Source organism: Sorex fumeus, unplaced genomic scaffold (assembly GCF_029834395.1).
Source record: "Sorex fumeus unplaced genomic scaffold, SorFum_2.1 ptg000036l, whole genome shotgun sequence".
Taxonomy (NCBI): domain Eukaryota; kingdom Metazoa; phylum Chordata; class Mammalia; order Eulipotyphla; family Soricidae; genus Sorex; species Sorex fumeus.
Genome location: NW_026606093.1, coordinates 1,958,090 through 2,030,178, shown reverse-complemented (window position 1 = coordinate 2,030,178; position 72,089 = coordinate 1,958,090). Strand labels below are relative to the sequence as shown.

The following is a 72,089-nucleotide window of genomic DNA, read 5'->3' as shown; positions in this document are numbered from 1 at the left end:
AGATCAGCAGATCCGGCACTTGATTTGCATGCAGCCAACCCACATTCTACCTCTAGTACCCATAAGTTTCCCCGAGCCCAGCCAGGACCGATTTTTGAGCACAGAGCCAGGAGTAAGCCCTGAGCATCACAGATGTGACCAAACAAAAAAACAATAATGAATAAATGAATAAATAAACAAAATAAAAATACAATAAAAGTATTCCCAATATTTTAAGTAGCTGACCAGAGTCAAAGGATTATTATTTTGTTTGTTTTTAAGGACCGCGCTTGCTGATGTTCAGGCTTACTCCTGGCTTGCGCTCAGGAATCATTCCTGGGGTTCCTTGGGGGAACCATATGGGATGCTGGGAATCAAACCTGGGGTAACTGCATGCAAGGCAAATACCTCCCCGCTGTACTATCACTCCAGCTCCTGGGAGTATTTTTAAAAGGTTCTTTTCACACCTGCTTTCAATTCCTTGCTTTCCAGACTATAGACCAGGGGATTCGAAACGGGAGTAACCACACTGTAATGTACAGAGGTGATCATCTCCAGTGAAGAACCTGACATTGGTAGGAAATAATTAATGGAAGCTGAACCATAAAATAGAAGCACTGAGGTGAGGTAGGAAGACAAGGCAGAGAAAGTCTTGCCTCTGCCTGAGGAAGAACTGATATTTAATATGGTGGACATGTTAGGAGTTCATAGTCTGACTGATAAGTAGGACAAATATCAACATGATAAAAAGGTAAGGTAACGGCCCTCCCTTTGATCGTCGATTTGCTCGAGCGGGCCCAGCAACGTCTCCTTTGGAGACTTTGTTGTTACTGTGTCTGGCATATTGAATACTCTCGATATGCCAGACACATTGAATCACGATAATTACCAAGTTGCACACTTATTCATGAATGCGTTTGAGTCAAAAAACTTTCAAAGTTGTTTTTCAGAAATGGTCTAATATTTTGCATTGCTCGAACAAATGCATTTGTAGTTTAGTTCAGCTTCCAGTTTCATTATCTTAAGACAATATTATAATTTTTAAATTTTATTCATTCTAATAATTCTATGATTATTTTTCTAATTTTTTATTTTATTGAATCACTGTGAGATACAGCATTGCCCAACTGTTCATTATTGGGTTTCAATTACACAAATAAACTCTGTATCCTAAATTAAATGTGTCAAACAAATTAAATAAAATTGTTTTTGATGGTCATTATCCTGTAACTTTCAAATTTGTGACATCCTTTTTATAATTTATTTCAAATCACGATCATGATCATGACCATCCTGTTGTTCATCGATTGCCTCGAGCAGGTCTCAGTAACGTCTCCTTTGTCCTAGCCTTGAGATTTTTAAAAAGTGCCATATTCAAGGATCTTTCAGAGGTAGGAGAATGAGACCCATCATTGTTACTGCTATTTGCTTGGATCCTCCACCCAGATCCTCCACATTCCGGGAGGCAGGGGTCACACCCATCAACAGGCCCCCGAGTGCCGTGTAATCCCATCAACGGCCAAGACTCAGAGACTATAAAACCCAACTCCCAGAAGCAGCTCTGCGACATCTTATGATGTCATTCTTGCTTTGGACAAACTGGCAGGCTACTGAATGTAACGTGCCCACACGGCAGAGTCTGGCAAACTCCCCATGGTGTACCCAATTATTTAAAATATTATATCTAAATGATTAGGTGGAAGAAACACAGGATCTATTTGTACCATTTCACAAATATGGGTTCTAAAGTTTTGAATACAATGTAAATAAAAAAGAACTGTTGGTGACTATATAAATTACACTTCATCAATGAGAATAAATACCTCTGTGTTTTCATAGTGTGGAACATAAAATGTTTTGAAGGGAAATATATTCAAACAAAATTAAAAAAATAATCTTATTCAGAGTTGTGTCGCAAAAAGTCATGTATCTAGGAAGCATCTTTAAAATACGGTGAAAAACTAAAAAAATTAGAAATCACAACTAACAGAAATAAGATGCTACGAAAAGTGTTGTTTCTAAGGATCAAAAGTATGAAAATGACAATTTCATCCAAATCACTATATAGATTATATGCAATCCCTATAAAAATTGAGGAAAGTTCCTTCAGTGGCCAAATTGCTGAGAGCTTTCGTCATACACAAGTGCTGGATCTTGTCAAATACTTTCTGTGCATCTACTGATATGATCATATCGTTTTTATATTTTCTTTATTGATATGATGGATTATGTTGATTGACTTGCGAATGTTTAATCATTCATTCATTCCCAGGATGAGTCCTACTTGGTCATGGTGTATAAAGCTTTTGACAAGTCGTTGGATTCTGTTTATTACGATTTAGTTGAGGATCTTTGCCTCTGTGTTCCTCAGGGATATCGGCCTGCAATTCTATTTCTCTGCAGAACCTCTGTCTGCTTTTGGTATCAGGATGATATTTACTTCATAGAAACTGTTAGGAAGTGTTCCTGATTCTTCAATTTACTGGAAAAGCTTGAAAAGGATTGGGAATAAGTCCTCTTTAAAGATTTGGTAGAATTTGTTAGTGAATCTATCTGGATCAGGACGTTTGTGTTTTGGGGAGACTCTTTAATGACTGTTTCAATTTCCTTGATGGTGATAGGTCTGTTCAGGTTTTCCAGGTCTTCTGGGTTCGGCCTCTGGAGACCATAGGAATCCAGGAATTTATCCATTTCCTTGACTTTTTTTGTTTAGTGGCATAAAGATTCTCAACATAATTTCTGAGGATCCTTTGCATTTCTATAGTTTCTGTTGTGATGCTCCCCTTTCCATTTCTGATTCGGTTTATTAGGTTTTTTCCTCTCTCTCCCTTGCTTTGTGAGTCTTACTAGAGGTTTATCGATCTTGTTTATTTTCTCAAAGAACCCAGCTCTTGACTTCATTGGTCTTTTAAATGTTTTGTGGGCCTCCATCTCATTAGTTTCTGCTCTAAGTTTTATTATTTACTTCCTCCTGCCTGTATTCAGCTCCTTCTGTTGGTCATTCTCACAAATCTTAAGCTGTGAGGTTAGGATACTTATGAGGACTTGCTCTTCCTTCCAGAGGAATGCTTGTAGAGCTATAAACTTTCCTTTTAAGATAGCTTTTGCCGGGTCCCATAAGTTCTGGTACCATGTGTGTGCATTTTCATTTTTTTCCAGGAATCTTTTGATTTCCTCTTTGATTTCCGAACTAAACCACTTGTTCAGTAGTGAGCTCTTTAATTTTCAGGTGTTTGATTTGATTTTTTGATTGGATGTGAGATTCACTTCTGTTTTCAGCGCATCAAGGTCTGAGAATATAGTGACACAATCTCTATCTTCTTAATTTTATGGAGGTATGTTTTCTGGCCCAGTATGTGCTCTATCTTGGAGGATATCCCATGCACACTTGAGAAGAATGTGTATTCAGGTTGTTGAGGACGAAGTGTGGTGTCTTTATCTACTCGGCCCTTTTCATCCATTTCTTCCCTCAGATAAAGTACATCACAGCTGAGCTTGAGTCTGGTTGATCTATCGAGAGGTGATGAAGCGGTGTTGAAATTTTGAATTAATTTTGTGCATGATTTGAGAAGGGGTCTGAGTTCAGCTTTCACATGTCACCGGCCAGCATTCCCAATGCATTTGTTAGACTTATCTTTCTAACATTCATGCTTTTTGCTTACTTGTTAAAGATTAGTCGACCCACCATAGAGCGATGGAATCTCATGGGTGTGTTTCTCCTTTCCTTGTCCAACAAACGTAGAAGCATTTATAATATTAACCATTTTGTATGGACACAATAAGAAATACATTAAGCTTATAGAATTGCTCTCCTAGGGCCATCTCGATCTCAGATTACAGTGCTCTGGTCAGATAGTCTTTCCCCTCCCTAGCAGGGTCCTAGTCTCATCGTTCCTTTTGGATCATGACAGCATTTGTCTACAATCCAGCTCTTATAGTTAAGCATCGCGGCACTTTGGCCTGGCCCATTTCGATGCCAAAGTACATTACCGCTTGCCCTGCATCCATTCAGTTCCTCGTCGGGACCCTGCTTTTGGGGTGCTAGGACCTAAGGGCAACTGTGGCTTAAGTCGAATATTCAAAGCCGATTAAATCCTAAGTTACAAAAGCATAATATTAACTGTCTTCCTGTATCTATTCAAAAAGGACATTGCTTTAAAGTAAATTATTCATAAGACATATGGAGAGGAGAAAGGCAATATTAACTTTCCATACAAGTTCAGTGTCCTAGAAGGATCTGGCCTTACAAATTAACAGAGTCTGATTAGGGGGAAAAGCTGATTAACTGGTTGAGGAAGAAAGCATAGAGAAGTGGTTACAGATAAAGGAAGGAATGGGATTGACTTGGGAGCACTGTGATGGGTGTAACCTGATAAAACTAAACTCCTAGTTGCAAGGGAGGAAGGGCAAATCAATTGTTATCTACAGGCCTTGTGAAAGGCAAACGCCCTACCCCCTGTGCTATTGTTATTTATATTATATTGTATCCTATAAAAATTCAAAGCTATTAGAATTTGCCATCTGATTTTTCTATCATTCTCACTGTTCTTCCTTCATTTCAGAGTAGGCCTCCTGATAATGTGTATTTGTTCTCTAAAAGCTGGCCTGAGAAAAGTTTCAAAATATCTAACTAGAGATTTAAATGTGAAAACTCCCATTTTAGCACAGAAAACATAGGAATCCTTTCAGTGAACCAGGAGTATCCCAATTGAGTAATTTTAGAATTTTAGAGCCATCAAATACCAAAACTAGAGCTTCTGTTGGTAATTTAAAAGAAAAATGTCACAGAAGTATATCTTCCATATTTTTATTTACTGAAACATCACTGATAGGCAAAACTTAATTGCAAAATAAAAGCATTGAGATGCTAATTATCTTGGAGTATTTGTAAATCAGGGGAATGGAGGGGAAGGTAGAAAACTGAGTACCTGTGTATTCGATAACTAAAGAGCATTCACTTCACAAACATTCTATTTTGTTGTGGAGGGGTGGGTACGTGATCATTGAATAATTGAAACCCAAGCACAGACATTTGTAAGTTTATAACTGCACCTCATGGTGTTTCACCAATAAAACTTTTTTTAAAAAAAAATTCCATTTTGTAAAATGTTTCTAAGTGCATTTTTATAAATATGTGAAGACAGAATAATAGAACAGAAAGAAAAGTTTACTACCAATGAAATAAATAAAGAACATAACAAAATAGGGAAAAAATGAAACCTTGATATAAACTCTTGTCAACGTTCCCTCTCTGTCATGTTGTTGTACATTTTGGTGGGGATCACTTATCTAGATAAGAGACTCCAAGGATCTAAGTAGATAGGTTCTAATAAATAAATACAAAATATCTCATAAATGCATTACCTGATGAATAATTAGTCAGATAGACTAGGATTGTAAAAAGTTACATACACCTTTAAAAGGCAGATAGGGACTCACTAAATTTCTTAGAGACCAGAGGGACATAAAAATATTTAAAAAATCAGGAAATCATAAGCACCCAAGGAGTGGCCAGATAATTGACTGAAGAAAGATAAGAAACAAAGATTACTCACTTGGGGTACTCCACGCTTGAGGGGAGGTTGGGAAAATTGCAAATAATGGTGGGAAAATGGTGTTGGAATATGGAAGATAACAAATCATCATGAACAACTTCATAGAATGAAAAGATTAAAAATAGATTGCCATTCAGATATCATATTTAAAAAAGTGCCACGTTTCATGCTTTTAATGAAAAAGAAGTCACTTTTGATAAAATCAAGCCTACACTGTTTACCTAGACTATGTAGATTGCTATAAAGAAAAGTTGGAAGCTCCCCCAAGTGTATTGTGAGCAGAGGACAATTAGGATAGAGAAGGGACCAGGATGACAATACTAGTTGGAAATGATCAGGCTGGATAAGAACAGAGTTGAAAGGAGGTAACACCCCAGAACAAGGAGAAAAAAATATGAGCACAGAGCCAGGAATAGCCCCTGAGTGCCACTTCTTGTGGTCAGGTCCCTCACAACAACAGAGGGAAGGGATGAAGGGGATTTTGTTAACAATTTTTTGCTTATTTTAAAGTGGAGACAATTGGGATTGAACTTGAATAGTAGAATATGCAATGGATCCATAGATATCAGAGAGAAGGCAAAATGTGTGTATTACTGAACACAAACTTTTTAATCATTTGTCTCTTTAAAAAATTTTTATTTGTAGACACACAAATTCTGAAGTAATGAGGTTAGCAGGTGGAGGTTTCATTTAATGTTTTAGTGAAATGAAAAAGTATGGTACATCTACACAATGGAATATTACACAGCTATCAAGAAAAATGAGTTCATGATATTTGCTTACAAATGGATGGACATGGAGAATCATTCTGAGTGAAATGAGTCAGAAGGAAAGGGACAGATGTAAAAGAATGACATTAATTAATGAGATATGAAAAAATACTATGAGACTAATATCTAAGGCCAGAGGAAAAAGGGGGCCAGGAGGAATGGCCAATGGTTGGAAGCTACTACAAGTCTATCATGAGCACGGGACGATTAGGATAGAGAAGGGACCAGTATGACAATAATAGTAGGAAATGATCAGGCTGGACAAGAACAGAGTTGAAAGGAGGTAAAGGGATATTCATGATAAATTTTCAGTATCTGTGTAATAAACCATAATGTCCAAAAGGAGAGAGAGAGGCCGAGAGAGAGAGATTGAGAGAGAGAAGAAAAGTCTCTGGCAGGGGGGTGCAGGATGATGTGTGACATGGGGGACATAGGTGGTGGGAAATATACACTGGTGAATCTACCAATGCTGGAACATGATATGACTGAAATCCAAGAGGAACAATTCTATAACTTTGTATCTCACGAGAATTCAATTAAAAAATTTAAAGTTCTGACTCTTTGACTTTTTAAAAGAGAGGGGAACAGAGGAATGGATGAATGAAACAGGGCAAGCCTTTGTGCCACCTTCCATGGACTGTTTGGAAAGGTGAAGAGTAAACATTTATTGCAGTAACATTCAACTAAATAAGATAAAAGTTTGGGGGAAAACAAACAGAAACAAAGCTCTATCTAACAAGAAAAACAAAAAAACGGCACTAATAAAGCCACAAAATTTAGGGTAATATCAAAGGAATTCTTTGTCCTGTTGAGTCACAAAAAAAGTGAGATGAACCTTAATCCCAATGTCAAGGGAGTACAAGACATATGTTTAGAATGGTTGATGGTGGTTTTATTAAAAAAGGAAGAAGCTGAAAATAGGATGGTTTTCAAAGAGGCAAATGCTGAAATAATGCTCCTAGGAGATTTCGTTTGGTTAAGCCTGGAGTGTGAAGACAGATGCCAGGAAAAGCAGGGCAAGATCCTTGGGTGAGGAATGTTTTATTAGGGGTTGCTTGTTGGTGGCACTAAGAAGTAAGAATGAGTAACAACCAGGGACGCAGGCAGGTAGGGCTTTTGCCTTGCTCGCAGTTGACCGGGGTTCGATTCCCAGGATCCCATAGGGTCCCCTGGGCACCGCCAAGAGTGATTCCTGAGTGCAAAGCCTGGAATAACCCCTGAATATCGCTGGGTGTGACCCAAAAAGCAAAAAAGAAAACCAAATAAATAAAAGTCCAGGGCAAGGAGAACGCAAGGCTGGTTTAAAAACGTGCATCGAGGGACGATGGTGGCAGCGTGGGAAGTGCTCCTAGGCCCTGCTCTGCCCCAACCTCTGGTGCTGCAGCCTCAGAGAGGGCGCTGACACAGAAGAGCAGCAGGCAGCCCCTCCCCCCCATACTCTCCAGTGCGAGAGGCAGGGGGCAACTGTATCTCCATGGCAACCCCCAGCACATCACCCTGCTTTCTGCGCTCATTGGCCGGTTGCCTGGCGAGGTTCTGGCCGAGGCCGTGAGACTCCAGACGGTCCAGTGCCATGGAGTGGACCAGACGGCCCGGCGCCCTGGGGTGGACCAGATGGCCCGGCGCCCTGGGGTGGGCCCGGATTGCGGGCCGCTACCCGGGCCCCACCCTGGGGCTCCTCTGCTGCCTCCTCGAGGAGTTGTTTGCGAGCGTCCAGGCCTCGCCCGCGGGGCAGCTGGTCTTCGGCGCCCTCGGGGCCGCTCTCCTCGCGCTCCTGGTCGCGCGGAGCCGGCTGCAGAGGCTCCATCGCGGGCTGGAGAGGAAAGTCCTGGAGCTCCAGCGCCTGGTGTCGGAGCGAGAGCGGCTCTACCTAAGGTGCCGCCAGGCGGCCCGAGCGCGGGAGGCCTGGGGGGCGGAGAGCAGAGGCCCCTGCAGGGGGAAGCAGCTGGTCCCCCGCGAGGACTTCGAGTCCAGGGTCTGCGCGAGCCCTAAGGAGGACGGGAGACTGCCGAGCTGCTGAGCTGGAGGTGGCGTCGGAGGCGAGGACCCCTGGGCGTGGGGATGAGCCGATTCCCTGTCTCTTGGCAGAGCTGGACAGAGCAAGAAGGTCTGGGGGCCCGGGGTCTTGGGTGTCCTGGACCCTCCAGGGACGCTGGACCCCGGGGAGCGCCGCAGAAGTGGCATCTGCCTATGATGATTCTTCCTGAGCCTCCTCAAGTCCTGCCCCAGCCCTCCACAAGGCAAGGTCCGGTTCACTGTAATCCTGGCAGATGACCGCCCCAGCAGAACTCGGACCGCCTAGAGGCTGTCTTGGAAACTGGCCCTAGAGGCGAAGCTCCTGGCAGTGCTGCCTTCGACCAGCCTAGGAATGGACCCTCTGACACAAGAACCTGGACCGAAGTTTTTTCGTCTTTTCAACAACTTCTGGCTCCTCCTCAGTCTTATTTTCAGTTTCTGCTGTTCCTTGCTTTAAATCCCCCTTTCCCCAAGAATCATCCTTTGCTTAGTTGGTTACAAATAAAGTTGATTTACATTTGAAATCATTTGGTACCCGTGGCTTTGTGCTGGGCAGAAGGAGGTGCTGGAAAGTGCTCAAGTACTCACATGTTTCTCAGTTCTTTGGCAGCTGCTGAGTTTACCTGGATGCAGGAAAATGAGGTAGGTCCCCGTGCTCAGTTTGTTCTAGTTTTCTAGTAAAATTCTCGGCAGATAATGAGAGACCACCCAATTTCTGTTATGTGTTTGGCTAACCAAGGTGTTTGATGACTTCACTCAAAGTGTGTTAAAGATTCTTAAGTCCTTAAAGTATAGCATGGGATTCAGATGAGAATTGCATTGTATCTACACAACAATTTAGTTAATGTCATTGTTTGACATTATTGAATATAAAATAGACTGAATATAAAAATATAAAACACTTAGATATTTCCATGAAGAAATTAGTGGGAGCATCTGGGAATCAGGAAAAGCTATTGCCAAGTTATTTAAAATAAATATAATAATTCTGGACAAAACCTCTAAGTAGTGCTTGCCAACTTTCACTGATATATCATAGTTAAGGACACCCCAGAAGAGAGCCCTGTCACAGGACCCTGGTCCCAACCTACCAGGTAGCATTTTTCAGTGCTCATAATTAAATTAGAACTTAATCTACCTCTAAATATCTTCACTTAGTTTTCATCATTCTGCATTGGAGAATACTATAAATAAAGATACTTCATTTTCTTTTTGGAAGCTAACTGCTAAACAGGGAACCATTTTCCCTTTACAGTATCATTAGGTAGGTCTCTCTAGGACTGCTCCTCTCTCTTTTCAATCCCCCAAGCTTGAACCATCCTGCACCTTGGAAGGTTAGTTGTGTTCTCAGAACTTAAGGGTTCCTCATCATTGGCCATTTTTTCGCCTTGTACTTTTGCTTTATATCCTTCATGAGTTAGATCATCGGAAATTTTTTCTTATTGTCTTATTTCACTTACATCTAATTCCCTCTAGGCCTTTCACATTGTAGCAAAAGTTAAGTGTTTTTTTATGTCTTAAAACTTGTAAATATGTCTTTAAAGGCTGATAACAAGACCTTGGTTGCAGTACCCTTTGTAATTCTGCATAGATTTCTGTGAAAACATTGAAGAAAAGACCTCTAGAGAACCCCTCATGAGGTCATCTAGGCTTGGTAGCCATGTTCTTGTCAGGAAATTAAGGGAAGCTGGGCCACTGTCCTCGATTTTGAATTAGATTTGAATAAACTAACCACACAATTTCCACTTTACTATATGTTGCACAGTGTTGAAAATACAAGCAATAATGTTTTTGAAGGTGGAGGTAGTTGAGTTCCATCTGGCCATGCTCATCGGTTGTTTCTGGCTTTACACTCAAGAATCCATCCTGCCACTGCTCAGGAGACCGTATGGGATACTGAGGATCGAACCCAACTTGGCTGCACACAGAGGGTGCTCCACAGAAGTATCTCATGTTTTAGAATTCAACAAAAATGAAAGTGAAAACTAGAAGAAGTCTTAGGTAGAAGAGAATAAAAGGGAATATATTTGTATCTGTAAACAATTTTCAAGAAAACAAAACCCTTTTATTCATGGTTGAAGCCTTTGGGGTAAAAGCCAAAATGTGAGCCAATCCTAAGATCAGGTAAATGTCTTGAAAGTTTAGTTTGAAGTTAAAATACAGTTGATATTTTCCTGTGGCAAGAGTTGATCTCCATCACGTATAGATAATAATTATTTTGTTTTTTGTGATAGGAATCATATCTTTAAAGTTGGTAATCATATCATTTTATTCACTATATGCCTAGTATTCCATATAGTTGCACATATTAATACATTATTATTTTCTTATATAATTAAGTCTCCACATTGCATAAGTTGCTTTTCAATGATACGCAAACTTGCACGCTTATTTCTATCTCTAGGCTATAAACTTAGCTCAGGTTCAAGGATGCAATCCTTCTAGCATCTCAACCTTCTTGCCAGAATTTCCTGGTTAGCCATGGATGTACGACTCAGGCAATCACTAGGGTTTCCCTGGTGTTTTTAAGCAGTGCTGCATCAAACAGCACTGCCTTATAGACCTGACCTTCTGGCAGAGTTGGCCAAGCATAGCAGGGGTAGAGTCCTCTGGAGTAACCCTGTGTGAGGGCAAGCTGGATTTGATCTTCAGTATTCTATATGATCCCCTGAGCATTGCCAGTATTAATTCCTGAGTGCCAAGCCAGGAACAACACATGAGCATTGCCAGGTGGGAATCAAACCTGCCAGGACAAGACATAGGAGACCTTGGGCGACTGCTTGGAAGACCTCTTGAAAAGATATAAAACACCATCCACAGTGTAGTTCCCTGGCATGCAGTCTCCGGAAACTATCTTTCTACTTTATAATTTTTATTTCAAAATACTAGCAATCAAATATATAAAAATCAAAATTAACATTGACACAGAATCTACCTGAGAGTCTTAGAAAGGTGTCATTCAATAACTACTACCATTAGCACAGCGGGTAGGGCGTCTGCCTTGCACACAGCCAACAGGGCCGACCCGAGTTCGATTCCTCCGCCCCTCTCGGAGAGCCCGGCAAGGTACCGAGAGTTTTGGATACGCCAGACACAGTAACAACAAAGTCTCCAAAGGAGATGTTACTGGGCCCGCTCGAGCAAATCGATGATCAACGGGAGGGCCTTTACTCCAATGGTATTCTTCACAGAAACAGAAAAACAATTCTAAAAATTGAACGGAACCACACAATAATATAAATAATTAAAATAATTCTGAAAATAATAGCAAAGCTCACAAATGCAGCGTTATGATTTCCATAGATAAACTATAGTAATAGTATATTCTGCTAAGAATTAGTCAAATATAGATCATGAGATTTAAGTCCCCTTTGAAGACAAGATTTGACAAGCTGATAATTAAGAGAACCAAGAACACTCAATGAGAAAGGGAGAGTTGCTTCAACATGTGGTACTGGGGAAAATGCATGCGCATAGAACAATAAAATCAGTCCAACTTTTGAAAAAATTTTTAAATTTTTTTTATTAGTGAAACCCCATGAGGTACAGTTATAGACTTACAAATTTTTGTGCTTGGGTTTCAATTATACAATGATCAAATACCCATCCCTCCACCAGTGCCCATATCCCACCACCACGGATCCCAGTATCCCTCCCACCCCCATTTCCCCCATCCCACCCTACCTCTGTGGCAGGGCATTCCACTTTGTTCTCTCTCTCTCCTTTTGGGTCCTGTGGTTTGCAAGAGAGGCACTGAGTGGCAATCATGTTTGGTCTATAGTCTACTTTCAGCATGCTTCTCCCACCCTGGGAGGATCCTCGCAACACCCTTTACTTGGTGCTCTCTTCTCTATCTGATCTTCCTTTTCCCCTCGCAGGTGTGGCTGGCCTCCAAGTCATGGAGCAAAATTCCTCGTACTAATCTCGGCCCCTCCTGAGTGTTAGTCTCCCATTTTGTTGCTTTATCTTCCCCAGATAGATGCAATCTTTCTGTGTCTATCCCACTCTTTCTGACTCATTTCGCTTAACATGATACTTTCCATGTAGAACCACTTGTATGTAAATTTCATGACTTGTCTTTTCAAACAGCTACATAGTACACCATTGTGTAAATGCACCAAAATGTCCTAACCAGTCATCTGTTATTCAAGCCCAACTTTTATACCACTCACAAAATTAACTCGAAATAGACACAAGATATAAACATGGCCTGATGAATAACTAAAAGAGATGGATTGCCTGATTGGCATCCAAGAGGCACAGAGTTTGACCCAGGCACTGCATGTCCTTATGAACTCTGCCAGACACAGCCCTGGCAGAAACACCAGATTGTCTTGGTGGCATATAGAAATAGACTAGCATTTTCTGGTCTGAGCACTAAAAGGACAAGACATAGGAGACCTTGGGAGACTGTTTCGGAGGCCTTTTGCAAAGACATAAACCACCATGCATGGTGTAGTTCCCTGGCATGCAGTCTCTTGAAACCGTCGTTCTACTTTATGATCTTTATTTCAATATACTAGCAATATATAAAAAATGAAATTAAATAATATTAACACAAAAACTACCTGAGAGTTCATTTAAGAAGGCAAGTTAAAGACATGCAGATAAAAAATTTTGAAAAATATTTAAAAGCTGAGCAAAAAAAGGCAAGGAAAAAAGTATATACCATGCCCTTGGAAAGGGACGTATATTTGTCCTTATTTTTGTGGGCCACTCCCAAAATTACAAAGGTCTAATACAGGTGTACTGCTCAACAGTGCTCTGAGCATAGGGCATGAAAATGATTAAACGCCACAATCCCACTGCAAAGGACTTGCTACACCCCTTAGACCTATCTATATAGTCTCCAATATTGCTATAATGTAAATATTACCTAAGTCTTAGAAAGGTGTAGTTTAATAACACCATTACTCCAATGGAATTCTTCACAGAAACAGAAAAACAATTCTAAATATTGAATGGAACCCCAAAATAATATAAATAATTAAAATACTTCTGAAAATAATAGCAAAGCTCAAATCCAATGTCATGATTGCCATACCCTAATCTACATTAATAGTATATTCTTCCTAGCAATTAGAAAAATAGATCATGAGAATTAAATCCCCTTTGTAGGCAGTATTTGATGAAATGATAATTAAGAGAACCAAGAACCAAGAATTCAATGAGGAAGGGAGAGTTGCTTCAACAAGTGGTACTGGGAAAAATTTACGAACATAGAACAATAAAATCAGTCCAACTTGTATACCACTCACAAAATTAACTCGAAATAGACACAAGATATAAACATGGCCTAATGAATAACTCAAAGAGATGGATTGCCTGATTGGCATCCAAGAGGCACAGAGTTTGACCCAGGCACTGCATGTCCTTATGAACTCTGCCAGACACAGCCCTGGCAGAAACACCAGATTGTCTTGGTGGCATATAGAAATAGACTAGCATTTTCTGGTCTGAGCACTAATACCATCAGGTCTGTACTACCAAGCTGAGCATTACTGGGTATTTTGTTCTCAGAAAAAGACAAATATATACCTAATGCCACAAATCTCCTAGGATAAAATATAGAGAACAAGCTCGTGAGGTGGTTGGGTCTAAAATGACTGACACTCATTCTATAAATAATCATGTAGCATCACATTGTTCAGACAAAGATTTTTTTTAATGGGCCAGAGAGAGAGTACAGCAGGCAAGATGTGTGCTCTTCTTGCAGCCTACCCAGGTTTGATCTCTGGCACTGCATAGATCCTCACTGGAAGTGATTCCGAAGCACGGAGCCAGGAGTAGCCTTGAGCGTTGTTGGATATGGCCCCCAAATCAAACCCACTCCTTAAGGCAAAGAATGCCTAAAACAAGAACTAAACACAGCATCCTGGCAGGGTCTTAGCAGTAAAACTCTGTAGGAGAACACAGCCACCCATCATTTAAGGGAACTTCTAACAAGTGGAAGGCTATGAATGTTTCCCCTGGGTTGGAGGTGGTGAGAGACATTGAATAAAAGACGAAAAGCAACTTTTCAAACACATTGAAATCTAAGTTATATGGGTTCTGAAGGGAAAGACCTTACAGAATTTGGATGAAAATATAGTAAGCAACAGAGGGGCCTTCTTAGCAAGGGCTCATAATAAGACCAATTTGGAAGAGCTTTTGGTTTCCGGAACCTTGCTAGGAGTGATTTCTCAGCACAGATCTAGAAGCAATGCCTGTGTAGCACCACTGTGGCCCAATAACAAATGAAAATAAGTATTGAACAGACTTTAGTATCATACAGATGGAATATACTTACTCACCATTCTGCCTGAGTTAAAAATAGACACGGGGGGCTAGAGCACTAGCTAGCAGGTAGGGAGTTTGGCTTGCCTGTAACGGACCCTGCTCAGATTCCCAGCATCCCATACTGTTCCCTGAGCACTGCCAGGTGTAATTCCTGAGTGCATGAGCCAGAGGTCACCCCTGTGCATCGCCAGGTGTAACCCAAAGAGAAAAAAAAAAAGACATGGGTCCAGAGAGGCAGTACACGGGGACTTCATGCATGCAGTAGATTCCAGAATTACAGATAATCCATGGCACTGGGTATGGTTCCATGATCACAGAGCCAGAAACAAAACCTGAGCACAGATGGGTGAAACCAAAAATCCAACAACTCAAAACACACACACACTCGAAAGAACATGAATTTCACTCCAATTGAACTGAACTGTGTGAAGTTCTATACTTGGTGAGGTTGGAGGAATCATTTCTGAGGTGAGATCTGCCCAAAAAAGAGTTGCAGTCTTGGCCCTACTCACCAGGTCACAACTATTCACCTCAATACTCTTGATGCCTGAGAAGGTTCGCAGATGTGACCCCATCCTCCCCAATACTCACTGCACTGCTGAGCACAAAGGTTTTATCAGAAATTCAGCTTTATACCTGAATTTACTAAACACCAAAAATGTTTGGTCTTGTGAAGTCCAACAAAGGGGAAGACTCATCTGTCCTTTCCTAGAAGGAGCCAAATCTGAGGAGAGCCCTGCCTAACAAGGCTACAACCTCAATTCTGCTCTGACAGATCACAACACCGCCCCAGACAGGTTAGCGGAGACAGCATAAATGGACAAGTTTATAGCCCCAGATGGATGAAAACTACAGGAAGCTTCCCTAATGTCATTTTCCCTGAGTGAACATCTGACGTAATGTGGAGGACACGTTGTGCTCTGTGACACAGATTCCACAGAGACCCAACCTTGTGCCTGCACCCACAGGATCAGAAAGAACTTGCGAACTGACAGCACCCGAACTGAGCAGCATGTGGTCACCCTTAAGCTACAACTGGGAACATTCATGCTCATGGCCACATATGGGATCATAACCCCAGATGCTTCGGCTGGAAGTAGACACCCAAAAGTTGACTCTTATCCCTCGGTCTTGGTTGGAGCAGCATCCACGAGCTTAGACTAGCAAGTGCTAAAATCCCCTAGTAGACCTACAGATCAGCTTGCTGAACAGGCAATCCCGGGTTCAGGTGAACATAATCACCAGTTACTGATCAAATCAATTAGATGCACTGTCAGCTCCTAGGCTTCAGCAAATGTGAGCACTTCGGAAGAGTCTAGGCAAGGCAGACGTTGGTGCTATATCACTTTCAATACACTAATGATCATAAATCACCTATTGTCATCCAATTTCACACACATGGGAGTCACAAGTAATAATATGATCTTTAGAATGCTTAAATAATTCACTCTCTTAAGACATGTATGACGACAGAAATAATCAGTAAGCAAGCACTGGTGTCAGTTTGATGTTGTAAACAGGAGCATCCTGTTTCTGCTTGAAAAAACTAGAATTCAAACTACACCTTTAGTGAGTAGAGAGCATTTCTTTTAAATGAGTTGAACTACAATAGTGCAGTGCGAGAGAAACCAAGAAAATACTCAGCAATATCAGAAGTGCCTGAAAAAGACTTTTCGAACAATAGTCCTCTTATGTGTTTATTGAACTGAGAAAATAATTGCAGAGTTATCCTATAATAACCTTGTAGAAAGGCTGATTGAAACCAAAACTAGTGAAGGAACCAAACCTGACTGTCCAACGGTTTGGGCCCCCAGTACCAAGACATTTTGGGCCTCACAGGATGCGGGTGGGAGCTGGACCTGTCCTCCCCATCCCAACGAGACCCCAAATCTTCAGCCACAAACGGCCTTTCTGGCTCCTGTTCAAGCTGCTTAACGGCCATGATCCCAGAGACTCAGGAGCAAATCTTGGAATCCAGCAGGTTTTGGCAGAAATCCCTCCGGATTTAAGTGTTAAAATTTCGGAATTTCAAAACCATGCGGCCACTACTGCAGCCACACAACATCATATGTTATTCATAACCAGCAATAGAAAACAAATTGTTACTGTTGCCTTTTCAGCAGATCTGAGTGTTGGGGTAAAATCTCAAATAATAATGGTGGGTCTGGTGTCAAAATATTGAATGTGATCAAATTAGAGAAAGAGTAATGTGGAAATCATCTGCCCCACAGATAGGGGGACGGTGAGGGATGGGAGTATACTGAGGTTGTTGGGGGTGGAGAATGGGCACTGGTGATGGTACAGGTGTTTCATTGTAATAACGAGACTTAGACCCGAAAGGTTTGTAACTGCTCTCACGGTGATCCAATAAATAAAATTATAAAAATTGAAAAAGTAAAAGTAAGATTGAGTTCATGCACAATTCAATCAGCTAATCAGTGGCTGAATGAATAGCAATACTCATACATAAAAAAAATGAAAAAATTGAAAGAAAATAATGAAGGAGTTTCAAAATTCAGAGGCTGATTTCAGTAGCAGAATTTGAAGAAACTAAAATTAAACGAGGGATCTCAAATCCAAAGTGAGTATGTCAAAACCAAAAAGAGGCAATGAAATGTGATTATTTTAAATAAAGGGAACTTAAGACGTGGATTTAACAAAATCAAGAGGAACAATTTCTGGATTAGGAGAACTTAGAGAAAGAAAGAGTAAGGACAGCTGTTGAAAAGAAAAATAATAGATGAAAACTTTCCCACTCTGAGGATGGAAATATATGCAATGATTCAGAGAGGGCAAAAAAAAAATACTCAAAAACATTTCAAAGTCAAAATGGTAAAAATAAAAGGGATACACATGTTCAACTGGTAAGAGAAATGTTCTCAAATATACTCACTAATGGGGCTTATGGTTGTCCTCTATAGATTGAGAGAAGTTCAATACAGAGCAATAATCCATCACAAATTGCCCTTAATTGATAATGATTTTGATAATTTCAGTTTTGTTGGAGTCAGTAATATGAAATAAATTTGCCAAAGGCTTTCCAACAGGGAAGGCTGGGGAGTCAGAGGGGACCTGGGGACACCGGTGGAGGGAAGGGAACTTTGATGGTGTGTTTAGTTTTGGAACATTGTATTTCTGAAACAACTCATTATGAACAACTTTGTAAAACATGTCAAAATAAAAATTTTTAAAAGCAACTCTTTTCATCAAGAGGAGGTCAAGGTAAAGGTAAAGGCCCTCCCGTTGATCGTCGATTTGCTCGAGCGGGCCCAGTAACGTCTCCATTGGAGACTTTGTTGTTACTGTGTCTGGCATATCGAATATTCTCAGTAGCTTGCCGGGCTCTCCGAGAGGGGCGGAGGAATCGAATCGCCCACGCGCACGCGTAAGGCGAACGCCCTACCGCTGAGCTATCACTCCAGCCCCATCAAGAGGAGAATGAATAGAATGCTGCATTTGTTATATTGTATGAAAATACCCCACACATTGCAGGATCTAATATAAAGTATGGTATAAAGTCTGACTTCGAGCTGAAGGAATGATTAAAACATCTTCAAACATCAGCTGAGGTTATTTATGAACATAAGCCAGACATACAGGTAATACTAAGATGTGTCCTATATAAAATAAATGTCAATTGAAAAATTGCACAAATTATTATAGGATGGTGGCAATAAATTTCTTTCTATCAAAAGTTTCCTTAAATGCTGTTACCTAACCCCTCAACCAAAAGGAATAAGTGTCTGGATGAATCAGGAAGTAAAATATTATATGTAATATATTTATTATTTTTATAAATAATATTTATAATTTTATAAATAATATGTGTATATATTTATAAATATATATTATTATAAAAGTAAAATATTATATTAAATAAAATATTATATTATATCAGATGGGCTGGTATATCAGATGGGCTGGTCACGTAATGAGATTTAAAGACAACCGCTGGACTAGAGCTGTTACTGACTGGATTCCACGGGATGTCAAAAGACCGCGTGGCCGCCCACCTACCAGATGGTCAGACTTCTTCGTCAAGATCATGAACGATCGGTTTGAGGCCCTTCATGCTCCCGGAGCGAACAGATGCCATTGGGCTACACTAGCACGCGACAGGGACAAATGGAGACGTTACTGGCGCCCGCTCAAGCAAATCGATGACTAACGGGAAGTTAAGTGATTAAGTGGTCTATGTCTGTCCCTCTTCTTCTGACTCATTTCACTCAGGATGATACTCTCCATGTCCACCATTTATAAGCAAATTTCATGACTTCATTTTTCCTAACCACTGTGTTGTATTCCATCATGTAGATGTACCATTCATCTGTTCTCAGGCACTTGGGTTGTTCCCTGATTGTGGCTATTGTGAATATCACTGCACTGAAGAAAGGAGTGCAGATGGTGTTTGGTTGTCTTTTTAGGCCCACAGGGTATATTCCCAGAAGTGATATTGCTGGGTCAAATGGTAAAAGGGATATCAATTTCTAGTTTTTTGAAAAATGTCCGTATTGTTCCAAAAAGACCGGACCAGTTGGTATTCCCACCAAAAATGAAAAAAGAGACCTTTCCTCCCCATATCTACACCAGCATTGATTGTTCTTGTTCTTTTGGATGTGTGTCAGTCTCTGTAGTGAGAGATGATATCTCATTGTTGTTTTCATTTGTCTCTCCCTGATTATTAGTAATAAGAGCATTTTTATGAGCCTTTCGGCCATTTTAATTTTTTCCTTGAAAAAGTTTCTGTTCATTTCTTCACCCCACTTTTTTATGGGGATGGATGTTTTTTTCTTGTAAAGTTTTACCAGTGCTTTGTATATCTTTGATATTAGCCCCTTATCAGAAGAGCATTGGATGAATACACGTTCCCATTTCATAGGATATTTTTGTGTCTTGGTCACTGTCTCTGTTGAGGGTAGGATCTTTAATTTAATGTAGGTCCATTGGTTTATCTTTGCTTTCACTTGCTTGCTTAGTGGCATCTCATCTCAACTTTAGCTTCGATATCATGGAGAGTTTTGTCTATATTTTTTCCAATGCCTTCTGAATTATGTTCTGATACTGGGACCTTTAATCCATTTTGATTTGACATTTGTGCCTGGCAGTAAATAACGGTCTGAATCCATTTTTTTCTCATGATGCATGTCTAGTTTTCCCAGACTCACTTGTTAAGAGGGTTTCTTTGCTCCACTTTATAGTTCATGCTCCTTTATCCAAGATTGAGTGACCATAGATTGAGGGTTTTGTCAGTATATTCAAACGGTTTCATTGGTCTGCCTCTGCGTCAATGGCATGCAGTTTTAATTCCTGCTGCTTTGTAGTACAGTCTGAATCAGGGGAGGGGATGCCTCCACTCTTCTTTTTCCCAACTGGTGCTTTAGCTGTTCATAGGGATTGATTGTTCCATACGAATTTCACGAGTGTTTTGTCTATTTATTTGAACTATATTGGAGGTATCCATATAGGTACTGCATTAAATCTGTATAATGCTTTTAGGAGTATTGCCATTTTTGACAATGTTAATCCTTCCGATCCATGAGCAAGGGATACACCTCCATTTCCTCATGCCCTCTTTCATTTCATAAAGTAGTGTTTTGTAGTTTTCCTTGTTTTGGTCCTTCACCTCCTAAATTAAGCTGATCCGAGGGACTTGAATTTTTGAAGCAAGATTTTGAACAGGATTGTTTCTTTTAATATCTTTCTTCCCGTTCATTATTTGCATATAGGAAAGCCATGGACTTTATGGTATTGGTTTTGTTACCTGCCACTTTACTATATAGATCTACAGTTTCTAGGAGATTTTGGTAGAGGCCTCAGGCATCCCTAAGTATAGTATCATGTCATCTGAAAATAGTGATAGCTTTATTCCTTTCTTTCCTATCTGAATGTCCTTAACATATTCTTTTCCCTCCTAACTGCTGTGGAAATTATTTCCAATTCTATGTAGAATAGAAGTGGTGAGACTGGGCAACCTTGTCTTGTGCCTGATCTAAGGGGGGAGGCTTTTAGTTTTCCCTCATCGAGAATAATGTCTGCCATGGGCTTGTGTTAGATATCTTTGATTGTATTGTAAAAAGTTCCTAAACTCCCATTTGGTTGAGAGTTTTCATCATGAACAGGTGTAGAATCTGTCAAATGATTTCTCTTCATCTATTAATATGATCCCAGAATTTTTATCTTGTCTTTTATTGATATAATGAATTATGTTGATTGACTGAGAAAGTTAAACCTTCCTTGCATCCTTAGGATGAATCTCACTTGGTCATTGTGTATGGATGAGTCACTTACAGTGCACTTGTAATTCTAAGTCATCTTCTTTAATCCAGGTTCACACATCAGGGCCACACTAACAGTTTGAACTGGAAAACATTTTAACAAATTGATTCAAGGCATCTCTGGCTGCAAAAGTCAGTAGACACATAGTCGTCTGTCTAATATTATGAACAGGAATACCCGATTGCTGCTTGGAACAGCTAGTACTTAAATTGCACCTTTAGCCTCCATATATAGTAGCTGGAATTAAAGAAAAAAAAGTGAGCTTAACTGCAAGGCAGCATGGGAAGAGAGTCCAGAAAGTCCACTATTACATCAGAGTTGTCTGAACTGTCTGAGAATGCTTTGTGAAAAATAATATTCTCAACATTTACTGAGATGATAAATAATAAGACAGCTAATAAACTGAAAGAAAGGTTGTTGGTGAAACAAAACTAATTCAAACAGAAATGAAGGAGTGTAAAAATATGGTGGAAGGACTCAGTAGTAGAATTGGAGGATGCTGACATAAAATCAATGATATCAAGGAAAAGATACATAACATCATATGTTATAATAAAATTAATGAAGAGAATTTAATGTATATTTTAATAATATGAAGATGAAAAACTTCTGGATCATAGGAATTCAGAAAAAAGGGAAACAACAGTTGTGAAGAAATTCTCATCTGAGAACTTAACCACTCTGAGGAGGAAACTATGTGCTTTGATTCATAAGCCTCAAAGAGTATTAAAAAAACAAACATGCCAAAGGGCATGTTGTCATCAAAATTACAAACAGAAGAGAGACATAAACACTTTAAAACTGTCAAGGGAAAAGCAACCCTAATACAGCATACCATGCAAAGAGATTTCTCAAATATTTAAAGTCTATAAGGAAGAAGAGAAATGAATGCTATGTTCAAAATATCCAGTGTAAATAAGTTCTATCCTGAAAAGTGTCAGTACCAATTCATATAAAGCCTGATTTAGATCGTATTACGTTATTAAAACTTTCTCAAGCAGTAGTTGAGGGTATTTAGCCTCTACACCAGATCCTCAAAGGACATGGAATAATGTCCTAGATATAAATATTAAATTGAAAACATAAGACAGGTTTCTCTATAGAGATGGAAAACATTTCCTTCATACCAATAATTCATTTGAATTGAATGGATCTAACCCTCTAATCAAAAGAAATAAAATGATTGGACGGATCAGGAAACAAAAATCCTATCTTTTCATGTTTATAAGAAACACACTCGTACTCACAATGAACACAGGCTCATTGGGAAAGGTTGGAAAAGAAATGTAAACGCTAATGGCAGGCTAACATAAGAAAGGACAGCAATACTTTGTATGAACCAAATATCATTAGTCAAGCTGAAGAAAGTCAGAGAAGCACAGACACCGCATACTGATTAGGGTTTCTATCGCTCAAGAGGACTCGACGTCAATGAACTGAAGGAGCACCAGAGTTTACAAGAAAATATAATATCTATATTTATATAATATAGATATTATATCTATGGAGCTACCTCAATGGCAGTATAACAGCCATGAAAATATCAACTCACTCTTATTTTCTACTGATAACAAGATGAGTAAGGAATCAAAAGTCCAAGGGAAATAATTAATATAATTCCTTGTAAATGGATAGAATCATTATAAATGTATAGAACACATATATCTGCAAAAGTCAAATACGTGTTGTTCTCTGATGCAAATGAAAGATTATCCAGGATAGACCACATACTGAGGACAAGGCAATGACTATTATGTCCTGAAGGAGAAATCATATCTCGTGTCAAATCACAGTGCCAAGGTACAAATTAACAATGAAAAGGACATTTGAATAAATGCCTACATTTAGCAACCAAATAACATACTGTAAAATAAGTGTTGGAAATAGAAGAAGAAATACAAGGTTTCCTTAAAAGAAATGAGAATGAACGTAAAAAAAAAAAAAAAAAAAACTCCGGACCCATTTGACACAGCAAAAGCACCATAAAGGGTGAAGTTCATCGCAATGCAATTATGTCACAATAAAAGTAGATATCTTAAACTACTGACAAAATGAGAAAAAGAAGCGAACAGCACCCGGCCCTGACAAAGTCATACCCGAACACCAGAAGAACCTGCCATCAGTACTCATCAATACACTGGCTTGGTATTCAAATGCTACTGTCTGAATGTAAGGTTAAGTCCCAATGGAAAACCAGCAGGACCGTTCTACTGTACAAAAGGGAGATATCCACTACATTGGTAACTATCACCTGATCTGCCTGTTGTCCGCCATCTAAGCTGTTCACTCGAGTCATGCGGAAAAGGATTGACAGAACACTAGATGAAGGACAACCATGCAAGCATGCTGGTTGCAAAAAATATTCAGCATAGTTGACCACGGTAACCTAGGTCATATTGAGTTTCGTGGGAGTTTAAGATGCCGCTCTGTCTAACATTCACTGATTTAAAGAAGGCCTTTGATTCTGTTGAGGCGGAAGCAGTCATAGAAGCTCTAGCCAAACAAGGCATAGAAACTCAATACATCAGGATCCTACATGAGCTTTATTGTGGATTCCCTACCAGGATCTCACCATTTTACAAGGAAGTGATCATCGAGGTTAAGAGTGGGGTTTTGCAGGATGATACCATTTCACCGAAACTCTTCAGTGCCTTCCTCGAGAATGTCATGAGAAGACTGGAATGGGAAAGAATGGGAGTGAAGTTAGAGGGTCGGCAACTACACCACCTCCTCTTCACTGATGACATTGCTCTAATAACACAGAACATTAGCCAAGAGGCCAACTTCGACCATGTGTGTGGAAAGGCCGGACTACAGCTGAATCTCACAAAGATAATGTTTATGAGAAATGGCCTTTTCCTGAAGCACCATTAGCTCTCAACAGAAAGAACTTCTCCGAATGCAACAGCTATATGTACCTAGTTCGAGAAGTCAATGTGATGAATGACCTGGCACCTGAGTTTCACAGGATGAAGAAAGCAGCTCAGAACGCCTTCAAGAGCATCGAAGGAATAGGTAAGAGGACGAAGAACCTCTGACTCCAGGCACATCTCTTCAATTCCACTGTTCTTCCTGCATTAACATATGCCTCAGAGACCTGGGTCTTTCGAAAACACGATGAGAATGCTTTTTGGGTCTCCCAAGAGGAATTAAAAGAGCTATGCTTAGATTATCACGCTTCACTCAAGTTAGAGAGAGTATCCTGAGTTCTGACCTCCGCCAAGGATCAAGAATCAGGGACACTGTCTCTCGTTTGCCAAGGAATCGAAAATCAGATGGGCTGGACACATAATGTGCTTCGGAAACGACCTCTGGACCAGAGCCATTACCAACTGGATTCCACAGCATTACAAAAAATCGCATGGCTGCCCACCTATGAGATAGTCAGACTTCCTCGTCAAGACCCTGAACAATCGGTTTGAGGCTCTTCGGATTCCTGGAGTCAGCAGACGCCATTTGGCTACACTAGCACTCGAGAGGGATGAATGGAGACATTACTGGCACTCGCTTGAGCAAGTCGATGAGTCAAGTGATGTCAAGTGATCAAGTGATCTTAAATTAAAAAACTAATCTCACACCTTGACAAGCTAAAAAAAGTAACAAATGTATCCTAAAGTAAGTATAAAAAGAAATAACAAAGAGAGTTTAATTAGAGTAAACTTAAAGATAAAAAAATTAAAACAATAGCACTGTAGTTCTGTCCTCCCATTGTTCATCGATTTGCTCGAGTGTCCACCAGTAATGTCTCCATTGTGAGACTTGTTGTTACTGTTTTAAGCATATTGTGTATGCCACGGGGAGCTTGCCAGGCTCTGCATGTGGGCGGGATACTCTCAGGCACTTGCCAGGCTCTCCAAGAGGGACAGAGGAATCAAACCCAGGTTGGCCCCATGCGAGGGAAATACCCTACCTGCTGTGCTGTCGCTCTAACCCTTTAAATAGTATAAAGGGGAAATGAAGTCAAGACCTAATTACTCAAAATAAAAAACAAGATTTAAAATTCTTAGCTAGACTCATAATTAAAGATAACCCAAATAAATTGAAAGGGGAATGAAAAGGAAACTACAGAAGATACACTGAAAATATAGAGTGTAGAAAAATCATAAGATCAGCTTTTTGGTGCTTAGCTAGAGAATTTAGGAGAAATGGATGTATTTTAGAGTCACCATGCCTCCCTCGATTAAATAAAGAGAAAAAAATAGTAACCGAACAGACTCATTATGGGACAGGAAATTAAAACAATAACTCAATATTTCCATCAAGGACTGAAAAAATAGTATCGCAAACAGGATACCTTCCTTGAATATGACCATCTTGGATTCAATGACCAGCACCCCATTCTGCCAAGGTACAAAAGATGTTCTCTCTCCTTTTGGACATTATGATGGAATTGAGGGTCACATAAGTGAAATCTAAAAGGAGAGGACTGAAAAATACCTAATTATCTCATTCATATGTGGCACACAGCGAAATAAAGCAAGACAAGAGATAAAGGAAGTGGGGGAGAGGGGAGAAATACCATTGTACTGTAGAAATGAGGCTAGCAGAGGGAGCAAGGAGAAAATTCAAATTGTTGAGGGATTCAAATCCGCTCGGTGGATATAAAGCAGGCAGACTGGCAGACTGGCAGACTGGGAACAGCAACCTCGCTACCCCCATGGCAATGAATTCTCGGGAAGTTATAAAACCAATAGGCCTAACTATGGCTGTCAAAAAAAGTCCCACTTTGTAGATATTGAAACTAAGGCCTGAAACCTTTACCAACACAGACTCAGAGAACGCTGGCCTCCCCTCCAAGAGAAGCTCAGGCAGGAACAAAGGCCAGGAAAGAAATATCAAAGAAGACAATCAACTGCTCCATACTCCACCCACCCCACGTAGCAACCACCTTAGACGGCATTTACCTAAGTGGACAGCTACATGTGGGGCATCTTGGGATAAAATCCTACGAAAGCCAACTCAAAGAATGGAAGTGCGAGCTTATACTGCCAAAGCCTATGCTGCCTGTGCCCATGTGTTGCTACTGAGCAAACGTAGTGCCCAATCTTGTGTGTTTCCAGCATGTCCTCTCTTGAGATGTGTATTTTCGAGCTTTGGTCTCTAATGTTGGGATGTGTAATGGAGTTCTCTCTCCACTTCGGAGAAGCGATCTCTCTCGCTCTCTCTCGCTCTCTGTGTGTGTGTGTGTGTGTGTGTGTGTCTGTCTGCCTCTCGCTTGCACGCGCATGAGCTCTTTGTCTTCTAGCTATCTCTCTGTCTCTCTTTCTTTGTCTCTCTCTCTGTCTCTGTCTCTCCTAACCCCTCAAAGCTTCCCAAAAAGTCATTTTTTAACTTCAATGCTCATCTCCTCCTCCTGAGTTCTTTCCTGTGAGGGTAAGGCAAGAACCTGAAAGCCTAGGTAAGGTCTAAGACTGACTTTCCTTTACCGCAAGAAGCAAGGCTCACAGTTCTCGATTCCCCCAGCCGTTCCTGGGTGGCAGTGGTAGATAGAGAGGAAATTGCAGATTCCCTTCTCCAGGACTCCACCTGTTTCCTCTGCACTTCACATACATCACCCAGGCATCAGCAGGACATGGATTCCTTTTGTGGTAGGTTTGCCGAGGTAACATATGTAGAAGAGATGAGATTCTGCTCCCCAAAATGAATAGTCTTGTAAGCCAACAAGACCCAATTTAAAAAAGAGGGGGGATAAGAATCAAATATGGTGGGATTTGTATTAAAAGAGAGACATGAGATCATCACTCTTCTCTTTCTCTCTCTCGCTCTCTCACTTTCTGCATGTGTGTGTCTCCCTGTGTATTATAACCAAAGAAATAATAATTGGCACAATACTGAGAGAGGGCTGGAGCGATAGCACAGTGGGTAGGGCGTCTGCCTTGCACGCAGCCAACATGGCCGACCCGAGTTCGATTCCTCTGCCCCTCTCGGAGAGCCCGGCAAGTTACCGAGAGTATTCGATATGCCAGACACAGTAACTGAGAGATAGTGACTATCTACCAATGATGTAGAATATCCTGGAACCTTGATCTTAAGCATCTTATATCTGGAAATATGTGAAACTATCTATTGTTCAAGCTACCCAGGTTATGACATTTTTATGACTGCAATATGAGTAAATCAATATGTTTCTAGAGTGAACAAATACAACTTTTATTTGTTTTTTATTGCTGATACACATTTCTTTTTTGAGCCCCAATTTTTAACCTAAAATTGGAAATGAAAACCTGTTCTGAAGCATGAAATTTATTATATAATGATTCTGAGTCACTAATCCTTAAATTCTTTTTATTGTTTATTTATTTATTTATTTATTTTATTTTTAGTGAAACACCATGAGGTACAGTTGTAGATTTACAATTTTTTGTGCTTGGGTTTCGATTATACAATGATCAAATACCCATCCCTCCATCAGTGCCCATTTTCCACCACCATGGATAATATCCCTCCCACCCCCATCCCTCCCATCTCACCCTGCCTCTGTGGCAGGGCAATCCCTTGTGTTCTCTCTCTCTCCTTTTGAGTGTTGTGGTCTGCTAAAGAGGCTTTGAGTGGGAAACATGTTCAGTCCATAGTCTACTTTCAACATGCATCTCCCCTCCTGGGAGGATCCTCCAAACACCCTTTATTTGGTGCTCCCTTCTCTATCTGAGCTGCCCTTTCCCCTAGAATGCCCAGCTGGCCTCTAAGCTATGGAGTAATCCTCCTGGTGCTGATCCCAGCTATTCTTGGGTATTAATCTCATATTTTGTTACTTTATAGTCCCCAGATGAATGCAATCTATCTATGTCTATACCTCTCTTTCTGACTCATTTCACTTAGCATGATACTTTCCATGTTGTACCACTTGTATATAAATTTCATGACTTCATCTCTTCTAATAGCTACATAGTACTCCATTGTGTAGATGTACCAAAGTTTCTTTAACCGGTCATCTGTTCTTGGGCATTCAGGTTTCTTCCAGGTTCTGGCTATTGTAAAGAGTGCTGCAATGAACAAACAAGTGCAGATATCACTTCGACTACGCATTTTTGCCTCTCTGGGATATATTCCCAGGAGTGGTATTGCTGGGTCAAATGGGAGCTCAATTTCTAATTTTTTGAGAATCGTCTGTACTGTTTTCCAGAAGGGCTGAACCAGTCGACATTCCCACCAACAGTGAAACAGTGTCTCTTTCTCGCCACATCCCCGCCAGCATCGGTTGCTTTTGTTCTTTTGGATGTGGGCCAGTCTCTGAGGTGTGAGATCTCATTGTGGTTTTGATCTGCATCTCCCTGATAATTAATGATGTAGAACATTTTCTCATGTGCTTTTTTGCCATTTGGATTTCTTCTTTGAGAAAGTTTCTGTTCATTTCATTGCCCCATTTTTTGTTGGGGTTGGATGTTCTCTTCTTGTGGAGTTCAACCAGTATTTTGTATATCCTTGATATCAACCCCTTGCCAGATGTGTATTTGGTGAATATCCTTTCCCATTCTGTAGACTGTCTTTGTATTTTGGTCACTGTTTCTTTTGAGGTGCAGAAACTTCGTGGTTTAAGATAGTCCCATTTATCTATCTCTGTTTTCACTTGCTCGGCCAGTGGCGTGGCGTCTTTGAAAATACCATTAGCCTCAATGTCATGGCCAACTTTGTCTTCAATGTACCTTATGGTTTCTGGTCTGATGTTGAGGTCTTTAATTCATTTTGATCTTACTTTTGTACATGGTGTTAGGCAGAGTTCTGAGCCCACATTTTTGCATATAGCCATCCAGTGATGCCAGCACAATTTGTTAAAGAGACTTTCCTTACTCCACTTCACATTACTTGCACCTTTATCAATCATCCTTAAATTCTTACACCAAGTCTGACCATCTTCTTGTTTATTACCCAGTCAATGTCAAGCCCTGGGTAGGTAACATTACTGAGGTATTGGTCGATGTGTGTGCCCTATAAAAGTGTGGCCTGCTTTTGGTCCATGTTGCTCTTGTTTCTCATGAAAATTAACTACCCCCTCATTTTTTTCATTCTCCTATTTGGCAGTATCTTACAATATAGCTGGCCTTTATCTAATTCCTAGCAATCCCGACCATTTCCTTTCTTTGAATTCAACTCTCATTCCAGGCAAAAGTCCCATTTACAAGCTTTTATTTTTTTCTCACAAATCACACAAATCACAAATCATCCTTTTATTCGTCGATTGCCTTGAGCAGGCCCCAGTCACGTCTCCTTCATCCTGGCCTTGAGGTTATATTCAAGGCTCTTTAGGAGAATGAGACCCATCATTGTTACTGGTATTTGGCATATTGGGTACGCCACGGGGAGTTTGCCAGACTCTGCTGTGTAGCCAGGCTACATTCGGTAGCCTGCCAGTTTGTCCAAAGTAGGAATGAGATAATAAGATGTCGCGTGGCCGCGAATGTGGCTGCGCGGTTCCGGGAGCTGGTTTTTATAGTCTCTGAGTCTTGGCCACTGATGGGATTACTCAGTGCCAGGGGGCCAGTTGGTGGGTGTGACCCCCGCCTACTGGAATTTGGAGGATCTGGGTGGAGGATGCTCGATTCCAATACGAGTAGGCTTGGAGATCTCGCCCCGGAACTCACGTGGCTTTGTCCCTCTGCCAGTACCTTCAGGTGTGCGGAGAGTGGTCTCAGCATGGTGGTGGCTGGTCCTGGAGGTCTTCGGCTGCCGGGGCCCTGGTCAGGGCGGGGAGGAAAGCTCAACCCACTCCCCTCCAAGGGGCCCTGGCGAGGAATAGCCAGGAGCGGGAGCAGGAGACTGCACTTGTTTTTTTCTCATTGTGTGCTAATGTATTTGCCCCATTAGAACTCATACTAATGCCATCAGATGCCCCCCTAATGCCAGGAGAAACTGAAGATACTGTCTTCTACTTAAGTACATGAATCTTAATCTTCACTACATTTTTTGGCCCATGATGGGAGTGTCTTTTGTATAGATTTCTAGAAGACCCCTGAGGACCACAAAAGATTTAAGACTCAATATCCATTCACATCTTTATAGGGGGAATCTTTTGTATTTATACACATATACCATGCCACCAAGGAAGAGAGCGGCTTGGAACAACTTCAAGAACGTCGAAGAAATAGCTAAGAGGACGAAGAACCTCTGGCTCCGGGCACATCTCTTTGATTCCATTGTTCTTCCTGCATTAACATATGCCTCAGAGACCTGGACCCTATGCAAACAGGATGAGAACGCTATTCAGGTCTCCCAAAGAAGAATAGAAAGAGCTATGCTTGGAATATCACGTTTCACTCAAATGAGAGAAAGAATTCGGAGTTCCGACATCTGTCGACGATCAAGAATCAGGGACGCTGTCTCGTTTGCCAAGGTGTCAAAAATCAGATGGGCTGGTCACGTAATGAGATTTAAAGACGACCGCTGGACTAGAGCTGTTACTGACTGGATTCCACGGGATGTCAAAAGACCATGTGGCCGCCCACCTACCAGATGGTCAGACTTCTTCGTGAAGATCATGAACCATCGGTTTGAGGCTCTTCGTGATCCCAGAGCGAACAGATGCCATTGGGCTACACTAGCATGCGACAGGGACAAATGGAGACATTACTGGCGCCCGCTCGAGCAAATCGCCGACTAACGGGAAGTTAAGTGATTAAGTGATTAAGTGACCATGCCACCAAGGATTAGGTTTGGACAGATGAATAATAACATAGATTTGAGAGGGTTCTGAAGTAGACTTTTACTTTTCAAAAGTGAAAATGTCCAGAGATCAGAGAATATGTTGTTCCCGTCTATGTATGAATGTATATATAGCTTCTCTATTCAATAACTGAAACAATGACCACATTCTTTTCCTTTCTATTTTTTTCTTTTTGGGTCACACCCAGTGATGCACAGGGGATACTCCTGGCTCTGCACTCAGGAATCACCCCTGACGCTCCTTCTGGGGCCATATGGGATGCTGGGAAACAAACCCGGGATGGCCGCATGCAAAGCAAATGCCCTTCCCGCTGTGCTATTGCTCCAGCCCCGTGACCACATTCTTAAACAGCCAACTTGCCATAAGATGCACCTCTAGAAAATAAATTTTCAGCAATACTTTGACTGGAGGGCTGGAGCAATAGCACAGTGGGTAGGGCATTTGCCTTGCATGCGGCTGTCTTGGGTTCGATTCTTCTGTCCCTCTCCGAGAGTCTGGCAAGCTACCGAGAGATGCCTGACCGCTGGGCAGAGCCTGACAAGCTCTCCTGGCGAATTCGATATGCCAAAAACAGTAACAACAAGCCTCACAATGAAGACCTTACTGGTGCCTGCTCGAGCAAAGCAATGAACAAGGGGACTGCGGTGCAGTGCAGTGCTACTTTGACTGGGATGGCATCAATAGTTCAGCAGATCCGGCACTTGATTTGCATGCAGCCAACCTACCTTCTACCTCTAGTACCCATAAGTTTCCCCGAGCCCAGCCAGGACCGATTTTTGAGCACAGAGCCAGGAGTAAGCCCTGAGCATCACAGATGTGACCAAACAAAAAAACAATAATGAATAAATGAATAAATAAACAAAATAAAAATACAATAAAAGTATTCCCAATATTTTAAGTAGCTGACCAGAGTCAAAGGATTATTATTTTGTTTGTTTTTAAGGACCGCGCTTGCTGATGTTCAGGCTTACTCCTGGCTTGCGCTCAGGAATCATTCCTGGTGTTGCTGGGGGAACCATATGGGATGCTGGGAATCAAACCTGTGGTAACTGCATGCAAGGCAAATACATTTGTTAGACTGATCTTTCTAACATTCATGCTCTTTACTCACTTGTCAAAGATTAGAGATTCATACACCTGAGGGACTTTGTCTGTGCTCTCAAGTCTATTCAAATTGACTGGCAGTATATCTTAATTTCAGTCCCATGCGTAACTAAAGATATATTACAAAACGATTAATATCTCTGTATAGCACAATTGAAAATTGAGGTAAGAGAATCATTTCATCATCTTTGTGGCTAGGTATTCTTTGGGAATTTGGTGAGTTTTATTTTAAGTGTTTTTGTTTTGTTTTGTTTTGCTATTTCGGTCACAACGGAGATGTGCTAGTCCTGGGGCTAGTCCTGGCTCATGCACTCAGGAATTAACTCCTGGTGGTGCTCAGGGGAACATATGGAATTCGGGGAATCGAATGCGGGTCAGCATGTGCAAGGCAAATACCCTACCCAGTGTGATATCGCTCCAGCCCCTTCTTAAGTGTTTTTTAAATATTTCATAGAATTTTTTTTATTGAATCACCCTAAAATACAGTTACAAATCTTTCATGTTTGAGTTTCAGTCACACAATGATCCAACACTTATCCCTCTAGCAGTGCACATTTTCTACCATCAATGTCCCCAGTATCCCCCCTCCATCCCAACCTTCTCTCTGTCTCTCTGGCAGGCAAGGTCCCCCATACTCTCTCTCTACTTTTGGGGATTATGATTTTTCAATATAGATACTGAGAGGCTATCACATTTGGACCTTTATCTACTTTCAGCACTGTTCTCCTGTACAGAATGATTCCTACAACTATCATTGACTTAGTGATCACTTCTCTATTCCAGCTGCCTTCTCCCCCAGTTCATGAGAAGGGCCTTCAACTAAGGAATAATATTCATGGCCCTTGTGTCTACTGTCCTTGGTTGTCATTCTAATATTATGTTATTTTATATTCCACAAGGGCTGGAGCGATAGCTCAGCGGGCAAGGTGTTTGCCTTGCACAAAACCAACCCAGAGAGCCTGGCAAGCTACCAAGAGTATCCTCCGCCCCTATCGGAGAGCCTGGCAAAGTACGAGAGTATCCCAGTAGCACAGTAGAGACTGGCAAGCTCTCTGTGGCATATTCAATATGTCAAAAACAGTAACAACAAGTTTCACAATGGAGATGTCACTGGTGCCCGCTAGTGCAATTGATAAACAATGGAAAGACAGTGTTACACTACTACCTTTGTGCTTTTTTATTTCTTTTTGGGGTCACACCCGGCGATGCACAGGGGATACTCCTGGCTCTGCCCTGAGGAATTACTTCTGGTGGTGCTTAGGGGACCATATGGGATGCTGGGAATTGAACCCAGGTTGGCCGCATGCAAGAAAATGCCTTATGATAAAAGCAAGCCTATATTATTTAGCTATGCTATATAGATGGCACAAAAACAAATTTGAGCAAAATTTATTGCAGATGTAAGATTGTTAGAGCCATAGCACCTTCTTTTAATATCTAATATCTAAAATACCAACTTTACCCCATTATCTTTATTGTTTTACAGGAATTTACCTTTATCTGACTTTATCTTCTGTGATTACCTAGATGTAATTTGTTTTCCTTCTCCTTATTTACCGAATTCACTAGTGAATTCTTCCCAATCTTTAAAGAGGACTTACTCCCAATCCTTTTCATGCAGAAACTTTTAAATATGATGATTTGCTTGTTTTTGTTTCTGTTGTTTCTGCCCATGGATATGTGCCATTGGAAACTCCTCTTAGGTTCAACTCTTGGAGGGTTCTGACTGCTTGTTTCCCAGTTATTTTATTAAGTCTACTCTTATATGGCTCAGCATATCAGTGCTCAGTATCTTCCCAAACCACACATAAAACCACATTTTATTTCAGCATTTAGTACAATGGAAGGATATGGGGATAGGTGTCCAGTAACAAAAGAGTGAATAATAAAGTTGTTTTTATCATTTACACTTTAAAATATAATCCAAGCACAAAGTATGATGAAATCATGCAATTTGCTGCTACTTGAATAGAGCCGAAGGATCTCATGTTAAGTGAAATAAGTCAGGATAAGGCAAATACACTTAACATGAGATCCTGGGTGTTCTCACTAATTAGTGGTCTTTAGAATATCATGTCTAGGGGCTGGAGCAATAGCACAGGTGGTAGGGCATTTGCCTTGCACACAGCCAACCCAGGTTTGATCCAGCATCCCATATGGTCCCCTGAGCACTGCCAGGAGTGATTCCTGAGTGCAGAGTCAGGAGTAACCCCTGAGTATCCCCAGAGGTGACCCAAAAAGAAAAAAATAAATAAAAATCATGTCGGGGATGGAAGGTATCAGAGATAGGTAAAACATTTACTCTTGATTACAGAAACCAAAATGACAAGAAAAAGAGAAATGCTTGGTAAGCAAAAAAATAAAGTAAATTGGGAAGTATCATGGGGGCTAGGTACAGGGCCCTTGGGCTAACCTCTTGGGGTAGAATTGAGGTATCAAATTATTAGACTTATCATTAAATAAAGTATAGGACCCAGAATACAATAATGAAATTTTAAAATATATCTGCCCCTAGGTCAGGTTAGCTTAGCCACAGTGGCAGACAGTATGGGGGCTTCTCAAAAGACGAGGAATAAAACTCTAACAAAACACAGTGATTCTGCTTGTTGGCATCTACTGCCCTAACGCAAACACCTTCATTCAAATACATATACTCACAGCTACATTAACTGTAGAACTTGCAGGAATGTAAAAAATAACCAAATGTACAATGATAAATAAAAAGAATAATAATGTATACATAATGGAATATTATGTGGCTGTAATAAAAAAGTATGGAACGATGTATTTTTCCTGCACATGGACTAAACATAAGATACCAGGTTGAGAAAAATAATCTAGAGGGAGGGGAACCAATACAGGATAACTCAATCGTATATGGAATTAAGAGTGAAACTGCAAGGGAGTAGGCATTATTGAAATAGTCAAAGTTCCTTGGCCTTGAATTTTTCAAACCTTTCAATGAAAGGAGGATAAAATGAATACTGTTTAAGAGGTGACCTAAAGACAGCAGTTGAGAGTCATTGATGTGTGATGCAGTTGGTGTGATGCAGTTATTTTCTATGCTACAAACTAAAACACCATTAAAACCATATTTCCTAAACTATACTAAAAATAAAAAACAAATATTTGGCTCAACAAGGTGGCAGTCTTTGATATTTTCACAAGTGGACCCAAGCTTTTGTGCCCAGTAACTTTAACCATATAAATTTTTTATGCTTTTTTATCCATCGAACTTTCTGTGGTAAGAGAAATGCTCTGTATTTTCACTGCCTGTTCCTGACACCACTAGTAACAAACAAGTCTTGAACGTTCGAAATATTGCTAGTGGAGCTGGTTGAGGGAAAGAATTGTCTATTCGTGATTATTTTTATTTAAATGGACAATTCAGTTAATAAATACGATAAATTTTGGTGTAGATTTTTTTCACCTGTGGTTATCAAGTTTCTTCTGTACAGAAAGAGACAGTAAATATTTCAGATTTTGAGAAGCATAAGGTGATAATAAGATTCAAATTGTCCATGTAGTCAATAATACCAAACACACTGAATGAAGTCTATTTTGACTGTATCAATATTGTCTTTTTTTAAATTGCAATTTCAATGCTTAGTACATTGCTCCAAAACTATCATAAATATCAGACTTCACATAATAAAATCAATTTTTTTCAGAAATAATATTTACGGTTTTATATAAGTACTAGAAGTAGTGCAGTATTCAAAGGAGAATACATATGCTCACATATATGAATTATATATTATAAGTTATATTCTACAATTTTACTTTCTATGAAGACCTCCATGAATGTGTAAGGCAAATATGCTATCTATAATCAGTATTAAATTAATCATGTGCAGTAGTTGGAAATTTATATATCCTAAAATATTAGCCTCAGAGGTTTTTTACTATCATTTGATAGTATAGAGCATCTTGCCTTGCTTGCAGCCTCCCTGGGTTCTATCCCCAGCCATCACAGATAATCTTCAAGGTTCTCCCAGGAATGATGCCTTCCTAAGAGCCAAGAGTAAGGCCTGCACATCACTGGGTGTGGTCAAACCTTGGCGGCCACCCAGATGACATCATATATTTAATGATTCTATTTAGAAATTCTGATCGTTCATGAAGACTGCAATCCTGCCCAATGATGTAGCCCTTGGAAAATCATCTGTTTTGAATTTAGTGTGGAATCTCGACTTCTGTCTGTAGCATTGCCAAAAGCTTTGCAATCATTTCAGTATATTCAAGTGCCAAAATAAGTTTCAAAATCCTGATATCTAAGGGAGACTTCAATGTTTACATTTTGTTCTTTGAAATCTTTTAGAATTTTAAAAATTATGGTAAGTATAACTTTTCTTTGGCAGAGAAAATGTAATGGAAAAATATATGCAATATAAATGTATATTTTCAAATTTTGTGTTAAAATTGATGAACTTTATACGTGAAAATTATTTGGAAAGAGAAGTGGTACAGAACACAGTCCCAGGGAATTCTACCTTGAGATATCCACACTAAGTATAGAATGGGAAAATGTTTCCAGCCTTGTGTTCTTTCTGAAAGACAAGTGACGCTCAGGAACATCTACCCAACAGTCAGAAATATTGTGTTACCCAAGAAGAATTAAAATTCCAAAATGTTAAATTGTCCCTTGTGGCTTAAAAAGTTAACTTACTTTAGTGAATTGAAAAAAACTGGCTTCAGATTGACTTCAGGGAATAGAAATCATTAGCCATAGTCTTAAATTGCTGGCATCCACTGACCAACTCACCGTGATCATAATACAATGCCACTCTAGGAGAATAGATCTGAAAATCTTTCCTTTTCTTACTACATTGTACTACACTCGGATTCACAAGGTGCAATGAATCAAGATATGACTCAGTGGTAAGTGCTAGCACCAAGAGATAAATTCGATGCACGCATATACCAATACGTATTGCCATCACGTAAGGTGTTCCAGAAATAAGTATACTTTTCCTCCTGAAATTCAAATATTTTTGTTTTCAAAGATTTTGCCTACTTGTGATTTATTCAAGATAACATTGCAAGTTTTGTGTGTGTGTTTGTTTTGGTATCAGAATGTATTCTCTCATGTGTGAAGAATTATTAACTGCACGCAAATTAATCAGCAACTGGAAAAAAGGTCCGCGGTATACTATTTATAGTATATACCTTAATTTCAAAGACTTAGTACATTAAAGCTGATAATTCTGCAAGATTTTTCTCCACTTCCCAAATTTTTCCAGCTTTTTTCTCTTCCCCTGAGTCTTTTCTTCATTGCTCTCAACTATATTCTCCCTTTAGAACATTTCTTTCATATTTCATATTTCTGCGTGATACAGCTCTATTGCCTTTCCCCCTAGATGGAGTTTTGTAACATCACAGTTATATTCTTTCCTGAGTATGATGGGCACTGGCATTAAACATAATTTGCTCTCTTAGCAGCAAGTCTACTGTGCAAGAAAAAGAGAAAAAGTCAAACTCTCACTTCAAACTTTTTTTCCTCCCTGAGGATAACAGATAAGCATGTCAGAATAGACAGTCAATACTTCCTGATCTATGGATTCTTATTTGTAAGGATCCAAATTTTATCTTTTTTAAAAAATTACTGTCACTGTCACTGTCCTCCCATTGTTCATCAATTTTGCTTGAGCTGGCCCAGTAACATCTCCATTGTGACACTTGTTACTGTGTTTGGCATATTGAATACATCACGGGTAGCTGGCCAGGCTTTTGACGTGGGGGTGAGATACTCTCGGTAGCTTGCCGGGCTCTCCGAGAGGGGCGGAGGAATTGAAACTGGGTCAGCCAGGTCGGCTGTGTGCAAGGCAAATGCCCTAAAACATCATTAATTACAAAGTTACTTATAGTTGACTTTTAGACACACACTGTTCCAGCACTGACCCTGTCATTAGTGTCTTCTCCCCTCCTACAATGTTCCCAGGGTCCTTCACTGCCCTTCACCACCTCTAACCTGCCTTCTTGACAGTCACCTTTTACAGTTTGGTCACTAAAGTTTGTGTCATATTACTGCATTTTGTTATTCTATGGTCTAGATATTTATCTCAATCATTCCTTAATGCCTCTGATGGACTAAGCCCCTTGACCCTAGGCCCACCATTTCTTCTCTTCTGTATGTTCTCTCCCACCTTTCTAGTAGATTTCTTTCCTTTCCCTCCAGATACTCTCGGGCCACGGTGGATGTAGGTGTCCCCCTTCAGACCATTGCATTCTTGCATCCAGTTGTTCTATATGCCATATATAGGTGCTATCATTCTGTGCTTCTTCTTCTGGCGTTCTTCGTATAACATTTCCAGTTCCATCCATGTTGAATCAAACTGCATGATTTCATTATTCCTTACAGATAAGTAGTATTTCGTTGTGTGTATATGCCACATCTGTCACTGGACATCTAGATCAAACACATATTTAGCTAAAATACGGAGTGCTGCGAATAATAGCAGTGTACAGATGTTCGTTTGAATACATATTTTTCTGTCCGGGGGGAAGATAACCCAAAGAAAATTTCTGGGCTATGTGGTAGCTCAGTTCTAATTTTACCTCCACACTATTTTCATCCAAATTCATAACTTTCAGTAACTCTGCCATTCTGATTTTAACAATACTGATTTTTACAAGTGTGATTTTCTGTTTAAAATTTTTTTTCTATTGAATCATTATGAGATTCAATTACAGAGCTTTCATTATTGACTTTCAGGCATATAATTATTGAACACCCATCCCTTCACCTGTGCACATTTTCCACCACCAATGTCCCCAGTATCACTCCTCCATCCCAACCCTCCCTCTGTATCTATGGCTGACAAGTTCCACCATACTCTCTCTCTACTTATGAGTGTTATGGTTTGTAATACAGATACTGAGATGCCATCATGTTCGGTCCTAAAGTCTACTTTCAGCACACATCTCCCATCCCAAATGATTCCTTCAACCATCATTGACTTTAGTGATCCTTTCTCTATCCCAGCTGCTTTCACCCCCAGCTCATGAGACAGGCTTGCAACTATGAAGCAATACTCCTAGCCCTTGTGACTACTGTCCTTGGGTGTCAGTCTCATATTATGTTATTTTATATTCCACAAGTGAGTGTAGTCATTCTATGTCTGTCCCTCTCTTTCTGACTCATTTCACTTAGCATGATACTCTCCATGTCCATCCACTTATAAGCAAATTTCATGACTACAGCCTTTCTAATAGTTGCATAGTATTCCATTGTGTTGAAGTATCAAAGTTTGTTTAACCAGTCGTCTGTTCTCGGGCACTCAGGTTGTTTCTAGATTCTGGCTATTGTGAACAGTGCTTCGATAAATATTCAGGTGCAGATGACATTTCTACTTTGTTTCTATGCACCCTCAGGACATGTTCCCAGAAGTGGTATTGCGGGGTCATATGGGAGCTCAATTTCTAGTTTGGGGAAGAATGTTCATATTGTTTTCCAAAAAGGCAGGCTTCGTCAGCATTCCCATTAACAACAAATGAGACACCCTTTCTCCCCACATGAGTGCCAAAGCTGGTTTAACAACAAACTCTTATAGGCTGTGGAAGATACAGAAATATTTAAGAGATACCGTAAACTGGAGTGATGGTAGTCCTTTGTATCATAGTTTGTCTTTTGAAGATGTCTGTCAACAGATTCTTTGTGTCTTCTTTTAGATCTGACCCTATGAAACACATGTATACACTGCCCACTGTATGCCTTGATTTTGAACAAATAATTCAGCCCTTACATATATGGGTACTTCTTCTTTCCACCCTCCTTAGCCCCAAAACCCTTCTTCAGGAAGCAATCTATTTATTTATGTACTCAGACAATAATTTATGCTATTTTTAGTTGAATAAAAAACTATCATACATGTTTTCTTTTTCTCTAAGAATTATTCTTTACCTTCATGTAACTATAAACATTACCAAGTCTATATCTTTTCAAATTTGTACATTTTGCACTCTTGTCATAATATAATGAACAATTGATTATATTTCACCCAAAGTCAGTGGAGATCATTTTGGATGAGATTTATTTGATTGGACAATGAGATAATTTGGAAAATGATGGTTGATAATACCAGGAAAATAATTACCTTTTATGATAAAACCTGAATATCCAGAGGAAAGTTTTAACTAATTATTGGAGAGACAGTAAGAGTCATATGATGTTTAAAACTACATGGTTTTCAATGCAAATGGGATGAACTGAAACACTAAATTTTTCCACTGGATTTCATGTTATACTCTATAAAGCAAAGCTTCTATTTAACTGTTTTCAAATCACATTGCCCTGTACAGAGTCAAGCATATAATTCTCACAATTGGTAGAAACACACTGTCCTCCCATTGTTCATCAATTTTCTCAAGTGAGCCCTAGTAACGTCTCCATTGTGAGACTTGTTGTTACTGTGTTTGGCATATGAATACATCGCGGGTTGCTTGCCAGGCTCTGCTGTGCGGGCGAGATACTCTCAGTAGCTTGCCGGGCTCTCCAAGAGGGGCAGAGAAATCGAACCTGGCTCTCTCGGGCCAGCCGCATGCATGGGAAACACCCTACCACTGTGCTATCACTCCAGCCCTATTCTCACAATATTATTTCTATAATTAAGCACAAAATATCAATGACTATTATATTAATAAAAGATTATAATCAAGCAAGAGACCTTTTGACATTCACAAATAATAAATGCGTATTAAATATTGAAATAGTGAATGAGCTATAAGTAAGATTGGATAAAGAAATGAAATATAGCCCTCTCAGAAATAATAAAATTAAAGTTCAAAAGAAAGTTTAAGGAGAAAATCAAAATTAAAAATGAAGCTAATTAGAAACAAGGTGGCTAGAACTTGCGAATTGCACATGGAATAATGATGTTTTCAGGAAATCAAAAAGGGAAGCTTTAAAACATGAGTTGCAAAATCGAGAGATCAGAATATAAGGAGACAGGGATGACTCAAGGGACATTAGAAACCTAAGTCTATTTTCTATTCTCATTAGACAGGAGCAAAGTATTCTGAAAATGGCCCTGGAAAATCACACCACCGTCACTGAGTTCATCCTGCTTGGACTGTCTTCTGATCCCAACATTCAGGTTCTCCTCTTTGTCTTGTTCCTGGTGATTTACATCCAGACACTTGTGGGGAACCTGGTGCTGCTGCTGGTGATCGGTGCTGATTCTCATCTCCAAACACCCATGTACTTCTTCCTGAGTCACCTCTCTTTTCTGGACCTTTGTTTCTCCTCAGCCACAGTGCCCAAAATGCTGGAGAATCTCCTGTCTCCGACGAAAACCATTTCTGTCAGGGGCTGCCTGGCTCAAGTCTTCTTTGTATTTGACACTGGGGGTACTGAAGCAGCCTTGCTCTCAGTGATGGCCTATGATCGCTATGTCGCCATCTGCCACCCTCTGCTCTACGACCAGAAAATGAGCCACAGCCTCTGCCAAGGGTTAGCTTTGGGGGCCTGGAGCCTAGGGTTTTTTGATGCACTCCTCAATATCCTTCTAGCAGTGACTTTGGACTTCTGTGGGGATCGGTCCATTCCACACTACAGCTGTGAGTTGCCCTCTCTCTTCCCTCTGTCCTGCTCTGATGTCTCCATTAATTTTGCAGTTCTGCTCTTTTCTGGCCTCTTTCATGGACTTGTTACATGTTTCCTGATAATTTTTTCATACACTCTCATTATCTCCACCATATTCAACATCAGCTCTTCCTCGGGTAGAGGCAAGACGTTCTCTACCTGCTCTTCCCACCTCACTGCGGTGGTTTTATTTTATGGATCAGCATTCCTTCGCTATTTCCTGCCAACCTCAGGCTCTCCACTGGAGATGATCACCTCTGTGCAATACAGTGTGGTCACCCCCTTAGTGAATCCCCTCATCTACAGTCTGAAAAACAAGGAAGTGAAATCAGGTGTGAGAAGGACCTTTAAAAAGTATTCACAATATTTTAAGTAGCTGACCAGGGTCAAGAGATATTATTATGTTTGCTTGGTTTTTTCTTTTGGCGGGGTGCACACCTGCTGGTGCTTGGGGCTTACTCTTGACTGCACTTAGAGACAAGTCCTGGTGTGCTCAGGGATCCATATGGTGTGCTAGATGTAGAACGTGGCCGGTCATGTGCAAGTCATATCCCCTACCTGCTGTAATATTGCTCTTGTCTCAGTCAATGGATTACTGGGAATTTATTTACTTGAGTTACATTTTATGGTAAGTTGGCTATATAAGAACTTGATCATTGTTTTAGTTATTGGATATAGAGAGCAATATTAGGAATTCATGGTCCGATGACCAGGATGAATAACAACATAATTTTTTTTCAATTTTGTAAGAATTTATTGAATCATCATGAATGAACAGGTTTCACAGTTATTCACGATTGAGTTTCAGTCAAAAAACTTTCTAAGTTATTTTCCAAATGGATTCTAATATTTTATGTTGTTAGAAGTAATGCATTTGTAATTTAGTTTCCCTGTTTCATAATCTTGACAGTATTATAATTTTTAAATGCTAATCAATCTAACAATTCTGTGATTATTTTTAAAATAAACTATATCCCCACATTCAATGTGTCAAAGTAATTAAAAATTGTTTTTATAGTATTTATACTGTAACTTTAATATTTGTGACATCCTTTTATAATTTATTTAAAATATTATCATTTAAATGATTTGGTGAAGGAACACAAGAACTATTTGTACCATTTTACAAATATGTATTTTATCAATTTTGAATAAAATGTGAAGAAGAACTCTTGGTTACTATGTTATATCAATACACGTTCATCAATTATAATAAATATCTCTATTAGTAGTTCATAGAGTGGAACTTAAAATGTTTTGAAGGGAAACTATGTACAAACAAAATCGGTGAGACCATCCCAATGGTCTCAATGAGCACCGCCAGGAGTAATTCCTTTGTACATGAACCAGGAGTAAACCCTCTGCATCACTGGGTGTGACCCAAAAAGCAAAAAAAAATATCCTCCTCTTTAGTGAACCCCAATTCTACTTGGGGTCTGTTAATGTTCTATAGGAGGCCATGATATTTGTCCACCAAGATGCCAGATTTATTACACTAAAAGAAACTGCCCACTGGAATTGGAGGAGTTACAGAGTGTTACTCAAACTGATGGTGATATTCAATTTTACAAAGCTGAAGTGTTCGGGTTCCTGATGAAGATATGGCCAATCAACCTTGAGAATAAGTTTCTAGTCCTGTGTTTGCTGAATGATAAGCTTGTGTGAACAAGATCCCATTTACTCCCTCTCTCCACTAGCAAGCCTATGTTTGGCTTTCAGCTTACCCAAACCTCTAATCCGTAAATTATAACATGAAAACCATAGGCAGAACTTCTTGTGACATTCAATTGAGTGGCATTTTAATGACTCTGTGCTATTGTCCAAAAATGCAGAGCAAAAATTAAGAAATGAGAATAAACCAAGTTTAGAAGCTTCTTTATCTCAAAGAATTGATGATTAAGAATGAAAATATACCACAGAAACTAGGAGAAATTATTTGTTGAGCACTCACTTGACAATGAGTTAAGATTGAAGCTACATAAAGCTAAATTTAGCAATTAAAATTCTGAACACCTATCTAAATGTAGGGAAAGGTAATGAATATACTCTCCCTTAAAAGATACGTGTAACACCGTAGTACTGTCCTCCCGTTGTTCATGGATTTGCTGGAGCGGGCCCAGTAATGTCTCCATTTTGAGACTTGTTGTTACTGTGTTTGGCATATCGAATACGTCATGGGTAGCTTGCCAGGCTTTGCCGTATGGGCGGGATACTCCCGTTAGCTTGCCGGGCTCTCCGAGAGGGACGGAGAAATCAAACCTTGCTTGGTCAGGCAGATCCCACGCAAGGCAAACGCCCTACCACTGTGCTAAAAGATACAGACATATGAATAATGGTATATCCAAAAGCTGCTAACAAGATGATAAATATAATCAAATAATAAATTTAAAAAATCCTTTAAACTAATGAGAAAGAAGAAACAAGCTACCAGAACTTAAAGGAGATGGCAGAAGCAGTACTTAGTGGAAATCATAGCAACACAGGCTGACATTAGAGAAGACAGAAAAACTCAAGACCATAACTACACACATGTCTTAAGAACCCAGAAGGGGGGGGATGGAGTGATAGCACAGCAGGTAGGGCATTTGCTTTGCCCACGGTCCAACCCGGGTTCGATTCCCAGCATCCCATATGGTCTCAATGAGCACCGTCAGGAGTAATTCCTTTGTGCATGAACCAGGAGTAAACCCTCTGCATCACTGGGTGTGACCCAAAAAGCAAAAAAAAAAAAAAAAAAAAACCCAGAATGGAACAACGATGAATCCCAAAACTAACAAAAGGGGAAAAAAACTAATGAATACAAAGCAAAGATCAATGGCTAGAAAGTTAAGTAGGACCTTTAAAAATTCTTTCCAACATTTTAAGTAGCTGACCAGAGTCAAAGGATCATTTTATTTGTTTTTCTGCCACACCTGCCAGTGCTAGGGGCTTACTCCTGGCTCTGTGCTCAAAGATCAGTCCTGGCTCTGCGCAGGGAACCATTGTGGGTGCTAGATATCTAACCTGGATTGGCCATGCTCAAGTGCCCGATCTGCTGTACTACTGCTCCTGTCCCAGGCAAAGGGTTACTGGAAATTTATTTACTAGAGGTACATATTATGGCAAGTTGGCTCTATAAGAACTTAGTCATTGCTTCAGTTATTGATGTAGAAGCAATATTAGAAATTCATAGTCTGATAATCAGGACAAATACGAACATGAAATTCATATTCTTTTCAATTTTTAAGAATTTGTTGTATCACTATGAGTCACTATCAAGTTACAAAGATTTTTATAATTGAGTTTCAGAATGAATTTCTAAGTAATTTTCCAAAAGAGTTCTCATATTTTGTCTTGTTAGAAGTAATGCATTTGTAATTTAGTTATCTTGTGTCATAATTTTAACACACTATTATAGTTTTTGAATTTTAGTCGCTCAAATAATTTGTGATAATTTTAGTTTTAAATAAACTATATACTACAAAATAAATGTGTGAAATTAATTAAATAAAATATTGTTTGTAGTTGCTATATTGTATCTTTAATGTTTGCAAATTCTACATTATGGACTTATTTAAAATATCACCATTCAGATAACTAGATGAAAGTGACAAAGGAGCTCTGCACAATTTTACAAGTTATGTATTCTAACATTTTTAATAAATATATAAAGAATAATAGGATGATTATGATGTATCAATTAAAGTTCATCAATAATTCCTACTTCTAGAAATAAAAGACAACACAAGGAAATGAAACACATCCCCTGCTCATGGACTGGGAGAATTAACATTGTCAAAATGGCAATGCTCCCCAAAGCGTTATACAGATTCAGTGTGATCCCTATGACCCATGACATTTTTCAAAGATACTGATCAAACACTACAGAATTTCATATGGAAAAATAAACTCCCATGAATAACTAAAGCAATTCTTAGGAGAATTCTTAAGGGAAAAAGATGGACGGTATCACCTTCCCAAATCTGAAACTCCACTACAAAGTGGTAATAATTAAAACAGCATGGTATTAGAACAAAGACAGAGGGAGAGACCAATGGAATAGGGTTGAATATCCTTACATCCATCCTCAAATATATGGTCATCTAATTTTTTATAAGGGATCAAGAAATATAAAGTGGAGCAAGTAATACCTCTTTAACAAAGAGATGCTGGCAAAACTGGACAGCTACCTGCAAAAATATGGGTTCAGACCTCTACCTAACAAATGCACAAAATTCAGATCAAAATGGATTAAAAACCTCAACATCAGACCAGAATCCATAAGGTACATACAGAAATAGGGTCAGCAAAACCATCCACGACACTGAAGATAGGTATCTTCAAAAATGAAATGCCACTGACTAAGCAAGTGAAAACAGAGATGAACAAAAGGGACTATCTTAAAATAACTAGTTTCTTAAGTAATATCTTAAACTAAGTACCTCAAAAGAAACTGTGACCAGGATACAAAGACAACCTACAGAATGGGAGAGATATTCACCCAATACCCTTCTGATAAGAAGTTTATCAAGGATATACAAGACACTGGTTGAACTCTACAAGAAGAAATCATCCAATTCAATCAGGAAATAGGGGGATGAAATGAAAAGAAACTTTCTAAAAGAAGAAATTCAATTGGCCAAGAGGACAAGGAAAAATGATCTTCATCACTCATCATCATGCAATGCAAATCAAAACAACAATGAGATATCATCTCACACCACAGAGACTGGCACATATCCAAAAGAACTAAAGCAGTTGTTAGCGTGGATGTAGGGAGAAAGGGACTCTCCCTTGGGTTATGGTCCTACCAGCAGGTCAATCTGCACCTGTGAGGTGAGTGCATCAGCAGCCTGATGGTGCCTTCAGACTTCCAGATACCCCAAAATTGCTGCTGTTCCTTTGGCCAGACCCCAACAAGTTGGGACCAAGTTTACCAAGAACAGGCAAAAGTTAGGCATGTGGGAGACACACCCACAAACCACCTCGGACTCAGCTATACAATTGGAGGCAAGGCCTCTCTGGTTCCTGATCAAACTGCTTAACAGCCATGATCCCAGAGACTCAGAAACAAATCTCAGAACCTAGTGGCTTTTGGCAGAAATGTTTCTGGTCCCTGCAGTAGGTTACTGGTGCCAGGCCACCCTAGGGGGGAAAGGGTGCTGTCCCTCCACCTGCTCCTCCTTGATGGCTCAGAGGTCGCCATCCTTCAGAGACCATTGGCCAGTCAGGTTTGGGTCTGAAGTGATGATACACACGGTGCCTCATGGGATGAGGATGGAGCCATCCCTTTCCTCCCCACCCCAACAAGACCCTGGGACGCCGCCCATGAATGGTCTCTCTGGCTCCTGATCAAGCTGCTTAACAGCCATGATCCAAGAGACACAGAAGCAAATCTCGTAACCCAGTGACTTTTGGCAGAAATGTGTCCAGTCCCTGCAGTAGGCTACTGCCACCAGGCCACCCCAGGTGGGAATAGGTTTCGTGCCTTGGCCTGTTCCCCCTAGTGGCTTAGTGGTCACCATCCTCCAGAGGTCATTGGACAGTCAGATTTGGGCCTGCAGTGAATAGACATGTGGGGCCTCATTGGATGGGGGTGGAACCAGCCCTTTCCTCCACCCAAAAAAGACCCTGGGTCACCACCCACGAAGGGCCTCTCTGGCTCCTGATCAAGCTGCTTAGTGGCCATGATCCCAGAGAATCAGGAACAAATCTCAGAACTCAGAAGGTATGGGCAGAAATCTCTCCAGATTTAATTGTTAAAATTTTGGAATTCCAAAATCTCATGGCCACTACTGTGGCTGCGTGACATCATATGTTATTCTTAACCAGCAATAGAAAACAAATTGTCTATGGTTGCCTTTTCAGCAGATGTGAGTGTTGGAGTAAAATCCCAAATAATAATGATGGATCTGGTGTCAAAATATTTAATGTAATCAAAGTAGAGAGAGAGTAATGTGGAAATCATCCGCCCCACAGGTAGGGGGAGTGTGTGGGATGGGGGGTATACTGGGGTTTTTGGTAGTGGAAAATGGGCACTAGTGAAGGGAATGTGTGTTTCATCATTGTATGACCAAGACTTAAACCCGAAAGCTTTGTAAGTGCTCTCACAGTGATTCAATAAATAAATTTGTAAAAAAAAATTAAAAAGTAAGTTGGAGTTCATGCCCAATTCAATCAGCCTAATCAATGACTAAACAAATAGCAATACTCCTACATTAAAATAAAATATTATTAAAATAAAATAAAATATAAAAAGAAAATTCTTAATTTTTTTAGAAATTTTTAAAAAAATAAAGAAAGGGACTCTCCTGCATTGTTAGTGGGAATGCTGACTGGTCCAACCTTTTTGAAAAGCAATATGAACATTCCTCCAAAAACTAGAAATTGAGCTCCCATTTGATCCAGCAATATCACTTCTGGGAATATATTCCGAGAGTGTATAAAAGCACAGTAGAAATGACTTTTCACAATACCCAGAACCTGGAAACAATCTGAGTGCCTGAGAACAGATAACTAGTTAAAGAAACTTTGATACATCTACACAGTGTAATACTATGCAGCTGTTAGAAAAGATGAATTCTTGAAATTTTCTGATAAGTGGATGGACATGGATAGCATCATGCTAAAGTAAAGTGAGTCAGAAAGAGAGGGACAGACATAGAATGACTACACTCATTTGTGGAATATAAAATATCATATGAGACGGACACTGAACAACAGTAGGGGTAAGGGCCAGGAATATTGCCTCATAGGTGCAAGCCTGACTCATGAACTGGGGGAGAAGTCAGCTGGGATAGAGAAGGGATCACTAAGTCAATGATGATTGGAGGGATTGCTCAGGATGGGAGAAGTGTGCTGAAAGAAGATAAAGGACCAAACATGATGACCTCTCAGTGTGTATATTAGAAACCATAATACTCAAAAGTAGAAAGCAAGTAGGAGGGAAATTATCTGCTACAGAGACGGGGGGGGAGTGGGACATGGTGGAGGGTAGGGATAGTGTGGAATTTGGTAATGGAGAGATGGGTGTTCAATCATTTTATTACTGAAACTAAAACATGAAAGTTTTGTAACTGTAGTTCAATAAAAAAAACTTTTTTTAAATGTAGGAGTACTGCTATTTATTCAGCCACTGATTAGCTGATTGAATTGGGCATGAACTCCACCTTACTTTTTCTCATAATTTTATTTTTTCTTCTTATATTTATTTATTTATTTATTGAATCACTATGGGAAAAGTTACAAAGCTTTCAGGTTTAAGTCTTGGTCGTATAATGAAAAAACACCTTTCCCTTCACCAGTACTCATTTTTCACCACCAAGAACCCCAATATACCCCCTCCACCCCTCCCAATGCCTGTGAGGCAGATGATTTCTACTTAACTCTTCTCTACATTGATTACATTCATTATTTCAACAAAAGATGCACCATTATTGTTTAGAATCCCCCCCCACAATCAGAATTGCTGAAAAGTCATTGTGAAATACTTTTGTTTTCTATAGCTGGTTATGACAATCATATAATGATTTTGGATTTCTGCAAAGAGCCAGATAATTACGAGATTGGTTTCTGTGCGTCTGGTGTTATGGCTGTGCTGGAGAACCACTCATAGAGGGCAACTCGTGACCTTGGTAGGGCTTGAAGGACAAGTCGCTACCGCCCCCCCCCCCCCATTCCCATGAGACTGCAGCTACCCCATCACTGCTGGCTCATACCTGGCTTTCCTATAAGCTCTGAGGGCAGGGGGAGGCAGAAGGGAGCAACACCCTTTCCCTCCTGGGGAGGGATGGCGTCGGAGTTTAATGCATGAACCATTCACTTTTCTGCCACAAGCTGCCGGGCTGTGGATTAAGTCCTTTTGCCTCTGGAGCCATGGCTGTGCCAGAGAGCCGCTCATGGGGGACAACTCATGACCTCGGTAGGGCGTGAAGGACAAGCCAGTACTGTCCGCCTTCCCATGAGACTGCAGTTGCCCTGTCACTGCCGGCTCATACCTGACTTTCTTACAAGCTCTGAGGCAGTGGCCACCTCATATGCGGTCCAGATGCATTTCTGCCAAAAGCCGTTGGGTTTTGAGATTTGTTTCTGAGTCTCTGAGATCATGGCCGTTAATCAGCTTGATTAGGAGCCAGAGAGGCCGTTTGTAGGTAATGACTTGGGGTCTTATTGGGATGGGGAGGAAAGGGCCGGTTCCACCCCTGTCTGGTGAGGCCTCGTGTGTCTCATCATTGCAGGCCCAAACCTGACTGTCCAGTGGCCTCTGGAGGATGGCAGTTACCGGGACGCAGGGGGAACAGGCCCAGGCACTAAACCTATTCCCACCTGGAGTGGCCCAGCGCCAGTAACCTACTGCAGGAAGAGGATGCATTTCTGCCAAAAGCCTTTGGGTTCCAAGATTTGTTTCTGAGTCTCTGGGATCGTGGCCATTAAGCAGTTCAGTCAGGAACCAGAGAGGCCATGCCTCTAATTATATAGCTGAGCCGAGGTGGTTTGTGGGTGTGTCTCCCACATACCTAACTTTTCGCCATTTACTTTCTTGGTAAACTTTGCCCCAAGCTTTTGGGGTCTGGCCAAAGGCACAGTAGCAATTTTGGGGTATCTGGAAGTCTGAAGGTGCCATTAGGCTGCTGATGCACTCGCCTCACAGGTACAGATTGACCTGCTGGCGGCACCATATGCCCCAAAAAAACTTTCTTAAAGATTTTTCCTAAATATTTTTAACACAGAATACACACAGTCACAGTCATGGTACTCCCGTTGTTCATCGATTTGCTCGAGCGGGCCCAGTAACATCTCTATTCCATGTTAAAAATATTTAGAAAAAATCTTTTAAAAAGTTTTGTATTCGATATGCCAAAACCAGTAATTACAATGGGTCTCATTCACCTGACCCTGAAGGCTTCACCAAATGGCAGCATTGAGAAGGATGAGAAAGGAGAGGCCAATAAAATCTCAAGGCCAAACTAGACTGCCACAACGAAGGAAAACAAAAATGATCATCTGTACTTTCAATGCACGTATGCTAGCATCAAATGCATCCATTGAGGACCTGATGGTACAAGCGCGAAAGATCAAGTACGACATCATTGGTCTGACAGAGACAAGAAGGCACCAATCTCATCATGCTGTTTTCAACACTGGAGAAGAATTGTTCCTTGGAACATGCGATAAAAGAGGTGTCGGAGGCGTCAGTGTCCTTGTCAACACAAACTTGGCATGAGCATTGATTCATTCGAATGCCTAACAACCCTAATTGGATGTTTACATTTGAATAGATGTGGCTCACTGCCCGCAGTTTCTATCTTTGTTGTCTACGTACCAACAACTAATTATGATAAAGGAGAAACTGAGAAGTTCTACATGGAACTGGAGAAATTCTATAAAGAAGACCACATCTTCTACAAGATCATTGTGGGTGATTTTAATGCCAAGATAGGACCAAGAAGATCAGCTGAAGAACTTCACATTGGGACCCATGGCCTAGAATGGAACAAACAGGGTGAGAGACTGTCTGAGTTCATCATGTCAACCAAGACCATCCATGGTAACTCACAGTTCCAGAAGGCCGAATCTAAATGTTGGACATGGGAGTCTCCCGGTGGACATTTCCACAACGAAATAGACCACATCATATTCAATCGACGGTTTTGCCTGACTTATATCGCTGTTGTCCCAAAATTCCAAACAGGATCGGACCACCATCTCCTTCTTGCAAAATTCTACTTCACAGAGCGAGGAGAAAGGGCTGCAAAGTTTAAAAGAGAACTCCCAGAACGACCACCAACTGGGAGCTCTTTGGCACTATTGCAGCAACATGGGAAGATGCCATTGTTGACAACATTAACGAGGAATACGATCGACTGGTTCAGCACCTCCATGATTGTGCGAGGAACGCCAAGTGAGAGATAGCCACAAAAAAATGCCTGTCTTCGAAAATTCTTGAGCTTATTCGCCAACGTGGTTTGACACATGCCTCAGGCAACCGCAAGCAAACGTCCGAGCTCGCAAAGCAGTGCAGAGATGCGATCAAGGAAGACCTCAAAAAGAGAAGAGCAGAAGTGCTGGTAGATGCGGCAGAAGCCGGGAAAAGTATTCGTAACGCCCGCCTGTCCTTCACCAACTACAAGACCAAGATGACTGCCCTCCGACGTCCTGACGGATCTATCACATCCTCCAGAATGGCAATGGAGAAGATTTTCCATACTTCCACTCAAATCTCTTCGATAGCCATGTCCACTTGCCAACACACCAAATTCCACAGGATGGATATGTCGTTCCCAATGTTCTCCCTTCCGAAATCCGACAAGCCATCTCTTCAGTAAAGAAACAAAGAGCACCCGGCCCAGACAAGGTCAGACCTGAACACCTGAAGAACCTGCTTTCAGTACTCATCAATACACTGGCTCGGCTCTTCACACGCTACCTGTCTGAATGCAAGGTTCCATCCCAATGGAAAACCAGCAGGACTGTACTACTGTTCAAGAAGGGAGACATCCACAACATTGGCAACTATCGCCCGATCTGCCTATTGTCTGTCATCTACAAGTTGTTCACTCGAGTCATCCTAAATAGGATTGGCAGAACACTAGATAAAGGACAACCATGCGAGCAAGCCAGGTTCCGCAAAGGATTCAGCACCATTGACCATATCCACAGAATAACCAAGCTCATTGAGGTTTCTCGGGAGTTCAAGATGCCTCTCTATCTAATGTTCATTGATTTAAAGAAGGCCTTTGATTCTGTTGAGATGGAAGCAGTCATTGAAGCCCTAGCCAATCAGGGCATTCAGCTCAATACATCAAGATCCTCTGTGATTCACTACCAGGATCTCACCATTCTACAAAGAAGTGATCGTTGATGTCAAGAAAGGGGTGCGGCAGGGTGATACCATTTCACCGAAACTCTTCAGTGCCACCCTCGAGAACATCATGCGACGACTGGAATGGGAAGGAATGGGAGTGAAGATAGATGGTCGGCAACTACACCACCTCCACTTTGCTGATGACATTGTTTTAATAACACCAAACATCAGCCAAGTGGCACAAATGCTGGCCGACTTAGACCGTGAGTGTGGAAAGGTTGGACTACAGCTAAATCTTACGAAGACAATGTTTAGGAGAAACAGCCTCGTTCCTGATGCCCCATTTGCTCTCAATGGAATGACCATCTCCAAATGCAACAGCTATGTGTACTTAGGTTGAGAAGTCAACATGACAAATGACCTGGCACCCGAGCTGCGCAGGAGGAAGAGAGCGGCTTGGAACGCCTTCAAGAACGTCAAAGAAATAGCTAAGAGGAGGAAGAACCTCCGGCTCCGGGCACATCTCTTTGATTCCACTGTTCTTCCTGCATTAACATATGCCTCAGAGACCTGGGCCCTACGCAAACAGGATGAGAACGCTATTTGGGTCTCCCAAAGAGGAATTGAAAGAGCTATGCTTGGAATATCACGTTTCACTCAAATGAGAGAAAAAATCCGGAGTTCCGACATCCGTCGACGATCAAGAATCAGGGACGCTGTCTCATTTGCCAAGGTGTCGAAAATCAGATGGGCTGGTCACGTAATGAGATTTAAAGACGACCGCTGGACTAGAGCTGTTACTGACTGGATTCCACGGAATATCAAAAGACCGCATGGCCGCCCACCTCCCAGATGGTCAGACTTCTTCATCAAGATCATGAACGATCAGTTTGAGGCTCTTCATATTCCTAGAGCGAACAGACACCATTGGGCTACACTAGCACACGACAGGGACAAATGGAGACATTACTGGCGCCCGCTTCAGCAAATCGACGATTAACGGGAAGTCAAGTGATCAACTGATCAAGTGATTTTTAACACATGGAATCCTAAAGTTAAAAAAAATAGGATGGTGGTTAATTGAAATAAGCAACATACAAAAGGAAATCATATGTTTTCACTAGCAAGCAGTATTACTGGCTGTTCATGATATTACATGACAATACCTAAAATGAATATGCATGTGACAATGACATTACATCCAGTAAAAATGTAGCACTGTAGCACTGTCCTTCGGTTGTTCATCGATTTGCTTGAGTGACCCAGTAACGTCTCCGTTTTGAGACTTGTTATTACTGTGTTTGGCATATTGAATACGTTATGGGTAGCTTGCCAGGCTTTGCTGTGCAGGCAAGATACTCTTGGGCGCTTGCTGGGCTCTCTGAGAGGAGTGGAGGAATCGAACCTGGCTTTGCCAGGCTGGCTGCGCTGAAGGCAAACGCCCTACCGTTGTTCTATTGCTCCAATCCCCAGTAAAAATGATTCACTTTAATTCTTTTAAAAATAAGACAAATAATAATTTTAAAAATCTAGAAATGTGATAAACATGCAGATTCATTATTCTTTCAACAATAATTACCTTTGTAGACTCATTAATATTTTATTTTTAATTGATCCTGGAGAATATACTGGGTTATCAAATGTCATAGAAAAGTTTCCATAAGGAGAAAAGAAATTTCAACTGCAAAACCTTGAAGACAGCAGAAAACATTTAAATTTTATTTGACACAATGAACTTTTGGGGGGTTGTTTTTAGGACAGACACAGTGATGCTCAGGGGTTACTCCTATCTCTGCACTCAGAAATCACACATGGCTTGGTTAAGGTGACCATGTGGGATGCCGGAGTGATTCTGGCTTATACCCAGATGTGCTTAGGGCTCACTCCTGGCTCTGTGCTCAGAGATGGTGGTAGACAGGAATTATGCTGAGAATCGAACTCAGGACAGCCGTGTACAAGGCAAGTGTCCACCTGCTGTATTATTGCTTCAGCCTATATTCAATCTTTGTTTTGCTGTTGTTTAATTTACTGTAGTTATGTGAAAATAAAATATAATAAAGTACAAGTTATTGAAATAGTTTTCTAAAAAAGTTAATTTTTCTCTGATTTTCTCTCATAAATACTTCCTTTTCACATTTCTAGTTACAAAGATTTTTTAAACCCTTATCTGGCCATTGATAAATCAAGATTAGTGTCTCTTCCATCTGACACTCCAGATAACTCTAAATTCATTGATATTGTCCACAAACAGAGTACAAAAGTGCTCCTATGTCATCACCTAACCTTTCAAGATCAAGATTCCTATGGTAAAAGGGACACAAAGAACCACATCCTGGATTAAGACTGGATATAGTCAGCATACATATCTAGATTGAGAGAACGTTATTCACAGATCCAGTTTAATTCCCTTTAATATAAGTAAATGACATGTTATTGAGAACAGTCATATAAATCTAGTGACTAGAGGAATGTGCCCCCACAGGAGGAAAAATTTCTTTAAACTGTATTTTCCTACTGTATTCCATACTCCTAATCAGTGAAAGGATCTAGCTAAACCTTCAAGAAGTTGTTCTTACTCCTCAAGATTTTTATGCCCTTTTGTGCCTATAGACTGGGTTAAATCCTTTCTACTCAGAGATCATTTTAGTATGTGTAAGTGGTACTAATCTTGGCATATACTTGAAGTATTATCATTGATATGTAAATTTATAGGGAAATACTCATTATGGGTAAATTTCTTTTTTAGTTTTTTTGCCACACCCAAAGATCATAACTTGCTCCTGGCTCTGTGCCTAGGGATCATTTTTGGTGGGGCTTAGAGCTATAAGGGGTTCAGGGGATTAAACCTGGAAATCTATGTGCAAGACTTGCACCTTTTCCACTGTTCTATCTCTCTAAAGCCCTCGGTATTAATTTTGCAGAAACATGATCCACCTAGTAGGACGGGAATCCCTTCTGGATAAGAAAACAGAAAAGGTTGCAAACACACCAGAGAGGAAGCCTTGCCACATAAGGGCCATGCCTTTTTTTTTAAGTATATTAATTTTTTATCTGGGTTTTGAAGGGTGGGCACACTCAGCTATGCTCAGAGATTACTCCTGGCTCTGCATTCAGGCATCACTCCTAGTTGGGCTCAGGGGATAGCATGGAGTGTCAAGAATTGAATCTAGGTTGGCCATGTGCGAGGCAGGCACCCTTCCACTATACTATTTCTCCAGCCCCAAACTGTATCTATTTTTAAAAGTTCTATATTTTTTTAATTTGGGGAGAGGAGACCAACTCTACTAGCTTTTATATTTCTTTTTGTTACTATCTTTATAAAACATATCACTCAAAAATTGCATATCATGGAATTTCAACTTAAGTCATGTCTATGACAAGAAAAAAATTATCAAGGATATCCAGACAGGAAAGGAAGAAATCAAGCTATCACTATTTGCAGGTGACATGATACTAAACTTAGAAAATCCTTAAGACTCTTTGAAGGGGATTTAGGTCCATTAAGGAGACTCAGTTATTTGTTTCCCTAAAACTCTAGATAGAACCCATTCCTAGTTCCTCCATGAACTCATTATCACTTTTCTCAAAAAAGCTCCAAGGAAGAAGCCCTTCAGATGCAGACCCAGGTATTCAGTGTTCAAGTGATTCAGTGTTCAGATTTTCAATTAAATTGGAGCATCCATAAGTTCCACTGGGTCCTGGATATTCTATTTTTGTGTCCTGTACTCTTAAGGGTGCCTCTCGTTGAATATTTGGGCTCTATCTGAATTGAGAAATGGGAATAGCAGGTATATTATACTATTCTGGAAGGGAAATTCTCCATTGACCTTAGTTTGCCAGCTTAAATTCCATCTAAGAGCAAACCTTTGGAGAGGATTTAGCTCCATTAAAGAGACTCACTTACTTCTTTCCCTAAAACTCTAGTTAGAAGTCATTCCTAGTTCCTCCATAAACTCATTATCACTTTTCTCAAGATTCAGGCTGTTGTTGACTGGAAAAAAATTAGGACTTTCAGCACTTTTTCAAAAAGTCAGCTGCTAATATCACAATTTATTCTACATGAAAATCGTTAACCAAGAGGGTATGGTGCTGCCAGCAGGTCAACCTGTACCTGTGGAGAGAGTGCATCAGCAGCCTGATGGTACCTTCAGGCTCCAGATACCCAAAAATTGTCTCTGTGCCTTTGGCCAGACCCTAACAACTTGGGACCAAGTTTAACCAAGAAGTCAAACAGCCAAAATTAGGTATATGGGAGCCACGCTCACAAACCACCTCCGCTCAGCTATGCAAGCTCATTTATTGGCCTTGTTCCAAAGACCAGTAGATAAATCTTGAAAGAGATCAAAAGCCACAGTTAATCTCAGACCCGTGTACGGCTGAATCAGGGTAAATCAGAGGGACTGGGTTGACCTACGCCTGCCCAAGCAAGCTTCCCTGACTGCTGCTCGCTTCCACAATTCAAACTTACTGCCATACCGCCAGCCTGACTCCACCGGACAGGCCTTAGCACTGCACAGCAGCACTGTCTTCCCGTTGTTCATCCATTTGCTCAAGTGGGCACCAGTAATGTCTCACAACAAATTGTGAGACTTGTTGTTACTGTTTTTGGCATATCGGATACATCACGGGTAGCTTGCCAGGCTTTACCATGTGGGCAAGATGCTCTCAATAGCTTGCCGGGCTCTCCAAGAGCAAACGCTCTACCCGCTGTGCTATCGCTCCAGCCTGAACAGACCTTACCAAGATATAATCTGCTGAAAATTCTGTTACGCGGGTTTTGTGACTGAAATCTCCAGGCTTTCTCAGAGTTGGGATGGGCTACCTCCCACCACTTCCCAATACTCATGGAAGTACTGGCAGTCACCCCCACAAACCAACTCCAGCACCACCATATAAGCTTACTACAGGCTTGCTTCAGAGACCTATAAATAAATCCCAAAAAAGATCAAAAGCCACAATTAAGCTCTGATCCACGCATGGCTGAACAGACTGGGGTAAATTGGAGGGGGCAGGTTGTCCTGGTGACTGCCCAAGCAGAGCCCCTTGAAGCCGCTTGCTTCCACAATCCAAAATCGCCACCGTAGTCCTGACCTGATTCAACTATTCTCAGGACAGACCTCACCAAGATATAATCGGCTGAAAATTCAGTTATGTAGGGTTTGTGACTGAAATCTCCAGGTTTTCTTGGGGTCGGGATGGGCTACCTTCTCATACTTCCCTGTACTTCTGGAAGCCTCAGCAGTCACATCCACACACCCCAAAGCTGCCACCCAACTGAAAATCTACTCCAGTATTACCATCCCGATAAAAAAAATGCCCTGAACAAACACCATACCTCTTAGCACCTGTATTGCAAACCATAATGCACAAAAGGAAAAAGAAGAAAGCAAGAAGAAAAGGTCCTCCCATACAGGGAGGCTGGGGGTGGGGGATGGAGGGGTGGGAGATGGTGGTAGGGAAACGGGACATTGGTGGTAGGAAACGGTACACTGGTGGAGGGAGGGATGGGTGTTGGATCATTGTATGATGAAACCCAGTTGTGAACAGCTTTGTAATAGTCTCTCATGGATCACTGTTACTGTCACTGTCCTCCCATTGTTCATCTATTTGCTCAAGAGGACCCAGTAATGTCTCCATTGTGACAATTGTTACTGTGTTTGGCATATCGAATACATCACAGGTAGCTTGCCAGGCTTTGCCGTGTGGGCTAGATACTCTCGGTAGCTTACCGAAGTCTCTGAGAGGGGCGGAGGAATTGAATTCTCATGGATATCCAGTTAAAAAAAATTTTTTTAAGTAGAGTTTATGCCCAATTCAATCAGCTTAATCAATGGCTGAATAAAAATCAGTACTCCTACATTAAAAAAAAAGTTAACTAATGCATTTATAACCATTGAGATGAATATTTGATTCATCTACTTACCTCTAAATCAAATTAAATTGCATGGGCCACACTATTGTTACTCTGGATTGTTTTCTATTTTTTGCCAAATTTAAAATCAAAATCACTTAAAATTTCTCTTTAATGTCAACTTGTCCATTGTAGCTTTATGCATTTCTCTTTTTATTTCTTCATCATCTTCTCTCTTTATTCAGCCACTATTAACATTCAAAATACTTTTCTGGTGTTCTTTTCACAGCTACCTCCACTTCCTTGTTCTTCAGGCTACAGATGAGAGGATTCGACGTAGGAGTGACCACACTGTCCTGCACAGGGAACATCAACCCCAGGGAGGATCCTGAATTTGGCAGGAAATCGCGGAGAAAAGCAGGTAAAGAACAAGATCACTGTTGCAAGACGGGAGGAACAAGTGGGAAAAACTTCACTTCTGCTGAATATAGAGGTAACATCAAGATGAGGGACAAAAGAAAGGCAGAAGAAATGAAGATTGAGAGGGAAGTCATGAAGCCAGGAGGGATGACAGAGAGAAGCATGAGAATGAAGTTATTGAAGACATCTGAGCAAGACAGAGGGAAAAGGTAGCTCACAACTGTGATAAGTTCTCTAGCAGTTTGGGTACAATGACTGAAGAGAAGCGGAGGTCCACAAAAGAGAGATGACTCAGAAAAGTAAGGAGGTGGGAATTAGTTTTAATCACCAGCATCATTGTCAGGTTCTCTATTATGGTCAAGATGTCTATTCTCAGGAGGAGTAAAAAGAACAGAGCTTCAAGTCAAAGGTCAGCAGAAAATCCAAGAAGGATGAAGTCTGCGACCGGACTGTGGTTCCCAAATTCTACTTGGAAAGATTGATTCCTAAAACAGTAACTGTTAATACAATAGTCACTCAGAAAGTATGGCCCAGTTTTTATATAAGTTGGTAGAAATGAATTTCTATCGTTTAAAATATTATGGGTAATTTTTCTATAATTTAAAATGTCATGGCTCAAATCTGGTCACAGGTTTAAAGATAAGAAATAAAAAAATACTACTGAACTGAGTTCGATTTCTCCACCCCTCTTGAAATGCCCAGCAAGCTAACGAGAGTATCTCGCCCGCACAGCAAAGTCTGGCAAGCTACCTGTGATGTATTCAATATGCCAAACACAGTAACAACAAGTCTCAAAATGGAGACATTACTGGGCCTGCTTGAGCAAATTGATGAACAAGAGGACAGTGACAGTGACAGTGACTTGATTACAGACAACTAAAGAACCTGGACTGGCTGTGCCTTTGCCAGACCCATTTTTCTTATATGTGGACACATTTGCTCAGTGTGGTGATATTCTTCACGTTGGGATGAGAACCCATAAGAACTAGGTTCCTGACTACAAGACAATGGTCAGAGTGAGGTCAGGGGAAAGACCAGATAACTAAAACATCAGGTAGAGAAGAGGAGAGAATCTTTTATTGAAGATTCAGTGTTTCAGGGTAGAAAGCAAACTGATCAGTGAGGTGGTTCTCAGGTACAAGAACCTCGGGTTCCCTGGTGTCTGTTTTTCTGTGTTTTGCTGATTTTTCTCCTGTTTTATAGTTGTTTGAGAGTCTGGAACGCTTATGCTTCTGCAAACAAGACAAAGTTTAATTTATTACTGGGAGATAGATCTTAGTCATGGAATCCTCCTCTCCATATCCTTATCTTAAGGATTTTTATCAGACCTTGGGAATGGGCTCCAGTAGCTCTGTAAGATGAAATTCACTGATTTTTGCCTGGAATGCAGGCAAGAGCCCTAATGGAATAGAAGACAAGATATCAAAATTTTGGAGCCAACATTTTTATTAGAAAGGTTAGAAATACAGCTTGTAATTTACTAAAAGCAATCATAAAATTATTTATAATTATAAAGTGTGTTGAATAATCAAAGGTATTTCTTATATAAAAAGTTGTTGTATTTGAAACCTTTGTTAATATGAAATAAATGTCACTTATTCTTTTCATAGTTTCAGTACAAATGTACTGAAAATGTAATGGTATATCTTATTTAGGTAAATTATTTTCATTTTACTAGAGAAAGAAGAAAGAAAGAAAGAAAGAAAGAAAGAAAGAAAGAAAGAAAGAAAAAGGAAAGAAGGAAGGAGGGAAGGAAGGAAGGAAGGAAGGAAGGAAGGAAGAAGGAAGGAAGGAGGAAGAATTTTCTTGCGAGAAAGAAGAAAATTTAATACAAATAAGAGTATACTGAGTTCAACTCCAATTCCTGGTCCATACAAAAACATAACCAATTTATATATAACTAATTTTAAATAGTATTTTGGTTTATACTTCTCAATGCTCTTGTCTTTATTATTATTAAGTTCTAAGTTTCTCAGTTATCACTACTAGAAAGTCATTTCTAATTCATAACTAAATTTATAATATTTTAGCCTAATCCTTTTATCGTTCTCATATCTTCTTTCTTCTTATTTTATTAGTGAGGAGGGCACACACCTAGTGGTGCTCCCGGATTCTAGTGGTGCTCATGTAACATATGCAGTCTGGGAATCAAACCTGGGTTAGCTTTATTCAAGGCAAGTACTCTACCCACTATATTATCTCTCCATCCCCACCTTATCCTATTTCTTGTATGAAAGAACTCAACACCTTCCAATGTTGTGGACTAGACTCTCAAGATTTCATTAATTTTCTCTTAATACTTTACCCTTTTAAGTATTTTATTTGGTATGCATTCTATGATACTTTTTGCTACACTCCCTTATTTCCTCAATTTTTAATTAACAGAATCTCCTTCCCTTGATTATTGTCAGTTCTAGGATTGACCCCAGTATTCTGGAAACTCCTGATGAAGATGAAAGGGAATTAGAAAGACTGAATATCATTCACCACCAGTTTAGAGTGGCAGCTACTCATATATATATATATATATATATATATATATATATATATATGTGTGTGTGTGTGTGTGTGTGTGTGTGTGTGTGTGTGTGTATCGTATATACTTCTGAAGGCTCAAGGTTCAAAGCTATATTCTTATTCATTAAATCCATATTCAGGTGTATGCCATCTCTCTTGTAGGTTATGAAAATAAGGGTCCACTTACCCATTTTCAGGTTCACATGACATGAGCATCTTGGAGCACTTGCTCATCCCTGGAGTAAACAGTAAAAGAACTCATCCTAGTACACGCGTCTAGAAATGACTTTGTATAAGGCCTGATCACATTACTCAATTTAAGTATAACAAAAGCTTGGCAGAAACCATATCTTAGAAAGCAATTGAAAATCTATTTGCCTTTCAGAGAGGCAGTTGCAGAATGTAGCACTATGAAAGTACAGTGAACAATGACTTCCAGACCTCTCACTAATCAGTAACAGGTTTCAAGAATTGGTCTCAGAACATTGCCACTAGTGACAATCATTGGTTTTCAGTTACTTGTAATCCTTGGTATGTGTAAAATGGGTACACTGAGATTCAATTCTCATGTTATTATTGCCTCCAGGTCTGACCCACTTTTCATGAAGAAAAGAAACAAAATTCAGGACCCTACATCTACATTTTTACAGCCTAATTCATGAAACAGGTACTTCCAGGGTGCTGCAATGACTGCTTTGGAAATTGGGTTTTCTTCTACAGAGGAGATAATTCTTCAAAAGTTATTGCCTTTCATCACTCATCGTAAGCTATAGGATAACATTGCCTTTGTCCTTTCAGCCTTGCCGCAGGGAACTTAGTTAACTTTAAAGGAATGTCCTTGCTGTATGGACACAGGAAGACAGTATATAAAGCTTTTGTAACTTGGATGTTGATTGACTCTGAATAATTTACTCCTGAGCATCTGCTTTCTTGACTCAGTTGCCCTTAGTTCCTAACACCCCAAAATCAGGGTCCAGATGAGGGACTGAATGGACCCAGGGCAAACTGTGAGCTACCATGGTATCGAAATAGGCCAGGCCAAAGTGCCACAATACTCAACTGTAAGTTGAGAGCATGGTCATGGACAAATGCTGTCATGACGCAAAAGTAAATATGAGACTAGGACCCTGCTGGGGTTAGGAAGACTAACCTGGCCTAAGGACTGTGGTCTGGAATATATAGTGAGTTGTCCTCAGAAAGAACCAAATTTAAATTGATATATCTCTACTGTGCTCATACAGAATGGCATTGCTAGAAACACTAGTAGATTTACTACAACTATTCGAGTGGATTACTGCTGAGCAAAGAAGAAAGCGACATACCCTGAATGGAATCCCACCCTTGAGCAGATCTCCATCTAATCTGGAACAATCTCTTTAGATGAGATTTTGTTCTTGAGTTAATCTCCTAGGGTAGTGGTCTTACCCCTTTTTGTCAACTTGTTAATGTTCAACCCACCTTTGTATCACCACCCTATGTGATTGCTTATAAACTAAGACTGTAAGATCAGAGGGGAAAGTTAGAGTCAGGGGGCAGAGGCAGAGGCAGAAAAAAAGTCAGGAAGTCATCAAAACAAGAAGCAGGCGAGTAAGAATTGGGCTCCAGAGAGAAGAAGGAGGGGAATCAGAGAAGAATGGAGAGGAGATTGGAATAAACTGCAATTGATACCACACACCAGCCTGGCCCTTGTTCCTTCCTTCGCCTGCCCATCAACAACAGCCTTCTGATTCGGTCCATACACAGCCGCTCTAGAGCACTGAACCCAGGCAGCGAGAGAGAGCTTTTTTTTTCTTTTCTGAACTCCTTGCTAGTTAGTACCTATATCAGCCCTGCAAAGTTGTTGAAGCAGAACTTGGAAGTTGTTCATCTGTATGTTGTCATCTCTTATCTTCTGAAAAGAGCTGTGTGAATGGAAATTGAGTGTTCTCAGGTTCTCAAGAACCATCCTAAGTAATCCTGCTGTCCGTGTCTAAATAAGTGGGCTGGACAGAAAAGGACAAATATTGCTCATGGGAGTTCAAGAAAGATCATTCCTAACCTCACTGGAGGGATCTGGTTTTTAACTCTTAACCAAATGGAAGTTCACAGGATGAGATATTTGGATGAATCCCAGTTTATTTTCCTTCATCACTCTTGGCTTATTGAAAGTGGTACTCTACTTACCTCGAGTCCGAGCATGTTTCTGAAGCTAAAAAAAAGGAGAGAATTTAGAAAAAATTAGAAACCTGGAAACAACTTCTTCTGAATATTCAGTATAGAAATATACTGAAAGTAAATTTCTAAAAATTTGGAAAGAAATTGTCCATAGTCTATAGGAAGTATGGGCTTCTTCTAAAAGGAATTAAATTACAAATTTCTTGAAAGCAGCACTTGTGTTGCTTTCTATCACTCACACCTAATATAATACTCTCCATATATGCTCAATGTTTAGTAATAAATAGGGGCAAGTGGTAGCCACTTTAGGAGGTCAGAGGATACACACAATCCATTACTTATAGACAGCTATTATTATAACATGTCCTTTAAAAATGTTATTATCTATTTAAATTTTAAATAACTGAACCAATATTTTGTTCTGTATGTGAACTGTTGTTACACTGTTCCCACTTGCAGAACTCCCTAATACTTACACCATTATCTCAAGACTATTTCTTCATACCCTCTACACCAGTAAACTATAATAAAAGTTCTATTGACAGTTTCGTGGGGCATACCCACATGAAATGTCTAGTCCCTTAGTCAACCCACAAAAATTTCTTAATCCACAAATGAGTGAGATCATCTAATATTTATCTTTTTCTTTCTCACTTGGTTTACTTGACATGGCCCCTTCAAATCACATCCAAATTGCAGCAAACTGAAAGATTTCATCTTTCCTCGTTGCTGAATAATATTTTATTCTGTATACATACTGCAATCTTTTTCCACACATCATTTGTGGGGTATGAGTTGTTTCCATAACTTCGATATTGTAAATAGTGCTGCAATAAATATAGGTCCTTTCAGATAGCCTAATATGTGAGATGTATAAAATCTGCTCAAAGCCCAACAACAAGAACACTAAGAACACCAAGTCCAAGAGCAGATATGCCAATCAAAGAATCTGGGCAAGGAACTGAACTTAAGTTCTTAAAGATGACTTGAAGAAAGTGAACACGTATGTTAAAAGCCATTTCTCATCATTGATTATCAGGGGAACTCAACCTGACGGTGAAACAGGGGTATCACCATATGCCTGCGATAATGGCTTACTTCAAAAAGTTTGAAAACAAATGATGTTCTCTAATTTGCCTAGGACTTCTGGATTGATAAGCCAGTGTTATTTTTAAAAGGAAAAACCACTGGTTAAAGAAAGAAAACTAAAATCTGAGTGAGAATCAAAATCATAGTTGAGTATGAAAATAAATGGGAATAAGGACAAGTGATGTGGTTAGAGAATTTAGATTTAAAAAATTTAATCTCGGGGCTGGAGTGATAGCACAGTGTGTAGGGTGTTTGCCTTGCATGTGGCCCGACCCAGGTTCGATCTCCAGCATCCCATATGGTCCCCTGAGCACGGTCAGTAGTAGTTCCTGAGTGCATGAACCAGGAGTAACCCCTGAGCATTGCCGGGTGTGACCCAAAAAGAAAAAAAATTTAATCTCACCTCTTTTTGAATGCCCCTAAAAGTTATCAGCACCTGACAAAAGACAAAAAATTGGGGGGAGGGGGGGATTAACATTATCGACTATCCCTTTAACACAACAGGATTTCATAGAGGGGATTGGATTACCTAAAATCCAAATCATGAAACTATATAATGTGTATAATAAGATATTATAGCCGGTTTCTGTTTGAGCAATAAAACCTATTTATTTCCATTCTCTATATAATTTTGAACTATAATTTCTCCATATGGTAGATGGGAGAAATACTAGATTGCTCCTTCTTTGTTATAAGTATACAATTATGAATATGCTCAATAGAATCATTTCCTAAATATGTTGGGAACATAAAATGGTTGTTCTAATAAAAATATATAAATTAATATTGCTTCCTTCTGTAAAGAGCCATTGAAAGTTATAAAGAATGGAGAAGTTAATCATGCTATTTTTAAAAATAGTATTCAGTGGGTACTTTGATTAGAGACAATGTATACTTATCCTTTTTATCAGAAAGGCATAGACATTAAGATAGTCTTTTCTTTTGAAGTCCCATCTAGGAAATTAAAATAACAGATTTAAACATAATCTTTTGTCCCTTTGGTCTTGCTTGCTTTGAAATATTTTAAGTTCACATGAAACTAGGCTGTCAAGATTAGGAAGTTGAAGTGGTTATTTGTAGAAAGAACTCTAACTACTTTTTGAGAGAATTATTTGGATTTACTTCTTATTGATCTTTATGAATGCTTTATCTTGGATAGTAAGACTTTATCTGATGTAGTGTAAGGTAAAGGTAAAGGTAAAGGCCCTCCCGTTGATCGTCGATTTGCTCGAGCGGGCCCAGTAACGTCTCCATTGGAGACTTTGTTGTTACTGTGTCTGGCATATCGAATACTCTCGGTAGCTTGCCGGGCTCTCGAGAGGGGCGGAGGAATCGAACTCGGGTCGGCCATGTTGGCCGCTTGTAAGGCGAACGCCCTACCGCTGTGCTATCGCTAGTCTCCAATGGAGACGTTACTGGGCCCGCTTCAGCAAATCGACGATCAACGGGAGGGCCTTTACCTTTCCCTTTTTCATGATGCTGAATTTTGTTGAAATGATCATAATTTTTATCTTTCATTTTATCTATATGGTAAATGATGTTAATTAACTGTATGTTGAATGATCCTCACATCCCTGAGTAAATCAAACTTGACTTTGATGTATGATGTTTTTTTATTTGCTGTTGAAATCAGTTTGTTAAGATTTTGTTGAGAAATCAGAGCAATAGTACAGTGTGTAGGGTCACTCCTGGTGGTGCTCAAAGCTTACTCCTGGCTCTGTGTTGAGAAACCACTCCTGGCAGCCTTGCGGGAACACAGGGGGTGCTGGAGATAGTTTTGTGCAAGGCAAGTGCCCTATCTGCTGTACTATTGCTCCAGCCCCTCCCTATCATCTTTTCTTGGTTCATTTCTACCTTCATGATATCCTGAAGGGGGCTGGAGCGATAGCAAAGTGGTAGGGCATTTGCCTTGGGTGCAGCCAGCCTGGCTGAGCCGGGTTCGATTCCTCCGCCCCTCTTGGAGAGCCCCGCAAGCTACCGAGAGTATCTCACCCACATGGCAAAGCTACCTGTGACATATTCAATATGCCAAACACAGTAACAACAAGTCTCAAAATGGAGACGTTACTGGGCCCACTCGAGTAAATCGATGAACAACGGGAGGACAGTGACAGTGACAGTGATAGCCTGTGGGGATATTTGGTGGTGATATCTATATTTTAAATTTATACATGTTTGTGTTATGGCCTAGTATGTGATCAATCTTGTAGAATGGCCCATATGCACTAAAGAAGAATGTGTATTTTGCTTTTTAAGGATGGAAGGCTCTGTATATGCCAATTAATTTCAGGTCTAATATCTCACTTAGAGCACTTGTGTTTTTACTTATGTTGTCGAGTTGATCTGTCTAAAGGTGAAAGTGGAGTGTTCAAGTCTTCCACTATTATTGTTTTTTTCATCAACATGCCTCTTTATTTCTGTAGGAAGAAACTTTATAAACTTTGCTTCACCTTCTTTTGGTGCAAATCTGTTTGTAAGATTTAGTATTTCTTGATATATTGTTCCCTTAACAAGTAGTATACATTCCAATCTCCAAGTTCTTTTTATTAGATTGAATACGACATTCAATCTGATTGAAGTATGACTGTCAGAGATTGTTCCCTTAGGTCATAAACTTTTATGAGTATTTTCCACCTCTGTCCTGAACTTGTGTCTGTCCTGTGATCTAGGTATTTTTCCTGTAAACAAAATAGATGAATTTTGTTTCCTGGTTCGTTCAGTCACTCCATAACTTTTGATGGGAAATTTAGTTCACCAACATTCATAGAAATTATTGATAAAAATGAGTTTTTCTCATTTTTCTATAACAATTTATATTATTTTGGCCCTTGAATATTGATTTTTGTAGCAGATATTTTACTATTTGTTTCAAGAATGGATTAGATGTTAGAAATGTTTTGAATTCTTTTTTGTCTGTTGATGTTTTTATCCTTCAAACAAATCTGATTGATAGCCTTGTAGGATAGAAGACCCTAGGTTAATGATTTTTTTACCCTGCAGTATTTTGAATATTCCATTCCAGTGTCTTCCTTCTTAGGTGAATTCATATATCTGTTGTGAGTTTGATGTAACTTCTTGTGTGTGTTAGATCTTGTTTCTCTTTAAGCAACTTGTCTCTCTCGATTTTGTTCTGCAATTTTGATTACAATATGCCTTGATGTAGTTATATTTGGGTATATTTTGTTTGATATATTTTGGGTCTTTTTAATCCATGCACAGATCTTCATCCAGTGATTAGGAAGTTTACAACTATCATCTCTTACACTAGTCTTTCTTCCCCTTTCTCATGTACCTTTTCCTCTATCCCTATGATTCAAAGATTGTCCTCTTATTTCACATCATTTTTCCATTTTTATGTGTTTTCTATTGCCTTCTCTTTTGAGTTGCTAACTTGTGTTTTGTTTTCAAGATCTCTGGTACAGTATTAAGCATTTTGAATTTTGTTTCTTTGACTTGATACTATATCCTTTGTCTCTTTCAATTCCATTTGATGAATTATTCATTACTTTCAGTTTTTCCTCAAGTGAATTAAATTTCTCTTTCAGAGTTTCCTTGATTTCCTCTACCATTGTTAAGACTGCTCTGAGGTCTTCCTCAAACCGTGTCAAGGTTTTGGAGCATTTGAGGACACTGTCCTCTCATTCCTTAGAAGCACATTTTCTTGGGTTTTTTTTTTTTTCATTATTCTCCATTTACTAGATGGTAATCATAGACTTCAAGCAAAGACATGAGTCCACCTAGGACCCACGGGAATAGCTGCTGCAGAAGGAAGTCTGTAATTCAGTGACAGGAAGAAGAGTGGTGGGTAGTGGATCCCATGATTTGAAAGAGGGCAGTCAACAGAGCAAGCCGAGTCTGAAGCTGCATCCTGCGTTTTTTCCACCTTTCTCCACTCTTAAAGGTCTGATGTTGGTGAACGATAGAAGTTCCGACAAAAGAGGGCATTCTTAAAGGGCCTCAGCAGGAGGGCTTCATTTTCACATATCTATTAGAGTTGGAGGATGTGCAACTGAGCAGGGTGTTGTAGAACTGTGGACACCTCCTGATACAAGAGCCCAAGCTTTAGATGGTCATCTTCTTGGTCATAACCTCCAAAATATTAGGTGAAGGTTATTAAGTATGACAGGGAATGTCCATGAGACTTGATTTCCCAGTCAGAAGGGTCCTCCCTAAATAGAAAAAATCTGTCACTGTCACTGTCCTCCCGTTGTTCATCAGTTTGCTCGAGTGGGCCCAGTAACGTCTCCATTTTGAGACTTGTTGTTACTGTGTTTGGCATATTGAATACGTCACGGGGAGCTTGCCAGGCTTTGCCGTGCAGACGAGATCCTCTCGGTAGCTTGCCAGGCTCTCTGAGAGGGGCAAAGGAATCGAACCCGGCGCTGCCTGGCTGGCTGCACGCAAGGCAAACACCCTACTGCTGCACTATCGCTCATAAAACAAAATTATCACTTTCCCCAAATTAATCTTTAAAATACAAGCAACTCTAATAAAAATAAAGATGACTTTAACAAAACTTGTCTAACTGACTCCAAAATTTGTATAATTAAGAATATCTGATATTATTTTGAGCATAATTAATGGTTCATAGGTACATATTAAAAAGTTTTTCAAAGTAGACAAAATACAAAAAAATTACATAGTTATAGAAAAATATATAAATGAAATTCTCAGCCAGGAATTATTTACTTACCTTCCCTTACTCCCAGTGATGAAGGTTTTGTAATGTTTTAAGGAAATCTTTGTTTAAGTAAAGAGGGAGATTTACTGTAATGATCTATAGTCAGGGATATTTGTGTCCTATAATGCATAAGACAGCACTCTACAACAAAGAGTTATGTAGCTGAAAATGTCAGTAGTGCTGTGGTTGAGTAATTCTGGTTTAGAATGATTGGGACTTATATTTATATAAAAATTTTCACTATAATAAACGTTTTAAATCAGTGGGTGAATGACCAGCAGCTATTAAAAATCTAAGGTTAAGAAGATTGTCTTTAAGTGCCTGAGAATGTTGCAAAATTCAATTCAAATTTATAAATATTTTAAAATTTTTATTATTATTTCGGAGAGCCCGGCAAGCTTCGGAGAGCCCGGCAAGCTACCGAGAGTATTGGATATGCCAGACACAGTAACAACAAAGTCTCCAATGGAGACGTTACTGGGCCTGCTCGAGCAAATCGACGATCAACGGGAGGGCCTTTACCTTTACCTTTATTATTATTACTGAGAAATTGTTGGGCTGGAGCGATAGCACAGTGGGTAGGGTGTTTGCCTTGCATGCGGCCAACCTGCCGACCCGAGTTCGATTTCTCTGCCCCTCTCGGAGAGCCCAGCAAGCTACCGAGAGTATCTCACCCACACGGCAACGCCTGGCAAGCTACCCGTGATGCATTCAATATGCCAAACACAGTAACAACAAGTCTCACGATGGAGACGTTACTGGGCCCGCTGGAGCAAACTGATGAACAACGGGAGGACCATGACCATGATTACTGAGAAATTGTAGTTTACGTCAATATCAAAATGAGTGATAGTTATATTTTAAGATAAAATTATTTATAAGCTACAAAGCCATTAGAAAATATATAACTTTTGTGTTAAGATATTTTTAATATATAAAACAAAGTAAAACTCTGTCAAACTTTATGTCCAAAAGTTTATGAAAAAATCACAAAAAACTATAAGATATAGTATGAAGGGTTAATACATCAAAATTTTCTATGTATATACAAATAAAGTTGTATTTATCTATAATATATTTAAACAAAAATAGGTATAAATATCTAAGGATATTTACATATGTTTGTATATATAAGACTTAATAATCGAGTAAAATTTTAAATAAATATAATTAGTGTAATATAATTAGGTCATAGGAAAGGGAAGGAAAGAGGAAGGAAGAAAAAAAGAAGAGAGGGAGGAAGGAAGGTGGAGGGAAGAAGGGAAGGAAGGAAAGGAAGGAAGGAAGGAAGGAAGGAAGGAAGGAAGGAAGGAAGGAAGGATAAATGAAGGGAGGGAGGGAGGGAGGGAAGGATCACTCTTAAGACAGCTCCGGGAACATATGGGGATTGAATCCAAGTAAGCAGCACTCAAGGCAAGAACCTTATCTACAGTGTTATCCCTCTAGCCCCTCACTTATTTTCTTAAATCATGCATTTATTTATATTTTTCTTAAATATTTCAAAAATTTTAGTCACCATGATTTACAATACTGTTAATTATAGTTTCGTGCATACAATGCTCCAACACCAAAGTCTCTACCAGTATATACTTCCATCCACATAGTGTCAGGAGGATAACCTCTCTCAAACAACCTTCTGCTCATTCTGTCGACCAAAGTCATGTTTTATTACCTTTTGCCCTTTGCTATTCCATATTAAACTTCTTTATATCCCCCCTATGAGATGCGAAGTATCTGTCCCTCAGTATCTGTCCCATTCTCTATCTGTCCCTCTCCCTCTAGCTAACTTCACTTTTCATGATTCTTTCCATTAGTGCATATTAGTCGAAAAATCAAAATATAACAACTTTTGTTTATGTGCCCTACAAATACTTCATTTTAATGAGAAATACCAAATGCATTAACATTGCTTCTTCAATTATTTTTATCAATTCTCCTGTGAGATTATTAAAATATGGAGTATGATATTAAGTAGAGTCAAAGATTTTTTGCTTTTGTTTGGGGGGCCACACTGGCGGTGCTCAAGACTTACTCCTAGCTCTGCATTGAGGGGTCACTCCTGGTGGACTTGGGGACCATATGGCCTGCTGGGTATTGAGGGTATTGAACCCAGGTTGGTCACCTGCTCTACTATCACCCTGGCCTTTATATACGTTCGTTTTTTTTTAATCTTCCTGCTTTCAATTTTCTCTGTCTTTAGGTTTTAAGTGGGCTGGAGTGATAGCACAGTGGGTAGGGCGTTTGCCTTGCACATGACTAACACAGTTGACCTGATTTAGATTCCTCCGCCCCTCTCGGAGAGCCCGGAAAGCTACTGAGAGTATCTCGCCCCCACAGCAAAGCCTGGCAAGCTACCCATGATGTATTCGATATGCCAAACACAGTAACAACAAGTCTCGAGATGGAGAAGTTACTGGGCCTGCTCGAGCAAGCTGATGAACAACTGGAGTACAGTGCTACAGTGCTACTTCTAGGTTTTAAGCATGTCTTGCAGTTTTCCTAATTGATTCTCTTTCTACTGGGACCCTTTGGGCCTCTTAGGTCCCAGTGCTTATAATCCTAAACTCTGAGAAGTTCTTATCAATGACTTTTAACTATTGTTTCTCCACATGTACTTTCTTGTTCTTCAGAGATCCCAGTGATTCTTACATTGTTCTTTTTTTTAATAAAAATATGTATATTTTTATTAGTGAGGTGGTGCAAGTCCGTGGGCGAGACAGCGGCCCGCAGCTGCGGGGATTGCAGGAACTCGGCCACCAGGATGCCCAGGCTGTGCTGGTAGAGAACTCCGACGTGAGGATCTCGAAGGCGGCCTCCTGCCTCTTGCGCTCCTCGGCGGACCGCTGGTCCGGGATGCCCAACTCCACCACCTCTGGGAGCTGGCTCCAGGCGAGCTGCGGGGCGGTGGGTCTTGCCCACGATGGGGGTGTCCACCTTGCGGGCCCGCCAGGGCTGCAGGGCTCAGCCGGGAGGTCGTCGTCCGACTCGTGGCTGGCGTTCAGGCCGCGCTCCCGGATCTCCTGGAAGAAGCGAGGGTCGTCCTTGCAGGAGCCCGAGAGGCTTCTTGCTTTCGGCCACGCTCCGCGCTGGCTGGCCTGAAGCGTGGGGGTCATCAGGCTGGGGTCCTCCTCGCCGCAGGGCCCCAGGCCCTTCATGGCTGCCCGGCAGCTCTGGCTCCGCAGATTGCGGCGCGGGGCTCCCCCGAGCTCACGTCCACGTCCACGTCGTCCAGGGAGCTGGGTGGCGGCTGGAGCAGGGGCTCCCTGCGTGCAGCCTCCTTGCTGAGCACCCTGCACCGAAGCTCTGGTGGCGGGCGGGGTCTTGGTCCTGCTGGACGCGGCCGGGCCCTTGGGGACCAACTGCTGGGTGCCCAT

General features: G+C 40.3%; 1 protein-coding gene across 1 annotated transcript; it reads left to right on the top strand.

The window, feature by feature from the left end:
- Positions 1–40,660: 40,660 nt before the first annotated feature.
- Positions 40,661–41,596, top strand: LOC130027238 (olfactory receptor 8S1-like). The gene has a single exon (XM_056117908.1). The coding sequence runs from the start codon at positions 40,661–40,663 to the stop codon at positions 41,594–41,596; it is 936 nt and encodes a 311-aa protein (XP_055973883.1).
- The last annotated feature ends 30,493 nt before the right edge of the window (positions 41,597–72,089 follow it).

Coding starts and splice junctions, on each gene's coding strand:
- LOC130027238 (XM_056117908.1), top strand. CDS start 40,661: ATGGCCCTGGAAAATCACACCACCGTCACTGAGTTCATCCTGCTTGGA.